Source organism: Amaranthus tricolor, chromosome 6 (assembly GCF_026212465.1).
Source record: "Amaranthus tricolor cultivar Red isolate AtriRed21 chromosome 6, ASM2621246v1, whole genome shotgun sequence".
Classification (NCBI taxonomy): Eukaryota; Viridiplantae; Streptophyta; class Magnoliopsida; order Caryophyllales; family Amaranthaceae; genus Amaranthus; species Amaranthus tricolor.
Genome location: NC_080052.1, coordinates 28,171,663 through 28,239,007, shown reverse-complemented (window position 1 = coordinate 28,239,007; position 67,345 = coordinate 28,171,663). Strand labels below are relative to the sequence as shown.

The 67,345-nt window shown below is 32.9% G+C and overlaps 9 protein-coding genes across 24 annotated transcripts; 7 read left to right on the top strand and 2 right to left on the bottom strand.

Moving 5' to 3' along the window:
- Window positions 1-8,923: 8,923 nt before the first annotated feature.
- LOC130815741 (uncharacterized) lies at window positions 8,924-14,955 on the top strand. Its single transcript, XM_057682224.1, has 6 exons — window positions 8,924-8,999; window positions 9,100-9,136; window positions 10,553-10,842; window positions 12,044-12,178; window positions 14,773-14,817; window positions 14,905-14,955. Exons 1-6 carry the CDS (start codon window positions 8,937-8,939, stop codon window positions 14,953-14,955), a joined length of 621 nt encoding a protein of 206 aa, XP_057538207.1. The 5' UTR covers window positions 8,924-8,936.
- A 459-nt stretch (window positions 14,956-15,414) lies between these two features.
- LOC130814465 (glycine-rich protein 5-like) lies at window positions 15,415-16,038 on the top strand. Its single transcript, XM_057680538.1, has one exon. The coding sequence runs from the start codon at window positions 15,467-15,469 to the stop codon at window positions 15,800-15,802; it is 336 nt and encodes a 111-aa protein (XP_057536521.1). The 5' UTR covers window positions 15,415-15,466; the 3' UTR covers window positions 15,803-16,038.
- A 7,592-nt stretch (window positions 16,039-23,630) lies between these two features.
- Window positions 23,631-26,511, top strand: LOC130815740 (glycine-rich cell wall structural protein 1-like). Its single transcript, XM_057682222.1, has 3 exons — window positions 23,631-25,332; window positions 25,928-25,979; window positions 26,121-26,511. The coding sequence occupies exons 1-3, from the start codon at window positions 23,631-23,633 to the stop codon at window positions 26,509-26,511; spliced, it is 2,145 nt and encodes a 714-aa protein (XP_057538205.1).
- A 96-nt stretch (window positions 26,512-26,607) lies between these two features.
- Window positions 26,608-27,559, top strand: LOC130815739 (LRR receptor kinase SERK2-like). Its single transcript, XM_057682221.1, has 3 exons — window positions 26,608-26,876; window positions 26,976-27,090; window positions 27,500-27,559. Exons 1-3 carry the CDS (start codon window positions 26,608-26,610, stop codon window positions 27,557-27,559), a joined length of 444 nt encoding a protein of 147 aa, XP_057538204.1.
- Window positions 27,557-32,775, bottom strand: LOC130814464 (uncharacterized). Of its 3 annotated transcripts, none has more exons than XM_057680535.1 (7): window positions 32,502-32,775; window positions 30,468-30,735; window positions 30,267-30,386; window positions 29,999-30,157; window positions 28,662-28,834; window positions 28,161-28,266; window positions 27,557-27,725 (listed from the first exon to the last, which is right to left on the bottom strand). In XM_057680535.1, the coding sequence occupies exons 2-7, from the start codon at window positions 30,711-30,713 to the stop codon at window positions 27,696-27,698; spliced, it is 834 nt and encodes a 277-aa protein (XP_057536518.1). In that variant the 5' UTR covers window positions 30,714-30,735; window positions 32,502-32,775; the 3' UTR covers window positions 27,557-27,695. The 3 variants fall into 3 exon arrangements, with proteins under 3 accessions (XP_057536518.1, XP_057536519.1, XP_057536520.1); XM_057680536.1 differs by having other exon boundaries at window positions 32,506-32,775; XM_057680537.1 differs by lacking the exon at window positions 32,502-32,775 and adding an exon at window positions 32,211-32,495.
- Window positions 32,776-39,891: 7,116 nt separating this feature from the next.
- LOC130814463 (aminomethyltransferase, mitochondrial-like) lies at window positions 39,892-43,935 on the top strand. Of its 4 annotated transcripts, none has more exons than XM_057680533.1 (4): window positions 39,892-39,961; window positions 41,487-42,065; window positions 42,597-42,715; window positions 43,206-43,935. In XM_057680533.1, exons 2-4 carry the CDS (start codon window positions 41,505-41,507, stop codon window positions 43,750-43,752), a joined length of 1,227 nt encoding a protein of 408 aa, XP_057536516.1. In that variant the 5' UTR covers window positions 39,892-39,961; window positions 41,487-41,504; the 3' UTR covers window positions 43,753-43,935. The 4 variants fall into 4 exon arrangements, with proteins under 4 accessions (XP_057536516.1, XP_057536514.1, XP_057536513.1 ...); XM_057680531.1 differs by having other exon boundaries at window positions 39,892-39,965; window positions 41,490-42,065; XM_057680530.1 differs by having other exon boundaries at window positions 39,892-39,965.
- Window positions 43,936-44,710: 775 nt separating this feature from the next.
- Window positions 44,711-50,648, top strand: LOC130815430 (putative pentatricopeptide repeat-containing protein At4g17915). Of its 11 annotated transcripts, none has more exons than XR_009042603.1 (7): window positions 44,711-44,957; window positions 45,200-45,314; window positions 45,974-46,209; window positions 46,508-47,671; window positions 47,764-47,841; window positions 49,521-49,886; window positions 50,050-50,648. XR_009042603.1 is itself a non-coding variant. In XM_057681902.1 (6 exons), exon 3 carries the CDS (start codon window positions 45,996-45,998, stop codon window positions 47,364-47,366), a length of 1,371 nt encoding a protein of 456 aa, XP_057537885.1. In that variant the 5' UTR covers window positions 44,726-44,957; window positions 45,200-45,314; window positions 45,974-45,995; the 3' UTR covers window positions 47,367-47,671; window positions 47,764-47,841; window positions 49,521-49,822; window positions 50,055-50,648. The 11 variants fall into 11 exon arrangements, 8 of the variants coding, with proteins under 8 accessions (XP_057537880.1, XP_057537885.1, XP_057537886.1 ...); XR_009042602.1 differs by having other exon boundaries at window positions 44,726-44,957; window positions 50,055-50,648; XM_057681902.1 differs by having other exon boundaries at window positions 44,726-44,957; window positions 45,974-47,671; window positions 49,521-49,822; window positions 50,055-50,648.
- A 455-nt stretch (window positions 50,649-51,103) lies between these two features.
- Window positions 51,104-58,285, bottom strand: LOC130815428 (dihydrolipoyllysine-residue succinyltransferase component of 2-oxoglutarate dehydrogenase complex 1, mitochondrial-like). Its single transcript, XM_057681895.1, has 15 exons — window positions 58,138-58,285; window positions 57,896-57,944; window positions 57,713-57,796; window positions 55,611-55,671; window positions 55,504-55,531; window positions 55,276-55,346; window positions 55,110-55,184; window positions 54,924-54,979; window positions 54,748-54,792; window positions 54,361-54,633; window positions 54,148-54,242; window positions 52,934-53,024; window positions 52,729-52,839; window positions 51,767-51,961; window positions 51,104-51,639 (listed from the first exon to the last, which is right to left on the bottom strand). The coding sequence occupies exons 2-15, from the start codon at window positions 57,938-57,940 to the stop codon at window positions 51,448-51,450; spliced, it is 1,422 nt and encodes a 473-aa protein (XP_057537878.1). The 5' UTR covers window positions 57,941-57,944; window positions 58,138-58,285; the 3' UTR covers window positions 51,104-51,447.
- A 1,841-nt stretch (window positions 58,286-60,126) lies between these two features.
- LOC130815431 (probable F-box protein At4g22030) lies at window positions 60,127-62,716 on the top strand. The gene has a single exon (XM_057681905.1). It carries the CDS (start codon window positions 60,992-60,994, stop codon window positions 62,216-62,218), a length of 1,227 nt encoding a protein of 408 aa, XP_057537888.1. The 5' UTR covers window positions 60,127-60,991; the 3' UTR covers window positions 62,219-62,716.
- The last annotated feature ends 4,629 nt before the right edge of the window (window positions 62,717-67,345 follow it).

Here is a 67,345-nt window from a genome sequence, read left to right as displayed (position 1 = left end):
TTTATCGAATACATTATTTTTTCAAAGCAACAATTAATTATGTTTTTTTTTATTATATCGAATACATTAATTTTTTTATTCAATTAAATGTATCAAATTCTAGATTATGTATATTTAATTGCCATAATAAATAATATAAATACTTTACTTAATTTAGCTCAAATTTTAAAATAAATCAAATTCTAAATTAGATAAATATTATTATATAATCAATTATTATCCACTAATATAATTTCATTTATCATGGCTCCTCTAAAAATGACATTTGTCATGACTTCTTTAAAAATAACATTTGTTATTTTCTAACATTTTATTCGGATGTATGATTATAATCGTTAACCAAACGGACCGTGAAAGTAATATAATGGACAAATTTTTATCTAACACGTGTCGAGTACGATTATATCGAGTCAATGTGTCTTCTTATGGTCAACGGGGTCCAATCAAAATAGGGTTTATTGAATAGTTAGCTAAGTTATGTCATGATTTAAGTTAGTTAAAGATCATGTTACGTATAATTGAATTTGGATGTTTTTTTGTCACATAAATTTGGGCTTGTGATGGACTTTGCGTTTAATACGTATTGACTATCGAACTAATTAAATTGCGTGTTTATTGAATTAATTGAAAATTTGTTGAATTAAAATTGAGTAATATTAGATTCATTGATCAAAATCAATTTAGGTAAATATTAAAATTTTAAATAAATTTCTTAGTGTTAATATTTATGCTTTAAAATTAATAATTTAATCTCCTTTTTACCTTTCAAGACAATCACCTTTTTATTAAGGTTTTTACATTCTCCTAATTTTTTGAAATCCCATATTTTATATTTCACATATAAAAACAAAAATTTTAGATATGAATTGATTTAATGAAATTATTTATAAATGTGATGACAATTTTAATCCAATTCAAAATTCTACATATGTAGAGGCCTTAAAAGCAGCCAAGGAAAATGGGAAGGACATGGATTTTATAGCTAAGCTGCCAGAGCTTTTGAATGCGTCAGCATCTCGCTCGGTTTCTCGCAGACAAACTCGACTCCAACGACTGAAGAGTTTACTCATCAAAAATGCTCTTGACAAGCATTTTTCTATTGATGAACCAACTCCGCCCGAACGTCCACCATCATTGCTCACAACAGGACAAAACCCGCATGGTTTCATAATATTCGATGATCTTGTTCAAACTTCTAGTTTCATCTCGAGCTCTTCCAAAATAAAGGTATATCCATTTTTTTTTTTTTTTGGTGTTACTGAAATTGTTGCATATAGACACATATCCCATGATCTTGTTCAAATATCTAGTTGCATCTATAGCTCTACGCCTCCTCCAAAATCAGTTATGTTCATCAGGATTGGTTCGTCTTGAATTGATTTATAAAATTTATATTTTATGTCTTACTGAACTTGTTACATTTAGACTCATGTTTGATGTTCTTGTTCGAATATCTAGTTGCATCTATAGCTCCTCCAAAATCAAGGCATATTCATTAGGGTTGGTTTGTCTTGGGTTACATAACAAGAATTGTATTCCTCAGGTCTATTGAAATTGTTGGATTTAGACTCATTTCAAAATTCTAATTGCATCTCTAGCTCCTCCAAATTAAAATCAAGGAATATTCATTAGTTTTGGTTCGTCTTGGATTGCATTTTGTAGATTCATATTCTTTTGTTTTACTGAAATTGTTACATATAAACTCATATCATTGATCTTGTTCAAACTCCTATAGTTGCATCTCGAGCTCTTCCAAAATAAAGGTACGTATGTTCATTAGTTTTGGTTTGTCTTAGATTGCAAGTTCGAATTCATTTTTTGTCTTACTGAAATTGTTACATTTAGACTCATATTCGATGATCTTGTTAATTCAAATATCTAGTTGCATCTATAGCTCCACCAAAATCAAGCTATATTCATTAGGGTTGATTAGTCTTGGATTATTGCATTTTTAGACTCATATTTTTTATCTTATTGAAGTTGTTACATTTAGACTCATATTGGATGAGCTTGTTCAAATATCTAGTTGCCCCTATGGTCTATGGATCCTAAAATCAAGGTTTCGTCTTGGGTTGCATTTTGCAAATCCTTTTTTTTTGTGTCTTATTGAAATTGTTATATTTACACTCATATTCGATGATCTTGTTTAAAGTTCTAGTTGCATCTGTAGCTCCTCAAAAATCAATTTATATTCATTAGTTTTGGTTCATCTTTGGTTACATTTTTAGAATCATATTCTTTAGTTCTATTGAAATTTTAGATTTAGACTCATATTCAATGATTTTGTTCAAAATTCTAGTTGCATCTCTAGGTACTCCAAAATCAAGGTATGTTCATTAGGACTCATTTATATTTTCTTTTGTCCTATGAAATTGTTACATTTAGATACACATTTGATACTCTTGTTCAAAGTCCTAGCTAGTTGCATTTTTAGCCCCGCAAAATTCGAGGTATTTTTAATCACAAATTTTTATGAGACGGTCTCATCGTGAGATTTGCCTCATATTTGGGTTAAATAACCTAATAGCAGAAACTTTTAGCTAATGGGCTTTTTATTTTGAGATCGTCTCACCGTGAGACAGTCTCATACAAGAAGGACCGATTTTTAATAGCTTTTGTTCGCTTGGATTTGCAATATATATTAGACTCATATTCCTCAGCCCTGCAGTTTTTTGCTACATTTTGACCTTAACTTTTTATATGGGCTTTTATTCCGGCCCGACCTGTTTGGTAATTTTGCTTGCCCCCGCCAAACCCTGCCTGTCAAGAACGAAATTGGCCCGATAATCCATTTACGTACACCTCTAATTAATATGTATTATGTAGCTAGCCATCTTTAAATAGAACAAATTAAATATGATTTAATCATCTTTATTTTATTTTAAACTATGGTTTAGGAAAAGGTTGCAGGCAAGGGAAAGGAGAAAATGAATTATGATGATCATCCTACTGATAAAAATAGAATGATATGCGAATCAACTGTGATTCTCAATCCAACAATGAAGGCGAGCACTAGTGGATCTTCTAGAAGTTCTGCTAATGAAGAAGTCTCATTAGAACTTTCCCTTTAATCACTTCTTTAATGAAGGATTGGATGATATTGACTCATTGTTATGCATGTTCAAGTCCAACATAAATTATATACATTTTATTCTCAAGAAACATTGGTAGAACTACAATTCAACATTGAATCAAAATCAACATTTTAAGTAAGACTATTTATAGAATTTAACTTTGGATCATAAACTCATAGTCAACCCTTGATGATCTCAATTATGTTCACGCAACAAGCTTCGATTAGATCTGACCCCAATTTGGTTGATCATAATCTGAAAATTTTGACCGGTAATCTGAATATACCCAATCGGAAATATTGGAAAAAACTAGCTACATTCAATCCGAACGTAACTCAAATATGACTATTTTGTCCTATTTTTTAATTTGTCAACCTTTTCGGTCCACATTAGAGGTGTTTAACGGGGTGGGTCGACCCAACAAATTAAGGGTTCAGTTAAATTTAATAGGTCATTAGCGGTTTTTTTTATAAGAATTGGTTGCAAAGACTAAAGGGTTGTGCCCGGCTGGGTCGAATAATTATAGAAATTGGTTGCAATAAAAATTTACCCTTTTTTTTATTTTTATAAATGTTATTATGTACATGGGTGGGTAGACCCAATGAGCTATGAAGTTGAATAAAAAAGTATATAAAAATTTTAAAAATGGATCAAAGTGGGTCGGATTTAAACGACTTTGACCCGTCCAGTCTGTTTAAATTGGACATGACTCGCCCCAACCTGGCCCAATTAAATTTTTGACCCGACCTAGCCCGTTGAACACCTCTAGTCCACATCATCATTTTTAATCGTTATTAACCATATTTCTAGTCATTTTTTATATTTTAATTCAAAATTTCTTTATTATAAAATTAAAATTAATATATTAGTTTATTTTTATACCATAGCGTAAACAATTTAAAAAGTGATCCATCAAGTCAGTTGTCTTTAGAATTTCTTGGTCATGTTTAAGATCACATTATATAATACTCCCTTCAATTTTAATTTTATACAATATTTATTGATGAATTATTTTAATCCTAAATATTTATAATTAAGTTTGATTAAAAATTATAGAAAATAATATCAATAAAATTTACATAGTTATCCAAATTTACCTATTTTTTAACTTATAAATTGAAAATAAAATAAAAAATAAAAATGATTATAAAAAATTAAATAGTAGAAGTACATTTAATTTGAATATGAGAAATTATGTTTTCAATAAAGAAAATAATAACAAAAACTTTTCAAAATTAAAACCGGCCTATATATTGTGGTGTTCCACTGCGATGATAGATAAAAGTTCATTGCACCATGGGCGTTTTAGGCCTAGTATCCAATCGCACAACCCTCTTAGAAAATAAGGATCTTATATAATAACAAATTTTTTATAATTTATCAATCAAGCATAGACTCTATAGTTCATATGGTGACGTGTCTTCTTATGATATTGTTTATTAGAGGTTTAAATCCACCAAAGTTAAATTTTTGCGAATATTTTAATCTCTATTTTACCGCTAGTAGTTGACGAAGGGCCTTAATTTTTTTTCTAAATTTCAAAAATTTTGATCCCCGTCAAAAAATTGTGGTTTAGATGGGGGTTAATAAAAAGAATTAATATATGTAGATACGAATCATTGTTAATATTATATGTAAAAGATAAATAGTTACAAAATAAAATAATTAATTTTTTATAACAAAATTATTAAAGCATATAAACTAAAAGATCTTAATAATTCACAAATTCTTGTATAAGACTGTCTCAGCGTGAAATATGTTTTATACTTGGATTAAATAGCCCAATAATGAAAACTTCTAGCTTATGAGCTTTTTTATTTTGAGACCGTCTCTCCGTAAGATGATCCCACACAAGACGGACTTGCAGAAAATTTTCCACGCTGCAAGAGAGAGTTAGATTCAATTAAGAGAAAGAAGAGTAGAACACAATACAAATTATTCTATTTTTGTTCTTTAATATCATAAACCTTCATTTCATAAATTGAATTCACTTTATGGTATGTTTTTTATTTGAGCCCAAATTTAATTTAGTTTTCAATATCGCTCTTATATAACCATGAACGGTAACACCATCAACTTTCTATTGTACTTGTAAATAATAATTCAACTTTTACTTTATCCGCAAAAAATAAATGTGCTTATTATTTATTTTTAAATAAATTCATCTAATAGGTATATTTGCAAAAAAATAAAGTAGCCTATTGTATATAACCATCTCTAAAGCTTCTTTGTAACTCAAGAATTTAAGAATAAACAATAATTGAGTTTATTTTCGTCAATTATACCAAATAAATGAATTTATTTAAAAATAAACAAGAATTAGATTTATTTTCAGCAACTTAATTTATTTTTACAATTTCCCTTTTATTTAATTCGAATATGTTAGTCCTGTTCAGACTTCAAACAACTCCGTTGTCAAAGCTTCCACTCCCACGAATATAATAACTTTTTTCAATAACTCTATCATTAATAAATACAGACGTTGAGGATGAAGATGAGAGAGAGGGAGAGGTAGGGTTTCAGAGTAAATAGGAGAATTATAAAAGGGAGGGAATGATTAAGATTATTGATGTTGAGTTATATTGTTAATTATTTTGGGTTAGTAGGGTTTACGGGGGTAAATTCATAATTACGTGCGTGAACTAAGGGTATTTAAGTAAAAAAAGATTGACAAAAATAGAAATGGGACAACTAAAAAGACTTTGCCAAATAAAGAAATGGAACTATTATAATGATTCGGAGGTAGTATTACAGAACTTACAGACTCCTTTTAAGTAGTGGGCCCTCCTTGCCTCGGGCCCTTGGCGGAGGAGACTGCAATCTATAGAAAAGATTAATTTTTTTTCGTGTATAGGTGAATCTCTAATATAAGGTACCTCAAAAAATAGAAAGAACCAAATCAATTTTATAAAATTCTCTGTGATATATTACTTCATGTACGTAAAATAAATTGTTGCTTTAGGAAATATGCCAATATGCATGGATAATGTGACGAATCAGTTGTCTTGATGCATAATAGCCTACACAAAAATTCAACTTTTACAGTCTATATTTATTATTATTACAACTAAACTTACCAGTTTTATTCCCTTTTTTTTCTCCGGGATCATGAAAGCAAAATTGAACTTTCACAATAAAAGTCTAGAATTTTGTGAAGAATATTTTGCATTTCAACAGATTCATTTCCAAAAAATAAAAAACTAATTAAAAGTAGCGTAATATTTTTCTCAGTGAAACCACTTTATAACAAAAAATTTATATATTACTTAATATCCATTAAAAAAAATACATAAAAACAATAAAAACTAAACTCCCACTTATACAAGAAGCAGTTATTTTTTTTAAATTTACCTTGACTCAATTAAAGTCGTCTCAAGGTAACACTGCCTAAATAAAAAATTAATGTAATTGATATTATTGAACTATATAACAATATATGAGCCAGTGAGGCTATCTCATACACAATTCGTGTTAAAAGTATTATATAACTTATCAGTTTGTGCGCAAGCCTTGGATATAGAGACAAACCCTAAAACAGCCTCACTTTCTTCTTATTTATTTCCCTTTTGTATCCTTCTATTTTCTTTTTATTTGTATAACAAAAAAAACAAATTAAGAAAATGAAAATGTAAGAAGTGAGAATAGAGTAATAAGAATGGAGATGATGAAAGAAAGATCAGGTATTAGGCCGTATGTAAGATCCAACTCGCCGCGGCTTCGTTGGACGGACGATCTTCATCGCTGCTTTGTTCGTGCTGTTGAGCGTCTTGGTGGTGAAGATAGTAAGTCCTTTTTAATTTTAATTATAATTAGGAGTGTAAAATATATATTAATTTATTTTCGTCCTCTTCAAATGTTACCATTAAATAACCAACTCAATTAAAAGTTTAAATTAATAGTTGAAAAAAATACATTGTATATGATTGAAACCTCATAATACATTATATATATATATATATATATAGTTACTAATAATAATTAATCAGACTAATGGTAGTATAAAAAGAAATCGTACTAGTAATAATTAATCAATAGGAGTATATTATAATTTGTTGTGTTGATCATGTTTGATGTTATTAATTCGTTATTCTTTTCACTAAAGAATAATTGATTTAAACAAGTATGTTATTAATTACTTCTTGGTTATACAATTTTGGTTTATCGTGTACAATATTTTATAATTAATAATCAAAATTGAGAAGTAATAGTTGATTAATAGAGGCCTTTAATTTCAACTATTTCTTTTCTTTTTCAATAACTATATTTCTAGCTAGGGTTGACTTGATAGGCATGTAAAATTTGACAAGTTTTACACTGAAATAGATTATATTCGTATGAATTTGGTGGTTAATGATTAAATATACTAGTTATGCATTATGATAATAAATAGTGGATAAAAAGTAAATATAGTTAATTATGAAAAGTCGATCTGAGTATGAAATTTTCACTGGTATAAGTAGTAAATAGATGATAGCTAATTAGCTACATATTAAGGGGGCGTTTGGTTCGCACAAAGGAATCGGAATGGAATGAGGAAAGGGAATGAAGGAGAAAGGAATGGATTCCCCTAATTTAGCCTTGTCGTTTGGTTGTGTTCAGGAAACAAAATGAACTGCTCATTGATTCCCTTTGTAAATGTTTGGTTCAAGTTAAGGAATCAAATTATGAGTTTTTCATGTAGCAAATCTTTAATCATTAAGAACAACTTGATAAAAATAATCAAACAGAAATTACTTCAGATTGATAAAAACAATCAAGCAAATCCAATTACACCCATTAAAATACAATCAAGCTTGATAAAAACAATCAAGCAAATCCAATTACACCCATCAAAATACAATCAAGCTTGATAAAAACAACTTCAGATTGAACCCAGAAAGCCAATTAATCACAGAAATTCAGAGATTAGGAACAGAAATTATGAACAGAAATCTTCGATGCAAGAACAATAGCGGTAGAACAAGAACGCAGTAGAACACGAACAGAGATTCATCAATGGCGGTAGAACAAAGATTCTTCAAGAACACGAATATGAATTTCAATCCATCAAAAAAGCCGCAGAAATTAGGAAAAAGAGTGAAGAGAAAAGACGCAGCAAAAGAGTGAAGAGATTCATCAAGAACACGAACCGTCACATTTGACAATGGCGGCCGCGAAATCGAGATTGAGAAGAAGAATGCTACGAACAATGGCGGCCGGCCGTCGTGAGGAAGAGAGGAAAACTTGAGGGAGGAGGCGGACGGCTGTGTGTAGGGTTTGAGAGGAGAGGGTAATGCAGGGGGAATGGAATGGAAAAGGTACCGGGGGGTTGGGGAATGAGAAAGCCCTAATTATGGGTAATCCCAAAACTAAAAATGGGGAAAGGGTATGATAGTGAGTGGCAAACAAACAACAACAAAGGAAATTGGGTCTACTCATTCCCTTTCCCTTTGTTTATTAACCCCAACCAAACGCCCCCTAAAATTTTATATGGGTGTAGGTATAGTTATTGGAGAGAGAATCATACATATTTTAAAGATTTTATATAAATAAACTTTTGTTCTCAACTTTGACTTTGTTTAATATTTTTGTCTTTCAGTATTTACTTGAAATTCGAACATTGCGATACCCATAGGCAAAATGTAGTGTTAGGTTTAGGATAGTTTCATTTTTGCGGGGTGTATCTTTTACAGATTTTACGTTCATTCTTTTACAGATTGTAAGGTAGGGCGGAGTGGGCACCGTCACTGAATTTTTTGGACAATAAAAATATATATATAAAATGACATATATATATAGTTCTTTTATATTTTTTTTAGTATTTGTTATATATTTAACAGTTTTGTGTTTTAAACAATAATATTATTAGGGGCTACACCAAAGATGATTCTGCAAATAATGGGGGTGAACGGCATAACTTTATCTCATGTAAAGAGTCATCTTCAGGTACTCTTCTTAATTATTATTTTCCTTTCTCCAAATTTATGGATGCTTATTCTTTAAACCTGGCTCACATTAATTTTCACATTCAACTTTCCAAATACAGATGTTTAGAAGCATGAAACAAGAGCAAATGATCAGAGGTAATTTCTAATTATATAATGGTTTTCAATTTCCTATCATCTAGGTTTTACATAGCACTAGTCCTACTAATTGGGTTCATCAAAACAAAAAAAAATCTAATTTCAATCTGACTTTAAAATAAGTGTTAAGAGTATCATAAGGCCTCAACCATTAGTTTAAGCTTTTGGTCGAGACGGTTTTTTTACGTGGTATCAGACCAACGTGACCAGATGTTACAGGTTCTAATCTCAACCACCCCTCATTTAAAGTGAAATCAACGCTTGTATGCATCCACACTTCTAACTCAATGGGCTCTCATGTGAGGGGGTGTGTTAAAGTATATAACATATCATGGGCCTCAACCATTAGCTTAAGCTTTTGGTTGAATTTGTTCCTTGACAATAGGTTTAAAATTATGTAAAAATCAATATGAATACAAGACTTGATTTCAAACTAATCCGAAACATGTTACTTGAAATCGATTCGATAATTCGAATGAATTCCTTTTGTCCCTCCTATCTATCCTTTTTTTTTGTCCCATTTGAGACTTTACGTTTTCTAATATACTAATTCAATCTTTAAAATATTTAATTTTACATGATTAAAACTTACAACAAGTCGATATTAATAAAATTTACATCAAAACGAATAAAATAAGACTACATTTGACTAGTGTCATACAAGATTTGCAGATTTCAAATAGTTTACCACATTACTAAATTAAATGCCTTAATTAAAATTTTGAAGATGAAGCAATAGCTTACGTAATGGTCATAACTCATACATAGGACAAACCATCTTACACGAGAGGAATGTTCGTTGTTCAAACATTGCTTGTAAATGTAATCAAAGAAACTAGCCTCCGATTTTTCTGGCTTGGAATTTTGTCGAAATTCTGGAGCCACCATGTTTACAAATTTTGTTTTTCTAATTTGCACAAAAATAGATGCTTGAATTCAGACAAATTTGTGTGACTTTCGTAACTATTTCACGTGTGTTGAATCACTTCACTAATTTATTTTCATTTTATTTTTTATTTAGTAATAAATAATATGATAAGTTAGTTTATCAAATAACAATACTAAAATCTTAAGTTAATGGTTAAACGCGTAAAGTACGTTTTATACTTTATCACACCCTTCATACAAGAACCTTTTGGCAAGAAATCACGAAGACAAATGGAGGTCAGTAGGCTCTGACCCTGCAGCCTAATTTTACAAATCATTCTAACAATCTATCTTGTTAATTCGTTCCCTACAAAAATTTCAATAATAAATTGATGGTATTATTTCATATTTTCTCGGCCTAGTTAATTTTTTTTATTTCATCCATGTTAGATCGCACATTTGTTTGAACAATCAATATAGACAAAACAGAAATCGATATCGGTCTATAAAATAAATTTGAATATTGAAATGAAATTAATTGTTGGACAGATATGATGCAAGATTCGAATAGAAGCACAAGCATGATGCAGGGAAACGTTGATTTGACTCCTTCACGCCCATCTTACCGAAGACAATCAAAGATACATAAGCTTAAAGCCTTGTTTGATCAAAATCATGATAATTTATCATCCCCAAATAATAAGGGTCCATTTTCTTGTACTTCCATGGGAGCATCTCCTCAAGATTATATAGCTACCACTTACAATCAAGGTGACATGTTACAACGTTCGCATGCCTATATTGTCTTCCATGATCTCCATAAAAGTTGCACTAAACTTGTAAGTTATATAATTACTCCCTCCATTTCATCAGCATAAGGTTTTCTTTACTTTTACGTAAAATTATTCAAAATTAAATTGGTCCAAAAAAAAATAAAATTTGAAAATTTTGGAAAACTCAAATTAATATAAACCACAAATAAATATATAAGTATAAAAGTAAATATATATAGATGATGACCTAATAAGAAAATGATACGTTTATACTCAAATGGAAAGATTTTTTTTTTTCATAAAACTATAATAGTTCATTTAGTTGATAAAGTTATAAAAAATGTTGGCAACTGTTATATTAAATTGTCAATTCACAAAATGTGAGTAATACTTTTATCCTCGTAAATTTGCAACACAAGAAAACGGCACAAGTATTAAAGAAAAGATTTGGACATTTAAATTTTGTTAATGATAATTAAAAGAGGTAGGAAATATGTAGATGAGATATGAAGAAAATAGTGGAGACATGTTGTAAAAGAAAATATGACACAGTTAAAAGAACAAATGTAATAAAAAGTTGATATTATGAGGCTTTATTTTTTGACTATCAACTTAAATTTTTTTGTGAGTTAGTTTTTTGACATTATATCAGAGTTAACGTGACGAAAATTAATTAATTTGAATCTTATCCATCCTTAAATTCAAGTAAAATATTAAACGTCATGTATAAGAATAAGACGAGTCTATATTGCATGATTACATCCATACTTCTAACCCTTAAGGGCATATAATACGAGGATATGATGTTTGGGCTTAAAAAGCCAAAATACATCATCAATTGCCCAAGTAATTATTGGATATAAATTAGATAAGTAGATAGCCCATATTGTTTGGGCTTAAGAAACCAATTTGCTGGACTTTTACGTAAGCCCCAAAAAAATTTTACTCTAACCTGATCAATATTTTGTATGAAATCGTATTATGGTCGGACAATCTCACCGTAGCAAAATTTTATATAAAAGTTATAAAAGCAGGAGCAATAATATTTTTGGGGTGATTTTTTAATTAAGCTTAAACTTGTAAATTTAAAATCGCTCTTTTGAAAAGATAAAGTGAGCATATTAATATCTTGTAGATGTTTTTTAATTTATGTAGTTGGTTATTTAGCACAATTTAGAATTATTACACGTTGAGACCGCCTTAAATGAGAATTTATGTTATTTTTTTAATTATTTTGTGCTTTTCGGATGTTTTTACATTCTAGCAGGAGGACAAGGAGAATGATGAAGTGATCTCTAGATGTACATCACGATCATTATCATCAGAAGATCAGAACATGAAAGCACCACTCAACTTACAGTGGAAATCAACATATAGGATTTTGGAAGCTGGTGTTCAACAAGTATCCGTAGAGCTTAGTCTTTCTAATTAGCTACGTACAAGTATTAGTTAATATTAATGTTTCCCTAGGAAAGTAATAAAACAGTGATTATTGTCTTAAAACTAATATAATCAAGACACCGATGATAATCACTTTTAGTTATGTTGAACAAATTGTAGCTTAGGTTCACTATATTTCTAGCTAGAACAACGATAACAATATATCAGAGATAACATGTTTTTTGTGTGATATATTTAGTGATATTTAAATTAAATGTCGCTACTTTAAATTTTCAATGTTATATATAGTGGATTTAGTGACATTTAGTCGACTCGTTAATAGCATAATAAAAAATCATACTAAAGTTTTTCGCGACATAAAACCTAGTGACATTTCTCATAAATGTCACTACAGACTATAGTAACAACTACATGTCATTAAAGGCTAAATAAAATGTCACCAAATCACTTTATGGTGAAATCCAAAATTTTTTTATATTTTAAGATAGAAGATTATGTTTAATCTTTATTATTGATTTATTGTGTCATGTAAATAATTAATCTCAGAGGGTTGTCAAATGATATTTCATCTCTTTTTGTTATTTTGAATTAGAATACACTATTTTCTTTTAATTTCATTTATGCATTTTAATTTTATTTTATATTATTTACACGATTTAATATATGGCTTTGATTAATATCTAATTCCCACGGTTCTCTTCAAAAAGTCTTATTTGCATAATGATGCAATTCATGACCATGACAGAGAAATAAATATATTGCGGAATTATTAAAGTTAAACATTGTAAATTGAGAAATATAGCAAATTGATAAGACTGAGATAATAATTACTGGTTTACTTTATTTTTTTTTTTTCCTATTTTTCGAAAATCTTAATGCAACACAATCACACTGGTTCATTTCTTCTACAAATTTTTTACCTTGATGATGTGGCATAACTTCAATGGCAAAATAAAAGATGGAGTTAGGTATTCTTCAATATATTGTACTTTGATGGTCCTAATATTGAAACAAGAATCAAGTGAATCACATCAATATCTAACCATTTATTATGTCATATACACTTTCTTTGTTGGGATTACTTTTTATTTTAGTTTATCCAATCAATTTTTTATCATTTTCTTTGTTGTAATTAGAGGTGTGTATTCGCTTGTGGGTCAATTTCGGGTCAAGTGTTTAGGGTCGGTTCAAAATCAAATCTTGTGTTCATATTGATTTTTATATAATTTTAAACCCATTTTGAAGTCGAGTCAAGTCAGGTTTAGTTACAAGGTGGGGAGATATCGAGTCGTCAGGTCTATTTTGAACCCCTCTAGTTGCAATGGTTTTATTTATTTTTTGAATTCATTCACGATCTTATTCTTTCTCCCCATTTAATTAACCAATCATTTCTATCATCCACTTGTTATTTGTCTGATTCTACAATAAAATGTTTTTCGCTATAACTATCACCCAATAATAATACTATATGGTGCTAATTGAAAAGGAGTAAGGGAGTATTTGATTCCTTTATTATAGGTTTATACCATATTAATATGAATCATTGTTGCACTCACGATATTTCTGTTGGGCTTACATAATTCATTTCTACCAGCCTGCTAGTGTACTTTCACAACAAAATTTCTGACGGTACAGCATAACAAGACATAGTGATTAAGGAAACATGACATAAAAAGGCACAAGTCACAACATTGGTTAAACGTAGTTTTCAAGGAATATTTATGATGTAAGAAATTTTTAAATTTGACGTGAATCAATATAATTTAGCCACTACAAAAAACTATTGAATTAGCGACACATATTTTCGTCGCTATTTTATAGCTAAATGGTCAAAAAGTTGCCTTGGCGACGGGCGGGCGACGGGCTTCGTGGTGGTTGCCTTTTCGTTCGTCGCTAACACCAAAATGGACGTCATATCCTCGCCATTTTTAAGGAAAAGTTGGCGACCACGGGGCGACGAGATGGCCATCGCCAAAAACGTGTTTGACATGGCGACAAGAATCTCCTCGCCATCGTTCTCGCCAGAGCCAACGACCAAATAGCGACCACAGACTCGTCGCCAACTTGGCGACCAACATCTGATAGCCTTTTCGTCGCCTGCTACTAGCGACCACATTTTTAAGCTTTTTGGTCGCCGTGTATATATATATATATATATATATATATATATATATATATATATATATGTATATATATGTATATATATGTATATATATGTATATATATATATGTATATATATATATATATATATGTATATATATATATATATGTATATATATATATATATATGTATATATATATATATATATATATATATATATGTGTATATATATATATATATATATATATATATATATATATATATATATATAAAAATTATATTTATATATATTTTGTATTAGTTATAATATTAAGATAAAAATCTATACACATAAAACAAATAAATAAAAATAAAAGAGCTGGAAATATTATATATAAAACTAAAGTTTATTTACAAAGTCACAAAAATTACATATATTTAATCATTCATTTGGAGGAGGTGGAGAAGGGGGTGAATTTCAAAAAGAGTTCTCGTTTTCTTGTTATTTGTTCAGTCAGCCTTTGATGAGTCTCATAGGCAGTCTGAGCATTTCCTCTTCGTATCGCTTCCCATAATTGATTATTGAACTCCATTTGCCGGGCTTCTAAATCTGCAAACCTTTGTTGTATAATGGCATCATAATCAGGTTGTGCAGGTTGAGAAGACAGAATATCCGTTGGCTCAGGAGGATAAATAATTTGAGAGGCGGACCCAATCTCAAATACCTCTTTGCTTTTTTTGTTTTTTTTGTTTGAACCGCTTTCTACGTTTTTTATAGCATCCAACCAAATTTGACTTGGGTCGCGAGTTGGATGCTCCTCCATCAAAGAACGATATTCATCCTTCAATAAAACAAAGAAATCAATTACCAATAAACAAAGTATTAATTGATACTAAAAATAAGATTATCAAAATATTTAATTGTATACAAGTTACAACAATTGAAATTTGACGAAACCTGATCGAACGTCCGAGTGTCTAAATTTAATATTCTAGAGGTAACAAAGTTATTCCAAGAATTGCCTTCTTTCTCAAATATAGCACGGACATGAGGTGATCTAGGATATGTTAGGTTTAACTTGTTAACTGTCCTTGTGTAGTTGTACAATTTTAATGCATTGATGTCTATATAAGTCCCTTCACTTAGGGCTACATTTTCATCAACTTAGGCTAAAAAAAATATTAGTAGTATTAATCAAAGGGGAAATATGGGTTGCAAGTTTATTGTTTTTGTGCTCATGGGTGCCCTAGTGTGCACCACAATTGATGCTAGGAAACTCACTAGCGGAATTGATGATAAGAAAACCTTACTCCCTAGTGGACCTCTCTTGCCTAGCACGCCACTCCTCTCCGGTGGGAATCTCCTACCTGGTGTTGGGATTGGAGGTGGAGCAGGGCTCGGTTTAGGGTTAGGTTTAGGTACCGGTTTTGGAGGTGGAGGTGGTGCTGGTGGTGGAGCCGGAGGAGGATTTGGGGGAGGAGGTGCCGGAGGTGGTTTTGGCGGTGGTGCTGGTGGCGGGCTTGGAAGTGGAATCATCCCCTAAGATAACTATATGCTAAAAGGCTAGCTAATTGAAAACTAAGATATAAGCAACTTTTAATTTATGTACTATTGGGTGCATTAAGCCTAATATGTACTCTAATTGTTTAACCTTTATGTATGTTTTCTATGTTATAGAGCCAACCCATTAAGCTATACATTTGGGTCAACTTTTATGTTCAAACTTCATTGTTGGTTGTGCCCATTAGGGCTTGTTAAATACTGATTATTGTTGTGTGGTTACTCTTTCATTGTTTCTTATCATTAACTTAATTATATGTTTTGCAATTTACATATACTTCAGTGAGCGCTAAGTTGTATTTACATTGTTTACATTATTTTCATCAACTTTCTAGTATGAAATCAAGGCTCTATAATTATATTATTTACATTAATGGTACTCAAGAAAGGTAAGGTGTCTCACCCCAAAATTCTAAGAGACTTCAAATATCAGTTTATGTGCTTCCTAAGAATGACATTAAAGAAACAAAAAATTAATTATTATTCAGGATCTTCAGTGTCATTTGTAACTAAGAAGGTCTTATTAAGACTTTTATAATTTGTTTTTATCTATATTTCTTTATCTTATTCACACATTTTTTCTTTTTCTTAAAATCATTCACATAATTTAATTTTAAATCTTATTACCCCAATTATCCAAATAAAAATCAAATAGTAGGCTATAAGCACTGAAGTATAGCAAATTTATAAAAAAGAATAAGTAATAATTAAATAGTCAGGAGTAGATCAAACCATTTAATATGCAAATCTTAGCTTCACACCTTATAATTAATTATCTCCAATAATTTTGCTTAACATAATAAAATTGATATATATATATATATATATATATATATATATATATATATATATATATATATATATATATATATATATATATATATATATATATATATATATATATATATATATATATATATATATATATATATATATATATATATATATATATATATATATATATATATATATATGTGTGTGTGTATATAAAACTTTCGGTTCAAATAATTTTTTATTATAGGTTAGGCTAATGGAAGAGGGGGTCAGGTGAGAACTAAACTCAATCAATTTCTTTTTAAAAAATTGGTACTTGCTCTCTAATTGAGACGAGATAATGAATTTCTTATTTTAATATTAATTAATGATTGATAATAGACAATTAGCGGTGATTTGTTGTTAGCTATGAGATCAATATTTTCTTGATTTGTTAGCATTAAATAATTGGACAATCGACATATTTAGGTGGGAAATCTACAAATTTTGAGATTAATGCAGAACATAATCATGATTTTATGATCATTTTATTCCCAAAGCTGATATTATCGTGCTACATAATTATAATTATATGTATTAATCATTAGACAAAATTTAACATGTTAGCATTAAAAAAGCTTTTTGGTCGGTTGAATTGCAAAATATTATTTCCCATGTCTCATTCTGATCTATTTTGATATTATTTTGCTGTTTGCATGCATTGATCATTTCTGGGTGGATATATTATTGCATTGCCCATTCTTACACAAATGTTGCAAACATATAGTATCTAATATGTTCTTTTAAATTTGCTACATTACATTCAAAATGTTTAAATTTAATTTAAATTTGCTACAATTAGAATGCACGTCAATGACTTTATAATGACATTTATTTTTTTACCATTAGCTAAATCTGTCAAACACTAATCAAAACATTCACATGTGTATTTGACTTATTGGTAGAACTTAATTTATGATACATGCATAATATATAATCTTTAGGAATTACTAACTTTACTAAAAATTTAAATTAATGATTATAATGTTAAATTTTATTAATCAATGTTACTAATAATCATATAATCATGATTATTAAATATATAATTAACAATAATTATGCCAGATTAATTAATTATCATCACTAATGGGAACTAATACAAGATCACTTATATTACATAAATTGTACTACTAATAAATAGCTTAAACGAGGTCAGGTCTAATTGTTCATGTGAATTTGACGATATAACATATAAGGTGACGACTGCTAAATGTTAATTGCGGAACTTTGGAGCATAGGGAGGCTACAAGACCTTATAATATTGCCATTAATTTGTATATTACCTCCTATTTAGCCAATAGTCCCCCATTTAACTGGACATATTTGTCAATGCACTAAATCTATATTAATAAATAGCAATGAATATTTTTTTCATTGAACTCATCAACAATATTTGAATAACAACGTACGAAAATGATGTCGTTATACCTTCGTTTCCACCGATGTGAAAAAAGTTGTCATTAGCAGTGGCGAACCCAAATTGTTGTCAACTCATGGCTATATAATTTTAGTGATGAATTAAGGTCGTTGATAAATAAATTAAATTATTTAAATTAGAGGTCTCTTAACCTTGAAGTTTTCTACTCCGGAAACACTTAATATTATATTAGCTTATAAAAGGGGTGTAAATTTAGATCGTGAAATTTTCAATTTAAAATTGAATCGAAAATTAGTAGGTCATTATCCGCAATGTTTGTTCAGGGACACAAAAACTACCAAAAAAATGGCTCGCCCTAATCATAATAACCCAAATTAGATTGATTTACCCCATTTTCTTAATGTTGTCAATTTTTTCACTTTTACAATATCATTTTTAGTCAGGACTCAATATAATTTTTGTTAATTTTTCTATGTTGAGCCGCTAAACTCGTAGATTATCAGCGACTAATTGCGCTTCTTACTATAGTACCATCCTAAAACACATTGGTAATGGATATAGTAGTCAATTATATTATAATAGTTTATTAAGAATATAATTATTTTACATAAACTGCTTACTATACTAATTTTTAACAACAAATTATAATTTTGGTTCATGTTAAGAGTATGATATATTTAGAGCATTTGAATTGTCCCATTGAAAAATAAAGAGGCATTTTATCATGAATAAAAGCAAATGATCTTAATGATATGTGATATACACCCATGAAAGTTAATTAAGCTTCTTTTCTAGGTACTTGCACAAAATCTTGGATATACCTATCTAGAACCTACCAAAAATTGAGTTGAAGATAGATTTACTCCCCCTTTTTGAATTTTGACAATCTCTTTTAGCTCAAAAGGCTTCAAAGTCAATAGACATTAGTTGGAGAAATTTGGATGTTATTATGCAAAGGTGGTGGTGGACCTCTAAAAGCATGTGTGGAAGCATCTAAGAGACTAGCTTATTGGGTTGTCTTTGCATTGGCTTAGCTTGGTCAATAACCTAAAATGTCATATTGATAATCACATGACTATAAAGTGTCTTATTTAGACTTACAATGTGGATTGATGCCTAAAAGGTGACATATGGGGCTTGCTTTTGTTCAACTTCTTCTAAAGTTTTTACCAAATCCCACCAGGCCAATTGCCCACACAAATTATTGGGAAAACTAATTTAAGTGAGGGAGAAGTTAGTGTTTTTATTCTAAAATAATAATTGAGCTCATTAGCAAGGGCAAAGCGGACTACCGCTCAGGGTCTTGAATTTTTTAAGGCCCAAAAAACTTATTTTATGTATATAAGTGATATTTTTGACAGAGTAAGTGATATTAATTTGAATTAAATTTAGATATAACTTACATTTTTTGCTTAGTAATATGAGTTCTTAGTGCCTCTTTTATAAAGTGGTTTAAGTATCAACAATAAAAAAAATATATTATATTATTCGTTACGCCTTAAGTTTTTAGGTGCCTTTTTTTATCTTTTGTTCTGGGGCTCAAAAATAAAGAGGGGCCTGAGTGAGCTACATTATATGTTTTGACAAAATTTCTAATTATTACTTGTTATAATGTGTACTTCATCTATCCAAAATGTTGTGTTATGTTGTCCAAAATATTATGGAAAAATTGAATAAATTGGAATTTTTTTAAAAAATATTCTCAAATTAATAAGTTTCGGAAAATTTTAATTTCCAAAATAAATGTTTTTGTGTCCGAGCAAGGTAAAGACTTATTAATTTGTTGTTATTAACAACGAACAAAAGACTACGACTTTGTTCATTGTTACTAATAGCAAAGAAAAGGAGAAAATGCCATAGTTTTTATTATGTCAAAAAACAACTAATAATGTTGATTATTGTTATGAACAACGAACCAACATCGATATAAGTCTTTCTTTTATTTATTGTTAGTAATAACGAACAAAAAGTTCTGATTTTTTACCAGCTTGTTTGTTCGTTGTTAGTAATAGCGAACAAATACCGTACCTCACCTTTTACATGGAGACGCTTATTTTCAAAATTAAAATTTTTCGAACCTTATTTTGAAAATTTATTTTGAAAATGAGCTTTTTTCAAAAAAAAAATTCAGATATCGTGAGTATATTATTTTGTTTCTCTATAAACATAGATTTTAAATTGTAATAGTATTATCGATTACTATTTTGATAGAATCAAATTTCATTCGATTTTTTGAGCTTCATCTAAAGTTTTCAATCAAAAAAGTAACATATATGTTATAATGCTTAAAAAAAAATACAATTAGAGACTAGAGAGAATATATAATGGTACATTATTGATAGCGATGGCATCAATTGCATTAACATTTATCACAACACATAATCATGTGAGTTTAGAGCGTCGTCGAGTTAGCGTTAGTCCCATTCTTTAGCCGTATTTTCCTTTATGAGTATGAGTTGTCGTCTTTCTTTCCTTTTCAGCTGCTCATAGTTTTCTATAGGCGAGATACACTGAATATATAATGATGATCACAGCACATAAAACACAAGTATTACAAAGTATGGTTAGACAAATCCAAGAAGATCAAACGTTCCGATATTTTGTAAAATTTAAGGATGAACTAAATTAAAGTACTTCATATAAAACATGGTGAAGAAAAATATTGTTGTAAAAGACTTTGTAACGTGATTTTTGTTCATAGTTTGTAGATAAAGAAAGTTTTTACACGTTATAAACCTCTATATAAACTTTTATGTAAATTTTTCTTCACGTTTTATGTATATTTAAGTTTATAGCGATGTAATTTATTCTTTTATTTTCATTTAAAAATACTTGTAAAATGCTCCAATTTATAATAATTAGTATTTTCTATTTCAAATTGACTTATTTTAGAGTGACTAATTGGTGAATAAAATTCTAAAAAAGAACGGGAAGTAAATAATAGGTGTTTTTGGTAGAGAATTGACATGTGTGCATACTGATGTGACTGGAACTAGAATTGTCGAATCAAAATTATGCTTCGAAGGAATTTCTTGAAGATATGGTCACCCACTCCACCATCTTTTTTTTTTTTTTTTTTTTTCAAATATAATTGTGCTTAACCTATTAATCATGATTATGCTACGCTAGTTTTTTCTTTTTTTGTATTTTTAGTGCCATTCATTAAAATATATAAGTATATGGTAAGCATATATATTATTTAGAATATAAAAAGTGTTAATTAAATTATAATAACTTCCTCAATGATAAAAAAAAAAGTTAATTTATAATACTCTCTCCTATTCTTTCTAATAGTCCTATTAAATTTTTGGTTACTATTCACTTATCACTCTGAACATGTATTTTATTTTTGATCTATAAGTTAAAATAAACATAGTCAAGTGAAATCTTGTTTGATTCGTCAATGCAAAGATTATTAATATTAAAATTTTCTTAATTTTTAAATAAGCTTAATTAAAGATATTAAAGGTTAAAATGTTAACTCAAAAAATACAAAAAAAGTAAATGAGACTAATAGATTGAATAGGATGGACTAAGAGATACCGCGCCGTACAAGTTTAATTTGTGAGAAAATAATGTTGGTGTTATAGTGAGAAAAAAACAAAATGAACGTTGACTAAAGTGAGTAGAAACAAATATAGAGGCATTGCATTGCATTAAGAATGTTTTTGATTTAGACCAAGTACTATGCACATCATGTGCTGCACAAACCAAGCGTTAACTGCACCATTGACAGACATTAATTAAGTATATACTATCTATTATTATATAACTGATTATAATCTAATCTGTAGTTTAGTATGTGTACTTAGCAAATTAATGAGACTCAGCTTATTGTGTCTTTGACCTGAAAAACGAGTACACATAGTTATTTTTTAGGGTGTTTTTAAAATAGTCTCTTTGTTATTTAACTTAACACTCCAAAAGTGATGAAATTAGAAGTAGAAAGTATGATACTATGATTGATGTGATCTCAAAAAAACTTATCTCGAAATGGTGTAAATAGGATATTTATATTGTCCAAAAGTAATATAATTCAATGATTTCAGCATCTGAATGGTGGGTATTTTTCCCTTAAAATGAATCTTATTAGATTAATTATTCTCCATTATATTATTCCAGACCTTAATCGGCTTGATTAATGATTTTAAGGGTCAACTAACCCCAAAACAAACTTTTTTTTGTCTTGGATTCACCTAGTGAAATCCTATATGTAAGTGACAAAGGAATTAATTATTTATACGTTACAAATAAGAAAACGAACATCCTCAAATCACTTGATTAACTTATAACTCTTAATTATTAAACTCTATTAAATATTCTTTTATAAGATTTAGTAGTAAGAAAGTGAGAAAGAAAACATTAAATTTTAACAATGCTTTTTTAATTTAGTTTTTTTTTAAATATCTGGTGTTTGTTTATTAAGACCTTTTTGTTTTTAGTTATAAGGTTTTGTTTTCTATAGAGATGAAAGATATTGTAAATGAACTATTAATATTCTATTCTAGAATAATTATATTCTCCATAGAATATACAGAAAAGTATTAGAAATGAAATTGAGATTTATATTAATAATTGGAATTTATAGAAATACTCCATTTATTTCTTTTTATACTTGTAAATTTGACTTTTACTAATCCCCAAAAATCATTTTAACCCTCTATTTAGTTATATGATAATATAAATTAATATTTTATATATATAAGCATTTACAAATTAATCACATTGGTCAATTATAAAATTATATAGCCCTTAATTCAGGTAATATATGATTAACATTATATTCCACTAAAAAAAACTTTAATGATAAGGTTTATTTATGAAATACACTTATAAAAAACTCAAGATGAATATTTTAAGAGAAAAGCAATAATAATGCACAACTACTCTCTTCAAGTTCATTTTGTCCAAAGCATCCTATGCACACTATTCTTATGTCCGAGTGTGCTTCTAATCCCAAAAAAAGGGAGTGAAAAAAAAATCAGGTTAAAGTTACTAAAATAAATAAAAGAGAAAACTTAAAAAGAGAACTATAATTAACAAATGGAATAACAATATTTAATTTTATACTTCATCTTATTGTCATTATTGTCATTAAGTGACTTCTATTTAGATAGGTTTTGATGGGTCGGATGTACGTAACTTTACTCTTGTTAATGATAATAAAGATATTGTTTCTGATTAACGCTCGGTATTACACATAATTTAATAAGTGGTGATTTTAATAGAATTTATTTATTATAATTCAAAATCCCAAAATATAGAAATCTTTGTCCCATCCAAATAAGTTTAAAACTCCAGCAAAGGGGAGAAGATTTAACGCCTTATAATTGAATAATAATATATACAGTAACCCATTATTTTATAGTCCTAGTATCTATAGTCTGCAGATTAGGCAACTCATAGAATTGACCATTGTTGTAAAAGGAATGTCTTACATCAATGATTGAATTAATCTTAGTTTTTAATTAGGACTTTGGGGACTTGCCATGTGTATATAAAGTACACAAGATTGAGGCAAAAAAGCATATCTTTCAAAGTAGTGGGATAGATACTTAAAATAGTATACACTCACAAAAACATATCCTACTAATAGAACACACCTTATACAGTAAGGGCCATGGCTTTGTCTTCTGCCAAAGCTCTGTATTCGACTACTCTCATTCTTATTATAGCATTTGCCTCTTTAAGTAAGACGATTCGGGGTGAGGAAGAGGAAGGTGATGGTGGTGGCTACTTTGGTCGTTGTGCGTATCAATGGAGGGGTTGTGGAAGCTTCTTGGGTAAGAGTTTTGGTGGTGGGGGTGTTGGATATGGAGCTGGAGTTGGAGGAGGTTTTGGCAATAGTGTTGCGGGTGGTGGTGGTGGTGGAAGAAGAGGTGGTGATTCAGTGGAAGGTTTAGGCCATGGAGAAGGGCATGGGGAAGGTGCCGGAGTTGGAGTCACGAATGGTGGTACTGTTGGTGGAAGTGGTGGGGGTGGTGGTGGTGGTACGGCAGAAGGATTAAATGGTCATGCTGAAGGGCATGGACAAGGTGTTGGTGGTGGTCTGGGAACCACAAGCGAGATTGATGCAGGAGGAAGTGGAGGAGGTGGAGGTGGAGGTGGAGGTGGAGGAGTAGGGGGTTCGACAGAAGCCTTAGGAGGTCATGCTGAAGGACATGGACAAGGTGTTGGTGGCGGTATGGGAATCACAAGCGGCAGTGCTGTAGGGGGAGGTGGTGGAGGTGGAGGTGGGGGTTCAACGGAAAGTTCAGATGGTCACGCTGAAGGACATGGACAAGGTATTGGTGGCGGTATTGGAGTCACTAGTGGTGCTAGTGTTGGTGGAGGAGGAGGTGGAGGAGGAGGCAGCTCTATGGAAGGTGTGGGCAGACATGTTCAAGGACATGGACAAGGAGTTGGTGGTGGTATTGGAGTCACAACTAGTGGTTCTGCTGGAGGGGGAGGTGGGGGAGAAGGAGGTGGTTCAACGGAAGGGTTAGGGGGACATAGTGAAGGGCATGGACAAGGTTTTGGTGCAGGTGTTGGAGTCAACAGCGATGGTGTTGTAGGTGGAGGTGGTGGAGGAAGAGGAGGAGGTTCAACAGAAAGGTCAAGCGCATCTGTTGAAGGACATGGAGAAGGGTTTGGTGCTGGTGTTGGACTTTCAGGTCATGATGCTACCGGTGGAGGTGGCGGTGGAGGTGGTGGAGGAGGAGGTTCAACGCATGGTATAGATGGTTATTCTGAAGGGCATGGAGAAGGTATTGGCGCCGGTTTTGGAGTTGGAGGTTTTGGTGTAGGAGGAGGAGGAGGAGGTGGTGGTGGTGGTGGTGCTTCTGCACAAGGTTTAGATTATGGACATGGTGAAGGTGCTGGTGGTGGAGTTGGTATTTCAAGTGGAGGAGGTGGAGGTGGAGGTGGAGGTGGAGAAGGAGGAAGTGGAGGCTATGGTGGGGGTTATGGTTATGGAAGTGGGTATGGGGGAGGCAATAGCGTAAAAAGTTTTGGTGGTGATGGAGGTGGAGGTGGTGGCGGTGGCGGCGGTGGAGGTGGTAGTGGTGGTGGTTACGGTACAAGAGGGTTTGGTCAAGGTTTTGGTTTCGGTGCAGGCTTTGGAATAAGTGGTGGTAGTACGGGTGGAGGAGGAGGAGGAGGAGGAGGAGGAGGTAGTGGTAGTGGTAGTGGTGGTGGTAGTGAAGGATATGGTCAAGGACAAGGCAGCGGTTTCGGAACAAGTGGAGTAGGTAGTGGTTACACCGGAAAAAATGATAAAAGTGGAAGTGGTACTAATTTGGGGTACAGCGGCAACCAAGGAATGGGCATGGGATTTGGCATGGGTATGGGTTTTGGATTTGGAATTGGTGTAGGAGCTAATCAGAACCAAGTTACCAACAATAATGTTAGAGATCTCAAGCCTTAAGTACGTGAAAGATTAAAATATTATAACATTAATTTTTATTTTTTCCACTTTATATCTTATGGCATTATTATTTCTTGAATTCAATTTAGCAAAGAAATTTAGTTGAAAAATAAAAATTTTCATGCGTACTCTAATTCTTGCTGTATTCACCAAAGAAAAAAAAACATTTTTGATATCTAATATATAAGGTATTCCTCAATATATGATTTATGTTTCCAAAGTTACTTTAAATCATCGGATATTTCATGATATACCACTGAGTTTCTTCGAAATTCACCATATACCACACGAAATGTTTTAATTCACCATATACCATTGAGTTTATGTCCGTTAGTACAGAATACCATTAATGACAACTGCCGTCAGTGTGCCGTTTGTGGTAAATTACCAGAATGCCCTTACGCATTCAACTGGCGCCATTGTTAGGCCTGACTTCCCCAAACAAAGCGTATTTCTTCAAAAAATAATTTTCCCTTGTCTTTTTGTTGATGCTAATGCTTTCACTCTTACAGCCTTAATATTCCCTCCAATGCTTCAAATGCAAAGCACTAAGCACTCATTCCAGTAATAACATCTACTAAACCCCATTTTTTGTCTCTCTCAATTATCAGTCTCTATTATTTTCTTCTCATTCCTTGTTCATTTTCTTGGTTTTTCAACAATATCGGTTGATGTTTACTCTGAAAACTTTGTGGGTATGATTAGTCCCAGACTCTCATTTTCTCGAGATCTGGAAGAAAACGAAACAAGTACTAATCTAATCCACGAATTTTCTTGCAAATTGGATCATTCACCCGCTTATTCCGCCTTCGATTTCGATTTCGATTTCAATGTAGATTCCAATGTTGTTTCCCATTCATCAGTAGATGAACTTTTTTCTAATGGTAAGATCTTACCTAGTAGTGTAAAGAAAGAAGAAATCAAAACCTGTGAAATTCTACAACAAAAAACGGTAACCCTAACATCCTTTTTGGATCTTCCACCTACCTCAGAGACGAAGAAAAAGAGTTTGAGAGAGTTTTTAGAAGATAGTATAGATGAAGAAGAACCAAAAAAGCTAAATCGTTTTGGAAATTTGGAAGAAGTAATAGTCTGAATTGTGATCGAAATCAATGAAAAGGATTCATTGGATCTTGGAAAATTTATTCTATAAGTGGATCAACAGGAAAATTTTTAGAAAAAATTCTGGAAAATGAAGAAGAAAAACCCAGAAATTCATATTCAAAAAATTTCTGAAAATTCAGCAACAAAACAGTTTAAATTCCGAGAAAATTACTGGTATTATTGGATCATCAAAGATCTTGAGAAGAAGCCATTCAACAAGCGATCATTATTTGACGATAATCACTTGAAAAGAGACATTCTGAAAAGCATTGGCAAATTGAACTCTCTTCACAATCTTGATTTATCGGCTAACAATTTGTCAGGTGAAATTCCCATATCAATTGGGGATTGTAGCAGGTTATTTAGCATGAATTTGAATCACAATGGCTTATCAGGAAACATACTAGAAGAACTTAGCAACTTTATTGAAATTTAAGTCTTGTTGAATTTGAGCAGCAACAACATTTCTAGTCCAATCCCACAAGATCTTGTCAAACTGATAAACTTGGAAACCCTCAATCTTTCACATAACCATCTCTCGGGGAAGGTCCCATCGTCATTCTCAAATATGGTATTTGACGCAAATAAAAAAGTAAATGGTATATGGTGAATTATTAATTTACCACAAACGGCACACTGACGGCAGTTGTCATTAATGGTATTCTGTGCTAACGGACGTAAACTCAATGGTATATGGTGAATTAGAACATTTTGTGTGGTATACGGTGAATTTCGAAGAAACTCAGTGGTATATCATGAAATATCCGTTAAATCATATATATAAAGTACATAGGGTTTATTCAACATAGATTATTTTCTGTCAACTCAATGCAACTCGTTTACATATAATTTTATCTAATTTTACACATTGCTTTTACTTTCACATTTCACTATTCCATTCAATTCAATCTTAACTAATACAAGAATATAAACCATAAACGAAAATTCAAATGACACTCATTAAATATCAATATTCATAGCATCTTTTCTTCTTGTTTAAAGCATCACTCCAAAAAATTGAAAGTAAAAAGGCAAAGTGAGCAGTTCCAAGTTCCATTCATATAATATGAACAATCTGAAACAAGTACAGTAGTTTTTGTGTACATATAACTCACAGCTACATGTTTTGCCATTCAACAATTAAGTAACCAAAATATAGGCAACTCAGTCGTCAAACTACTCCCGCGGCCATTGTGGACTAACCACCTGCACCAACCAAACCCTGATGAGCTTGCGCTTTTTTTATTCCTCACCCCATTATGCACACAGATGATGACAACAAAATTTAGTGATATAGTTATTGTTGACAGTATGTTGCAAAGACCGGCTCATTTAAACCCCATATTATGTTTAAAGGGCCCTTATCCAACCCGGCCCATATTTGTTTAAGGATCAACGAACACTCCTAGTTGCAATTAAGGATCAACGAAAAGAGTCACTAGAGATGAAGGGCTCGGTAGATATATGTTTAAACTATTTAGTTTCTAATTCAGCTAGCAGGTCGGGGTAGCAGCTTTCAGGACAATGTGGGAAATTCATTTTTCAGCGCGATAAAGTCTTCTAGGATCTATGTATATGGAATAATTTCAAATTGAAGAAGGCAAAAACATAGGAAAGGAAGACGGGTACAGGAAGACTCACCTCAAGGGTACTGAATATTAAACTCATTCTACTCGCGACAACAGAAGGTTCTTCTGCATGACCCGCCACAGCCATCTGCTCTAATTGAAGAATCTTCACAGGTAGCCTTCAGCCATGAAAAAAAAGCCTCAATAACACTAACAACATTCCATAACCCGATGTCATTATGACCAAAAAGAAAGCCGGCAAGGGTATCGCCAGCAACCCAAATATATTTCAGACAAAAATCAATGAATATTGACAACAGAGGAAAAAAAGGAATCAAATTTAATGGTTTTCAATTAAATACATGCAGCTGCTCAGCATTATTACTTACTATGGTACAGTGTCACATGATTCGCTAATCAACTCGTGAATCGTGAATCGAAAAAGGTGAATTATGATTGGTTTTAGGCTATTTTTAAACCATTTTTAACGAATCGCGAATTCAAAAGGCGAATTAATTAACGAATTATGTTTCACTGCTACGGTACAAAACTGATTATAAAATAGATCACTTACCACGCCATTCCTTTTAGAAAGTACGCATTCGCAATAATTCCACAAAAGCCTTTCCATTGGTGTAAAACATCTTCAGAAACAGGAGGTGACGCGGACCATCTAACTATTGTTGGTTGTGGTGTACACAAGATGGTGATGAATATAATACTCAGCCATAGAATGCACTCATCAACCTGCATATGACACGGAGCAACAAACATAAGATAACATCGTACTTTTGGGGAGAGAGGGCTAACTCGGGGGGAGGGGGTGATTTCAAGTTATGCTTTGTTCAAGAGAAAATGCAGGAACTGAAAATTGATCTCAAAGATTTAAAAGACAGTCCAAGCCATTGTATCGATGGTTATATTAGAAGGGTGTAGTACTCTGGTATTACTTGTGACACCTTATGGTGGTTTCGGTGAATAAAGTACTTCCAATTGATCAACTAGAGCTGCAATGCAGATCATAGCCTGAAACTAAGCTTACATATGCACAAAAGAAAGTATAAATCAGCAAGCATCAGCTCAAATATGGTCAACTGAATGAAAATAACAAATTCTTATACGTCAATCTTATTCTCTTAATCAAACACCCCATAAAAGATAAGAAAGAGAGAAAAATAAAAGTCCTCAAGGAAAACTAGGCAAAGCTCGGCAAAAACCCATCCGAATCAAGACACAACTAGATAACTATGCAAATAAAACAGTATTCAAGGATGATATAAGTGCCAACAATCTGAAAATTACCAAATCATATTTAACAAAACAACTCAGACCCGTTGTTTTGTTTAATATAGGACCATTCGTCCAAGCTTCTTCGATCATTTTTAAAACACTAAACATCAGTAAGGCAAATAGAGCAATTTGGATAGACCAACAATGTAGATAAAAAGAATCGAAATAGGAACAAATACTATGTTCAAATCATTTTAACTCTAAAATAAAAATTCTACTTTAGGTTCAAGCAGAGAAAGGTTAGAATCATAGTCACTTGTAGTAGGAGTAAAGCTGGGTTTTTTCTCTTCGGTTGACCAGAAGGTGACCCCAAATCAACAATTTGCGGTCATGACATGACCGAGCACGGAGCATATTCCAGCGGGAAACAAATAGTCAAACCTACAAGTGATCTAAACCCTAAGCAACGCAAGCAAAACCAACCTCACCAATCAGGACGTATAGCTGCCTAAGTTTAGCACACATAAATAATAAAAAAGATTGGAAAATGATTATAAAAAAATAGTAAAGCTCATCTAGTACAAGCTATACACTAGTGTCACTAGTATACATCAATCATTAATGTTTAGAAATAGAAATGACTAGTTCAAGGCGATAAGGTACGCAGTACGCACAACTCACTTCCTTAGATAATATTTTGGACTTTAGGCTGGTGCTTCCCCCATAGTCTTTCATTGCTTCTATTTTGATTCCAGTTTCCATCATACAGATTAGCTCTTTCCTCAAACTTTCATCAGTGCAACCTAATGCATATGCATTTACTCCAGCTTTAATAAACTCCTATACCATCAATGCACACATTGAAATTTAATGGGAACGCCATCCCCTCATAAAAATTAAGAGTGAATAGTGAAAAGCAATGAATAGAAAAGAAAAAAATACGTGTAACCTTCAGATTATCAGTCCCACCACGATCAACCGCATTTCGGTATCGTTTAAATAAGCTGACAGCAATTTTTGTTGATGAATTATATTCATCATCTGAGGATACTGGATCTAGAGACTGGCACTGCAAGTGCGCAGATGAATAATGGTCAGCCATTAAAACCAGACATGCAGGAAATTTCTTGAACAGATGAACTATGCATACCAGCCACCTCTTAGTGACAGTGTCCAGGGGGAAAGAAGCACTTTTGGATCGCCCATTGACTTGCTTGGAACGAAAGCATTTTCGCAGGCCTTCAATACCGGAAATGCTTTGTTGACTAGAAAAACTTAGAGGGCTGAGTAATGGTGTGACATTTGTAGTCGTTGCAAGATTATAATCATGAAATGCTTGGTTTGCCAAGTAATTTAAGCATGGGCCAATAGCTCTCCCAACATGCACTTTTAGCATGGTTGAACCATGATATATGAGCCTTCAGGTCGCAAATTTGCAGTCCCAAGATAAAAATGAATGTTAGAAATCATAAACTTAAATACATAACCTATTCCAAACTTGCACACAAATACTGAATGCAAAGTTTGTTTATACGGTGAACAATTTAATGACACACGTGACACGACATAATTTCTAGATTAAGCTATAGGTTACAATCTCTCAATATATCACAAGATCCAATATTTCTCCAGTTGTCAACTGCTATACAGGTTTGAGATCTAAAGCCATCTAAGATTTAGAAATTAGCTTAGAGCAATGCTAAATCGGTCATATGAGCAATCAAGATTTTACGTGGTGGACATGCCACATTGAGGCAAGATTTTCAATTCATCGGCACTTGAAAAATCTAGGCATCATCCAACTCACTCCATGGAATGGCATCATCTAGAATGCTGACTTTCATATAGAAAAGTCCTTATTAATAAAATGCTCTTGAGACTAGCTGACCCCACTAAAAAAGTACTCTCACATAGAAGTGCTCTAACTCCAAATTAGTGTAGGTTACAAGTGTAAGGAAATGCTTATAATATCTTACAATAGCAATCTCCAGTTTCAAACATCACAAGACTATTATTGGAACTCTCATAAATACATGTCATGAGACTGAACTGCTTAAACCTACATAGACAACATTTATATTACTCGAACTCTGCATTGCATCTCAGTTTTCGAGTATCTTAGATCCTCAACAATCTAAAATGGGTATGCACACTTAAACACTTCTTTCTAGAAAGTGGTAGGTATGAAACTTGGCTATTTTATTCAACATCTATGACCGTGATGCGGAGCCTTAATACACGCTGACTCACTGCTCCTATTACAGCCAGACCACCTAGAGCCTCCCCCCCTCTCAAAAACCAGAAAAAGCAATGCCACCAATGGAATGCTTTTGATGTTCATGAGATTCAATGAGCCCTCTTTAAGTAGCCCAAAACATGACACAGATATCATTATCCAAAGGTCAGATGTTCACCAATCACTAAAAACCATTTACGACCCGTTTTGGTTAATGATACTTAATGTTGGTAATTGAAATGATTTATAGCATCAAAAAGTTTCATGTCACCATGATAATGATGAAACTTTGATCACAAACAAAATTTTTTGTTTACAAATTTCCATTACCACCTAATATCATCTCTCTTAGTAGTAATGCACCGGAATAAAATTTATGATGAAATGAGATGATTGAAGTTGGATAAGCATGACCATCAAGATAGCAAGAGATTTTTCAATCAAAATTACACTAATTTTCATTCTCATTACCACCATTTAATACCACCTACCAAATAGGCAATCGGTAGTTTTAGAAAGGAATGAAGTTCAAATCACAATTTATTTCTATTGATGCTTAACCTAACTAACCCAACAAAATACTTCAGAATGATAAGGAAAGCAGAACACAGAAGCAAAAATAATTGCTACATAACGTTCATATTAAAGTTCAATTACAATGTTTCTCTAAATTACACATAGCCTTGTTCCAAGAGCAAAATCATTGCTTTCACCACCACTCCAAAAAGGCATCCATGAGACCTCTTCCACCCCATTTGATGTATATCTCACAATATAAACATCATCAAACAAAAATTCAGTTCACCCAAAAACAAACTGTGAATTGTGAAAAAGACAACTTTCTACAAGAGGTGCAAAAAAGCTAATTGATGAACTTAAGCAAAGAAAGCATTCAAATTTCAAATAAAGAAATGGATAAGATAATGGGAGAATATTCAGAAGAATCACCTACACAAAGGATGATATAATTGCCAAAGCAGACAAAGGAAACCCTCTGAAAGATTAACAGAGGAAGCCCATAAATCCCTGCACAACAAACAAAGAAGAAGAATCCAGAAATTAATCAGATAGGTTTACACAAACCACCAAATTATTGTATGGTTCAAAAAGATTGAAGTGGATTGCGAATTGAGCAGAGAATGAAAGGAGAGATCTCTTTCGACATTTTCTGGTGTTAGAGTGTGTCCGAGAGTCATTGCTTGTATGAGTTGTATATGCCGCTCATCACTACATTCGTCATTACTAATATGAGGTACTCTAATTTTTAGTACCGTTCGGTTAGAGCAAATACGTCTTTTCTCGTAAAGTTTTGAGTTTAATTTTCATTAAATTTTTTTATTTCCTCAAACTAATTTGTAATCTAAATAAAGGGGTATTTAGTAAGAGAGATTATAAAAACTAAAAAGTGGTGGTATCATATTCAAAAAAGAACATTAAGCAAATTTATTAAGACAGATTAAAATCGAAAATGAAGTAGATTGAATGAGACAGAGAGAAGTGCGTCTTTTAGTTTATTTTAGACAAAATTGTGTATTTTATTATCCTGTCTTTATGATTGATACGAAAAGAGGTGTCTAATTCGATGTTGGAGTTGAGTAATTTTTGGTTCTTGAACATATGTAAATAGTTCGACAATTTAATTTTATAGGGTTATTTTGGGTTGGGTCAGATTAGATTAACTCATACTTGATTTCAGTTAATCAGGTCAATTTTTGAACAAACTTTCATAAAGACATTTAAATGTGTCAATTTTCATTTTTCAATGTTATTTTCGCGTTTATATTGGGGTAGTTATAGGTTAAATCATTGAATACTTTTTACTAAGACTTTAATACCGTGCAACTTTAATATGCCTATTTAAAAGACAATATTGTTGTGAATTTGGCAAATTGTAGGTTATTCAAGTTATTTAGTTGGGGTATATCGAACTATATTTCTTTGTTAAGTAGAATTGGTCGAATATATCGTAGTATATTTGAAAGACATTGATATTATGATTTTTCTTATTATTAAATCAATTTTATCCTCAAAAAATATGAAATATATCATAATCTGACTTTGACATAAGTTTGAAAGTCTCGGTTGAATTAAAGTCAGAGTGTGTAGCCCCACTCAATGCGAACCCTATACAAAGGGTTTTATGGTACCTTTTTTATTGAAATTTGAGAATGATTAAAAACACTTAGAAATAAATCGTTTAAAAGTGTTTAATTAGGATCTGACAAATGCATTAAAATAGGACTGGATGGAGGTAATTGGATTAGGTTGTAAGGTTTAATAGGTAAAAAATAACTATAAAGAAAAATGCTACAACTATTTAAAACGACTCAAAAAAAACACTTATCAACTACTTTAAAAAGAAAGAATGTAGCACATTGACCTTAATCCTACTCTGAAAAATAGCAAAACCGACCTAAATGCAATCCGAGCACATTAGACTTATTTGAAGTCGAGTTAAATGGTATGTTGTTGAAGATTGCAATGTAACCAATATCCGATATGATAAAATAATAAAGGATGAATGAAAGAACAATTATTATTGAGATCAAAGATCAAAGATTACAAAGAGAAAATAATATTCATACATAGGAAAGACTAAGTAAAGGAAATTACATCATTTTTACTAATTACAAGGCTAAGAGCATGTATTTATAGTATTGGTGTGGAGTCTAGGATGGGTATTTCTGATAATGTTAACACCCCCCCCTCAAACTAGGGATGGATGACATACCTAGTTTGCTCAACAATTGATTATGCTGATGAGAAGGTAAGATTTTAGTTAGAACATCAGCTAATTGATTCTGAGTTGGAAGATAAGTAAGCTGGAGAAGACCTTCTAAAACCTTGTCTCTTGTGAAGTGACAATCTATGTCGATGTGTTTAGTTCGTTCATGGAACACTGGATTCTTGGCTATATGTATGGCGCTGATGTTGTCACAGTGTAGAAGAACAGGCTTCAAGGAATGTAATTGAAGTTCTTCCAATAGCCTGACCAACCAAGTAACTTCACTAGATGACCTTGACACTGTGCTTTGCTTCTTGGATTTCCAACTGATTGGTGAAGAGCCTAATAATAGTATGTATCCTGTGATGGACCTTCTACTATTTGGACATGAAGCCCAGTCTGAGTCAGAATAGGCTTGAAGTTTCAATTGAGTAGAACCTTTGATGATGATGCCTTGGTTTGCTGTAGAATGAACATAATTCAATGTGTGTTGTAAAGCAGAGGCATGAGGAAGACGAGGATTCTGCATGAACTGACTTAGATATTGAACTGCAAAGGCTAGATCAGGTCTGGTGTTGGTTAAAAAATTTAATTTACCAACCATTGTCCTGTAGTAACTGGGATCTTCATATACTTGTCCCTGATCAATAGCTAGATGCAGATTTTGTGGTAGAGGAGTAACAACATGTTTGAATGTTTGTTGTTTTGATGCTTTAAGTAGATCTTTGGTGAACTTTGTTTGGGAAAGAAAAATGCCTGCATCAATGTAAGTAGCTTCCAATCCCAAAAAATAGTGTAAAATGCCCAAGTCTTTAATGCTAAATTTATCATGAAGGTAGTTCTTGATTTGGGAAATGCAGTTAACATCATTCCCAGTTAAAACAATATCATCCACATAGACAGCAACTATGGTAATGTGATTGCCATCCTTCTTTATGAAGAGGCTATAATCATTCTTAGATTGAACAAATTTTTGAGTTTGTAAAGAAATTTGTAATTTATGAAACCATTGTCTTGATGATTGCTTGAGACCATATATAGACTTTTTAAGTAAACATACCTTATTTTGTGGATTTGGGAAGCCATCTGGAACTTTCATGTATATTTCCTCATGTAGATCACCATGAAGAAAAGCATTATTTACATCAAGTTGAAAAACGTGCCATTTATGGTGAACAGCAATAGTTAGAATGCTTCTAATTGTAGCCATTTTAATGACAGGAGAGAAGGTTTCATTATAATCAATACCATACTTTTGATTGTAACCTTTGGCTACTAACCTGGCTTTATATCTTTCAATAGAGCCATCAGCATGGAGCTTGATTTTGTATACCCATTTATTCCCAATAGGTTTCTTATTTGGTGGAAGGTCAACTAATATCCAGGTATTATTTGCAGATAAGGCCTGTAATTCTTGTTGCATAGCATGAACCCATTTGGGGTCTTGAGATGCTATCTTGTATGTATTAGGCTCAGTAACAAGAGGAAGGTGAGCCATAAGGCATTGGTGAGAGGTGGTGAAAACATTACATGACATTATAGAACACCAATTGTTAGCAGTGCAAGAAACATTATTACATATGTAATCTGAAAGATAAGTGGGTGGTTTAGTTTGTCTGTTAGAATGTCTTATAGGAACAGGAGGTGTGCTGTCATCATGTTTAATAATACTAGTAGAAATATCAGTAATACTGGAAGGTGATATATCAGAATTTACATGTGAAATATTGTTATCAGTAGAAGAGTTTTGGTCTGAAAATATAGGAGTTTCAAAAATATCATCCACTGTAAGATCAGTAGGTGTAGATATTGGTAGGAAAAAGGGGTAATATGGGTTGGTATGTGTTTTAACAGAGTGTTGGTGATAAGGGTAATGTTTCTCATAGAAATATACATCCCTTGATTTGATAATTGTGTGTGTAGTGAGGTCATATAATTTGTAGGCCTTTTGATTGTTAGGATAACCAAGAAATATACAAGGATTTGCTCTTGTTTCAAATTTTGTTTTGTGAGGAGAAGTGTTGGAAGCATAGCAGAGACAACCAAAGCATTTTAAGTGATCTAAGTTAGGAGGAATGCCAAACAATTTTTGATAAGGAGAAAGGTTATTTAAACTTTGAAGAGGCATTCTGTTTATAAGGTATGCAGCTGTTAAAACACATTCTCCCCAAAATTGAATGGGAATATTGGATTGAAAGTATAGGGCCCTAGCAGTTTCTAATAGATGTTTGTGTTTTCTTTCCACAACACCATTTTGTTGAGGAGTATTAGGACAGGATTTGTAGTTAGTGATGCCTTTATTGTGATAAAAAACTTTGATTTTGCCTTCACAGAGTTCAGGAGCATTGTCAGTTCTAACACTTTGTATGGTGCTTTGAAATTGATTAACAACATAAGAATAAAAATATTCAAAAATGATAGAAACTTGAGACCTGGTTTTCAATAGGAAAATCCAAGTAGTCCTGGTAAAATCATCAACAATAGTAAGGAAAGAAGTACATTTATTGTATGTGGGGTGCTTATAAGGTCCCCAAACATCCATGTGAAGTAAATGAAATGCCTTATTAGTTTTAATTGAACTATTAGGGAAAGGGAATCTATTTTGTCTTGCTGAAGGACAAATTTTACATAGGCAATTATTGGTGCAATTAGAAACATTTAATGAAGGAAAAATATGTTTGATAACAGGAAAAGGAGCATGACCAAGTTTGAGATGCTATAGCTTGGTTTGTTCAATGTCTGAAGCAGCACAACATATAGTAGTAGAGGAGGCTGTGGAAGATTGTTGAGGTGATTCAGGAAAGTTGTCAACAAGATGATAAAGACCTTGAACAAGTTTACCAAGCAAGATTGGCCTGCTCAGAGAAGGGCCCTGAACAGAACAACAATTTTTGAAAAACGTAAGGGAGTAAGGTATATCATTACAAAGCTTGGTGACTGAAATTAAATTGAAATGAAAGGTGGGAACATGAAGAACATTATAAAGAATGAGATTAGGACTTAAAACAATAGTGCCTTTGTGTGCAATTTTAACAAGATTTCCATTTGGGATTGTGATGTTATTGTTGGTGCTGGGAAGAACAGTAGTATAAGATTTAAACAAGGAAAGATCACAACACATGTGGTTCGTAGCACCACTATCAATTATCCAAGTAGATTTAGACATAGAAAAGAAACATGATTTACCAGCTAAAAGGCAGTTGTTGTCTTCATTGGTTGCTTCAATTGTAGAAATATTGCGAGTGTCATGTTGATCAAGAAGAGAAAGGAGTTGATTATATTGGTCAACTGTAAAATTTGGAGAGGAAATGCTACTGGGGTTAGAATTGGTATTTTGGACCGTTGCAGCAATCTTCTTTTGATTCCAATTGTCTCTTGTAGAAGTATTTGGAAAGCCATGCAATTTGTAACAAGTTTCTTTTGTATGGCCTTGTTTCTTACAGTAATTGCAGAAGAGATTTGATTTTCTGGTATTGATGTTTGGATTTCCATGAATAGGAGGTTTAGGAAAAGGATGATGAGATGGCGATGCATTTTGGTTATGATTATGATAAAACTTTTGTTTATGAACAGCAGCAAGACCAATATCTTCATCAATGGTCGGATTTTTGTTGGAGGCTAAATCAGAATGTTTCTCTTCTTGCATGATTAAACGATATGCATAAGAAATACTGGGTAGAGGTTGTTGCATGAGTATACTTCCTCGAATGGTTTTATATGCAGGGTTAAGCTTCATTAGAAACAAGATTAATCGTTGTTCTTCTCTCATTTGTATGAGTTTACTGTTGATTCCACAAGTACAATTGGTACAAGAACAGATAGGTAGAGGATATGAAGCATCAAATTCATCCCATAACATCTTAATTTTGGTGAAATAGGTAGAAATACAATCGGAACCTTGGTCAATAGCAAAAATTTGTTGAGTGAGAGAATAGATCTGGGTTCCAGAAGTAATTCCAAATCGTTCTTCAAGATTTTGCCAAATAGCTTGTGCAGTGGGAAAATACAAAACGCTTCTAGCAATCTGAGGATCAAGAACTTTCATAAACCAAGAAATTATTGTACTATTAATTCTTTCCCAGGATTTGAAATTGGGGTCAGTAGGATTAGGTTGTGGGATCTGGCCATTGATGAATGCGAGTTTGTTCTTGGAAGAAAGGGTAATAGTTACAGATCGTTTCCAATCATTGAATCCAGTACCATTGAAGGAAATGGGAACCAATAAAAGCTGAGAATCACTCGGATGAAGGTAATATGGTGAAACAGGGTCTTGAATAGGGTCAAGGGTTTTGTTAATAGGAAGATTTGGAGTAGCAGACATGATGAAGAAAGAAGAGAAAAAGAAAATCGCAAAGAAGAATCAAGAAGAAGACAGAGAAAGCAGAAAGAAAAGGGGAATTCAAAAATTGAAACAGAAAGAGAATAATAAAATAAATCAGATAAAAAAAAATCAGTAAAAGAAATTGTTTACCAACGAGACGGAATATAATGTCGAGGCGTCTGATACCATGTTGAAGATTGCAATGTAACCAATATCCGATATGATAAAATAATAAAGGATGAATGAAAGAACAATTATTATTGAGATCAAAGATCAAAGATTACAAAGAGAAAATAATATTCATACATAGGAAAGACTAAGTAAAGGAAATTACATCATTTTTACTAATTACAAGGCTAAGAGCATGTATTTATAGTATTGGTGTGGAGTCTAGGATGGGTATTTCTGATAATGTCAACATATGTGGTTGGAAGAGTTTATAGAAGCACAAGATAGAATCATAAAATTCTCAAATAATGATCAAAAGCTTGATGAAAAACCCAAACAATGATACAAATACAAAGATACAATGGTTCACCGTTTCACAGTCTCAACCCACAGCACATAGAGAGCAAGATAAAGACTAAAGAGTAGCCTATAACTCACTGAAGATTGGGCATTTCTGCCTTGATTTGCCCCCAAGGAACCCTCCTCCACCCACTACATATCACCACCAAACCCATCATTTTCCTTTGCTAATTTTTCTATTTGCCATTTTTAAAATTATACTCTCTTTAATTTATTTTACTTGTCCTTACTTTTTTACACTTATTGAGGTAATATTTTGACTCTATCTCTAATTATACTTAATTAAAAATTTTGAAAAGTTGATATTAATAATTCTTATATTGACACAAATAAAAGAAGATTCTACTTGATTATATGTTAACCTATAAATTAAAAATAAAATACAAATGAAAAAAGATTTATAAATAGTAATAAAAAGTAAATGAGATAAGTAAAATAAATATGAGGGAGTATTTTATCAATTCTCTCTTCGATTCACATTAATTGTCATATTTAGTTTTGACACACTGTCTAATGCACTAATTCAATCTCAAAAAGAGTATTATTAATTGTGCATAATTTAAAATTATACAAATTTTATATTATTAAAATTTATATTGAAACGAATTAAACAAGATCTTACTTAACTATATTAAAAATAAAATTCAAATTAAGAATGATAATAAATAGTTTTTAAAAAATAAATGGGACAATTAATGTTAATTGGCGGGAGTATTGGCTTTATCTTTACACTGTTAAATGATAATAACTTTTTTCTTGTCTAGATTAATTGGGTAATACCCACTTCATTTTTCGGATTTTCCCAGTACCCATCAACCAAGAAGCCTTCTTTCTGTAGGTAAACTTCTCTTTTGGGCATTTTATCAAACATTTAATGATCGTATATTCTTATTTTTATATTCTCCATTGTTGGCTTGTTGCTGAAAGTGAGATCTGGATTGTTTTTTTTGCCTCATTTGTCTTGGTTTGGTTCTTTTTTTTTTTTTTTTTTTTTTTTTTTTTTTTTTTTTTTCATTTAAATGCCTTTCCTTGTGTTTGATAGACCCTATTATTACAATTTTCTGTGTGTAAAGTATGCAATAAGTTTAATCTATTAAGTCGGATTTTAGGCTTGAGTCTATCTATTAAGTCGGATTTTAGGCTTGAGTCTATCTATTATAATATATTTGATTTAAAATATTGAATTATGTATAACACAGAAGAATAACGGTTGATTCCGGAGTGTTTGGCTCGCCCAATATCCTAGATTCGCTAGTACATTGATGATCTGAGAATAGTGCGGCCCGTTTGGTTAGTGATAATGGTGGTAATGAGAATGATTTAATGCATAAAATTACATATTCTATGTCATTCCGGTGATGACATGTTGTTGGGATGAGTTATCCCACATCGATAAATTGAAAATGGTGTGCACGCTTTATAAGCTATTAGAGACCTTCTTCCCATTGCCATATGGTTTTGGGATGGTGTATACTCCTTGGCTTATGAAGTGTGCGCACTTGTGTTCCCCCGTTAATATGCTGGCATTCACAATAAGTCCAGGCTAATTTAACATGGTATCAGAGCCGATGGTTCGATCAACAATTTAAAAATGGTAGGTTCGAAAAGAATGGCGTTCCTACCCTAATTGATTACTCCCACATGCGAACTTGACGGGGGTTCGCATGTGGGGGGTGTTGGGATGAGTTATCCCACATCGATAAATTGAAAATGGTGTGCACGCTTTATAAGCTATTAGAGACCTTCTTCCCATTGCCATATGGTTTTGGGATGGTGTATATCTCCTTGGCTTATGAAGTGTGCGCACTTGTGTTCCCCCGTTAATATGCTGGCATTCACAATAAGTCCAGGCTAATTTAACACATGTAACTTTGATCACAAAAAGTATTTTTCTTTTTACAAATTTCTATTACCACCAAATTGGTAATGCATTTGAATGGATTTTATGAAGAAAATGAGATGATTGAAGTTAGACAAGCATGGCCATCAAGGTAGCCAATGATTTTTCAACTAAAATTACACTAGTTTTCATTCCCATTTTCATTCCCATTACCACCGTATACTATCATCTACCAAAGGGGCCGTTGATACTTCTCCTCATTCAGTCATTCTTATGTGTATATGCCTCTTTCTTGATAAAAATGTTGCTTATTAATACATATATACTTTAGTCTTATATATATGGTTAGGTTTGAATTTTACAGCAGTTTTAAGTGTTGGTGAAAAAATGCCACACTGGTCTAATTATCTCATTAAAAGTGCCATCATTTCGAATGATTATGTATTTGTTTGTATCTTGTATTGTTTGGAGTAATTTTGTAGACACATAGAACAATCACACTGTTTCTATTGTGTTCAGAAGATTTGATACAAAGAGATGAGAGGAGGAAGCCTATGGCAGCTTGGGCAATCAATCACTAGGCGCCTCGCTCAATCTGAGAAGAAAGCTGTTACTCGTCGGTTTTTTGCCAGTGAGGGAGACCTCAAGAAGACTGCCCTTTATGACTTCCATGTTGCAAATGGTGGGAAAATGGTGCCTTTTGCTGGTTGGAGCATGCCAATTCAGTACAAGGACTCAATTATGGATTCTACTGTGAACTGTAGAGAGAATGGTAGTCTTTTTGATGTTGCTCATATGTGTGGACTGAGCCTTAAGGGAAAGGATTGCATCTCTTTCCTCGAAAAACTTGTTGTTGGTGATATTGCCGGGCTCGCCCCTGGCACTGGAACTTTATCGGTGTTTACTAATGAGAAGGGTGGTTCAATTGATGACACTGTAATCACCAAAGTGAAGGATGATCACATATATCTGGTCGTTAATGCGGGTTGCAGAGATAAGGATTTGGCTCATATCGAGGAGCATATGAAAGTATTTAAATCAAAAGGAGGTGATGTGTCATGGCACATTCATGATGAAAGATCTCTTCTTGCTCTGCAGGTTGATTTCTTAATCTGCTTCTACAATTGATTTTGACATAATTTTATGCTCTAAATTCTATTTGCTTACATTCTCCAATATTGTAATGCAGCCAAGTCTTTGATTTTAGATTATAATGAACTACAGTAAATAGTAAAATGGTTCATTAAGTCATGTGTGTTTTTTATTTATATGAAATTGCGATGGTGTTTGCCAGCAACGGTTAATCATAAACAACTGCTTTGTTATTACAAGGGTAAGGAAGGGAGGGGAGATTGATGTGTTTTTCTTCCAAAATTTTCCAATGTTGGAAAATTTGTTTTGCTTAAATTGTGAAGTTTTTCCTTTCAATTCCCTACCCTCCCTTACCCTATCGATATCCAAATGAGGAAATGCAATCCGTTCATTGCCCCCCATTTCCTCCTATCCAAACATAGTGTTAATGTTCAAATCACTGTTCCACTTATTTTGCTTTATTCGTATGGAATATGGATCATTAATTTATGCCTTCCTCTACAGCCAATAATAAACTTTTTTGATGCATTTTATCAGGGTCCTCTTGCTGCCCCTGTTCTTCAGCATTTGACCAAGGATGATCTAAGCAAGTTTTACTTTGGAGGGTTCCGTATGCTGGATATCAGCGGATTCCCCTGCTATCTCACTAGGACGGGGTAAACTCTACAGCCCCTCACTTCCAGGCAAAAAACAAGCATTACATTCCTTCCATTTAATGCACAACAATGTTTTTCATGCGGTTTATGAACTTAGCCGATAATGTCTTCCACACATCCGTGTCCTTTAAACTTGGGTAGTTTTTTCAGACACAAGATGTGCCCAATTTTCGAACTTAGCAAATTGATGTACTTCACGTTTTTGGTCTAAAATACGTTGAATTCCATATTCATGTCAGAGTATTGTAGATCTAACATGAATACCTAAGGTGATATGAAGAGTCTGAGCATATAGTTACGTTTTTGTTAAGTTACCTTGATCATTTTGTGTCTTGCTCCTCTTGGAAGCCTGTGCCATTTTGGATAATCGTGTTCCACCCTTGATGCGTTATGGTTAAATTTCTTTAATTGTTTACGTCAAAGAAGCATCATATTTGATTTGATTTCCTCGAATATCTGTTGATTAGTAAATCTTGTATCAAATATTCAGATATACCGGTGAAGATGGTTTTGAAATATCAGTTCCTGATGAGTATGCCGTGGACCTTACAAAGCAAATCTTGGAGAAATCCGAAGGCAAGGTAAGACTCACTGGGCTGGGTGCTCGAGACAGTCTAAGGCTTGAGTCTGGGTTGTGTTTGTATGGCAATGATCTTGAACAGCATATCACGCCGATTGAGGCAGGACTAACATGGGCTGTCGGAAAGAGGAGAAGAGCAGAAGGTGGTTTCCTTGGCGCAGAAGTGATACTCAAACAAATTGTCGATGGCCCTCCAAAAAGGCGTGTAGGGGTTATCTCTTCCGGGCCACCTGCTAGAAGTCACAGTGAAATTCAGAATGAAAAAGGCGATAACATTGGCGAAATCACAAGTGGGGGATTTAGCCCTTGCCTTAAGAAGAACATAGCTATGGGTTATGTGAAGTCCGGGAACCACAAGGCAGGCACGAAAGTTAACATTCTAGTACGAGGAAAGTCTTATGAAGGAGTGGTTACCAAAATGCCATTTGTTCCTACAAAATACTACAAGCCATCATAAATCGATATCTGTTTGACTAGTTCTTATGTCTGTTCCGATCTTTTTACTTGTATAACCGAACTTGGTCCTTCCAACTTTACTTCGTGAAGTTAGCGAGATTGTATAATTTGTTTCCCTGCTACATTTTTAGTCGATCTGAAATAATGAAAATGCATATGGTGATTCTTCATCTTCTAGTGAGGAGATGTTGTGGCTAAATAATGATAACGTATAACCTGATGTTATCTCGATCAGATTGCCATATTTGCATCTCTTATGTGAGCTTTTTGTAGCAAATATAGTAAATGAAATGAGATGGAGGGAGTTTGTTTTACAAGTTTTCTGCGTTGGTTGTTAGTGTCGCCTTGTCGATGTCCGATTGTGAATGGTGAGAAGTGACTGCCCTTTCCTTTCCCTACTTCGTGTGAAGCATTGATAACTAAGATCATATGACCATTGACCAAAAACACCATGAATAGCCATTGTAACTTATGCGCCTTTATTTTGTTGTATGCCTATGATCTTGATGCATCTAATAGAAAAGGCTTTTGCGTAAGTTCTATAATGGTTGTCATTTAAAGTAAATAATGAGTTGTTACTACTAATAAAAATAATTAGTTTATTAGTTTTATAAAAAATAATAGTTTCTACGACATAGTAGTTATTGATATGACAGCGAATTTTAAACCCAACCTGAAATCTAAATTTGTTTTATTATAATGTTGAAAATTGATGAATAGTCTGATTAGATTAGATTTGAATTTTGGCTTACGATTAAGGTCTACAAACCGCAACTTTCTTCTTTCCTTTTATAAGGGTATTATATGTTCTCTTTCAAACTTTTTCAAGCCCTAATTGTAATTTTCAAAACCCGATCATAACTTTTAATGACGAGATGTATTGGATATGACAAATTGACGATATTGACTTGAGCTCTTGCTTAGGTTATTTAGGTAACTCCTGCTTGTTAGGCTTTGGTAGTGTTATACACTTATACTTGTAGACTTGTAGTTCACTTGATACTCCCGATAGTGTGTTTAGACTTCACAGTTTAGACGCACTCAATTAACAAACCCTGTTCAAAGCCCTTTCAACCATATTTATTAATCATATCCAGCCGGCAGCCGGGAACCGGCCCCACACTCCCACAGACGCCATCACTGCAGCCGGAAGACTCCACCGGCCCATCACAGTTCAGTGCAGCCTTCTCTTCCCAGGACCCAGTCGTGAGTCGCCCCAGCCTCCCACCATTTCTCATTCATTTTTCCTTTTCTTTCTTTGATTCTTTCTCTAAAAGTTTGAATTTCAATTGTTTATTTAATATAGATTTTTCTTTTTTGTTAATGTTAATTGTTAAACATTGTTTCTTGACTTTGTTCATTCATGAATCATGATTCATTTTAGGGTTAATCAATTTACGGTTTTTGGTTTAATTGGTGTTAAATTTCTAAATTTGGGTTTGATATAGGGCTATAAATATGCAAAATAGAATGAGATAATCAATGAAATTCCGCGATTTCGTCTCTATCTCAACAAAGCTTCCATGGGAATGAACAATGTGGTTTGAGTTCAAGCTAGCTTGAGTATGTTATTTTTCTCTAGATCTATTTTTTGTGTTTAATTCTTCTCCTTTTAAATTGTAATTTTGTTCTTCGAAATTTATTATGAAAATCTGATATGTTACAAAGTCGTAAATATAATGAAATATCCGTGTGCTGCAATTTTGTTTCTATTTTGAGTAAATTCTTATGATTGATTAGCATTTTTGTTTAATTTTAATGTAAGAATTTTCTTTTAGAGGAGAGGAGTTTAGAGGCTCTAATTGTGAATCAGGGAATGGAGATGGCTTTGATGAACTTATAACTGGCAGTCGAATAGGATGACATAAAAACTTTAGAAAAGGTTTAAAATTTTCAGATATACTAATAGTTGTTAGATGGTAACGAAAAATTTACTTGGGAACGGAATACACAAAGATTATCTATACTCAAATATAGAGTTAAAATAATTGATAGGCCAAATAGACAGACACTATTATTACAGATTTTTTAGGGAAGTGACCAACCTTCGCCCACTAATAGCTCCACTAGTGGGATTGAAATTAGTAATATATCTTAGTTCATTCTTACAATTTGGCAAGCAGTTTATGGTTTCTGGTTGAATTTTGAAGGTTGGATGTATGTGTTCATTGTAATTGAATCCTTGGTGGATTTGTGAGACCTGAATTCCTGAAATTTTGCAGGTTCGTTCCATCTACTTGGAGCATGTCTTGCAGGTTGTCCACTAGACTGTTGAATATATGCATATCTACTTTATGTAAATTAAAAAAACTGGACAAAGCAGAAGCAGTTATAATTGATGGTATACGGTTAGGGGTTCTCCCGGATGTTGTGACTTATAATGCCCTTGTTGATGCTTATTGCCGGTTCGTAGGCATTGATGTAGCTTATGCTGTCGTTCGTAGAATGCAAGTTGCAGGTATTAAGCCTAATATAGTGACTTTTAATTCATTGTTAGCCGGTGCCAGCAGGCAATGCCAACTGTCACTATCCCTTGATATATTTGATGAAATGCTGAATTCGGGTATTTCACCAGATGTATGGAGTTATAATACATTAATGCATTGCTTTTTTAGATTTGGAAAACCAGATGAAGCGTATAGGGTTTTCCGTGATATTATTCTTAATAATCTCTGTCCCGATAGAACTAGTTTCAACACATTACTTAATGGCCTATGTAAGACTGGGTATTCTGATAATGCCCTAATGTTGTATAGGAACCTGAAGCGTCATGGCTGGGAATTTGATTTGATAACATATAATATACTTATTAATGGGCTATGCAAAGCGAGTAGGTTGAAGGAAGCTAGGTGGGTTCTGAAAGAGCTTGGTGATACAGGTTACAAACCCAATGCTATCACTTACACTACAGTAATGAAATGTTGTTTTAGGTGTAGAAAATTTGATGAAGGCTTAGAGGTTTTCTACGAGATGAAGAGCAAAGGTTATACATTTGATGCCTTTGCATATTGCACAGTTGCAGGGGCTCTTGCTAAGAGAGGAAGGCTTAAAGAGGCAAATGTTTGTATGGAAGCTATTTCAAAAAGTGGAGTTGCACTTGACATTGTGTCTTATAATACTTTAATGTATATTTGCTGTAAAGAGGGGAAGTTTGAGGCTATATATGAATTGCTGCATAAGATTGAGAAAGAAGGTTTAGAATGTGACATCTATACTCATACCATTTTGATAGATGGGCTTTGTAAGGCAGGGAATATTGAGGGGGCTAAGAAACATTTACAATTAATGTGTTCAATAGGCTTTCATACAAATATGGTGGCTTTCAATAGCTTGCTTGATGCAATGTACAAATCTGGCCATGGGAAACATGCGATGGAACTTTTTAAGTTAATGAAGATGAAGGATGAATTTACTTACTCCTCCATGGTGCACAATCTTTGTAGAGAAAGAAAGTTCTGGAGTGCATCCAGACTCTTGTTATCTTGTCTAAAGAATGGAATGAACATATTAAAATCTGCTGAGCGAGCAGTTATTAGAGGCATTCGTGATTCAGGATTCAGGAAAGTTGCAAGGAAACTCCATTCAAAGATTAGAATGAAAAAATTTCTGCATTAGAATTGTCCAGTATCTTTTGGCAGTCTGTGGCTTCTTTATTTGCTGAGTCATCAACCTATTTGACTGTAAGATTAAAATACGAGAGAATATTATTTGACTTTGGGATATCAAAGAGAATCCTATTTGACTTTGAGATGTCAATACTGGAGAATCCTTTTGGGTAAGGCATATCATTACTAGTTTCTTTTGGAGAACAAGACTTCTGCTGAAGGTGATTGCTAGTGCTGCCTGTGGCATACTTAGGAATGAATTTCAGTGTTTCAGGCAAATCAACAGCAATGCATATTTTTTTACACTTAGCTGAAGTATGATTCTATACCCATATGTTTTTTTTTTCAGTATTGAATTTTGCTAGGGAAGTCATTAAGTTCCTGACTGAAGTGCTTTTGTGAGGCAGCGTTGAACAGTGTCCAAACACTTTTTTGGAAGTTTAAAAGCTAAATACGTGGATGTCGTGGTGATGGTTCAGACGCAGGTAAGATTGATAACCTCTGGAACCATTGCATTATGTGTTTAATGGATTAGGGCTATCTGTTGCTAGCTCTAGCTCAGAGGGTTTAGAATTTACCTCTCCACTTCTCTTATAAAAGTTGAAAGTGGTATTCGATTTTCAGTTTTTGTGAAAAAATTATGCTTATAAGAGATTCAGTCTTGCAACTATGTTGATGCTTTGTTATTCAGTTTGATTGTTGTATTCTAGATTTCTGTCTGGTTCTGTCATTTGAGTTTTAGTTCTCATTCAAAACTAATTTGGTTAGACAAGTAAAGTCGCACAGATGAAGCATTTGGAACTTGTAACTATCTCAAGATTAACCATTAAAACAGCGTCATTTTAAGAAATTGGTTCGCTGAATTGAATTATGTGTGAGATTTTCGGAGATAGAGAACTACTAACGTCTTAATAACAGAAGAGCAAAAATAGGCTTAATTGGGTTGTGTTTAGAGTGGGTAATTTTATCACTAAGCATGCTATACTGCATCCACTTTGTGTAAGATTTTGATATAATTTGTTTTAAATATCATCTGCCTCAAATCAGATTCTATTTTCATGTAAAGGAATACAAGTCACTAATGGGCTCTAATTTGAGGCATCCAAGTTACTAATCACCATTTAGTTTTTAAGGACTAAAAAGAGTTCTAACCTTTTTCTTCTGAAACATCTTCTATTTAAAAGGGTTTTAAGTCTTACAGAAATATCATTGATAAGGGAATCTTTATTGGAAGTATCACTTGAAATGATTCTATACCGAGTTTCGGCCAGTTCGAAAGATATCTCTTAGTCTCTGTCGATATTTGCCTATTTGGTGGGTAAGACGACCGCATCCTCCCCGTTAACACATGATCATGACCGTTACCGCAAGCGCGGCCAAAATACATTTTTGCACTACAAAACTCTCCAGACCATCCTTCTCCTCCACTCTTATTGTCAAGTTTAGTAAACACTCTAGATTAGGCTGCAGTATGTTTAGGAAGGCAATTCTGCAAATTTATTGTCAATGTCTGTTTGTAAGGAAGTTTCTATGTGTCGCTGTTTTTCTTTTGAGTTTGTGGTGTTTTTATTGGTGATATACACGTGTAGTTCGTTTTTAGCATTCTTTTCCCTCTAATGACATGCATAAAGTCAATCTGAAAGGGATATTTCTTGGGTGGCTCGGTTGGCATAGCCAAAGAGACAAGAACTACAAATTTCTCCCGTTCGCAGTTAAAATGTGGTTTCTGGCATATGTTGTTCCTGTTTTTGCTATAATATTAACAATCATAGTGATTTTGCAAGATTGGTTTGAATTTATAAGTTGACATTTTCAATCTGTCATCGTAAGTGTTCTAAACTATTGCATTTTGTTGTGCTTAATGCAATCTCAATTACTACTCTTTTACTTAATTATTTAAATTTTTTTCCAGCATGATAGGTATAATATCTCAAATATATTAATTGAAAGTTGGATTTGTCATGTCGAGCTGATTAATGTCTGAATATTCATCTACAAAACTTGGGTTTTCTAATTCAAGCAGTCATCCATCTAGGATATGCTGTTGTTTAGTACTAATACTTTACATTTATGATATGTTTTGTGGAAATTTTTTGGGGTGTAAAGTTTGAACATCTTTTGTGTGGCATGTTTTGATTGTTAAATCAATCCTGGTTGTTTGCAGTTTTTCTCTTCATATTTCATCCTTTGCAAAAAGAAATTTCACGTCAATATAGTGTACATTGGGCTTGTTGATTCTGAGAAGTCGACTATTACTGGTCACATAATCTAGCAAGTGTCTAATTGTGAATTCTGTAGAAAGCGGCAGACATGAGCAAGAGGGCAGTCCTGGATGTCTGGGTGCTAAACAAGGTCAAGGCTGGGTGTGACTGGTTACCAATGATTACCTTGCGCAAGTTTGAATGAACAACTCATACTATCATTGGTTCCCTTGGACCCCGTCATGTTACAAAGAATATATTACTGGTACTTTCAATTGTCAATTCTGTTGTGAACTTGTGATATTGGCTCCTTCATTGGAGATTTTGAGGTTGGTATCAAGGTCCAACGATTGTTGTAGCTTTGAACATGCCCTTATTGCTTTTACCATTAGTGTCAAATAAATGATTTGCTGCTTTAGATTTCATCATGTGATAAATTGAATTTCTTCTAAATTGGAATATTTAAATTTCCAAACTCTGCATTTTTCCTAGAAAAGCCTGACTGCATTACACCAAAGTACCCGAAAGCCAGGCACAATGAAATCGTCTTGATCGAGATGGTGTTCTCAGATAAGGAGCGAACAAGCCAACATTCTGGAGGAATGGAGCAATTGGCTTCGTGAAGATGGTTCCAACCAAGTTTATTGCCTTGGAGACTCTGAGTATTCATTTTCTTGAGGAGCATAAGGCTGTCTACAACTGTTAGTGTTACCAGAATTTAGGAAAGAAGATCCAACTGTTACTGAGGTTATTAAGGTCCCCAGAAAAATAGGTCTGCATATCTGTGGAAACAGATGAGCATTGCTGTTCGGAGTGTCGTAGACCTTTATCAAATAAAAGTTGCTTTGTGTTTTGTTTTGGACATGTGCTCTCTTTGTCACAAACTCTCGTGGTGTAATCGGGTGCTGGATTGTTCGGTGGCATATTTTGATCTGCACTGCTCCGTCATCTTGTGTCATTATTGTAAAATTATGATGTCATTTCTCTCAATAGTACCTTAGATGTAACTTGTAAGAAGTTACTTTTACAATTGTTGTTAAGTGTATCTCGTGAGCAAGTATTTTATCTTTGATAATCACTGTTTGATTGTATTGGTAACTCCAGATCCTATTCTTTTGATTGACGTTTAATTCTGAGAACTATTTTTTAAATTAATTGTTAGTTTGAAGTACCAAAGTATGAGAATTGATTTTCTTTATACGCTTAAATACAACGAAAATTTACCCATACGATAAATTTACCTATTCAGTTTAGCTTTATAGAATACTCTCCTAATTGTTTTAATCACCGATGCAATGTTTATAATTTAGGTTGGAAAAAATTAATAAGATTGCAACTAGTTACTATTTATCAAAGAATGTTATTTACATTTTGTTTATAAAGTATAAGAAAAAAAAATAGTTGAATAAAATCTTGTTTAATTAGTTTAGATGCATATATTGTCATATCATAGTATCAAATTTTTAGCTGCAGCATTTTCAGAAAAAACACAAGATCACAAAATTATCAAGGCTCCTATTTTTTTAATATTAGACTCACATTTGTATTATAAATTAAAATTGAAATATTTAGTGTTAGGCATACTACATAGTGCATACGTACCTGCAGAATATTTTTCTTTAAACAAAATTGTACAGAAATCTGAAACCCTATAGTGTTCACTTGAATTAGCTCTCCTTGCATTTCAAGGATATATTATCATAAGGGTATACAAAACTTGAAATATAGAACAGTTTTGAAGAGCCCAATCAACCCATATTTACTCAAAATCACCACTCACAAATTGAGGCAGGGTGGAATTTACCCCCAAAGGCCCAAAATAAGTGATGACTAAACAATGTAATTTATTTTTACTATTGATGGTGAAAACGAAATCATACTGTTTGCATCTTATATGTCAAGAAGCAACCTCCTGGGATCTTCAACCACATCCTTGATGCGGCGTAAAAAGAGGACTGCCTCTCTTCCATCAATCAGCCTATGATCATATGTCAGAGCAACATTCATCATCGGTCGTGAAACTATCTGACCACCAACCACCATCGGCCGGTTAACAATGGAGTGCATACCCAATATTGCAGACTGCCACGTCGAGTAGAGAAATGTAGACCAACAACAAAACAAAAATAAATAAATGTGTAAGATTTGGGCATTATACTCATAATGTGAAGGATTCGAAATAGTAAGTGAAATCTGAAAATATGCTTACCTGTGGAGGGTTTATGATAGGAGTACTTAAAAGGCTTCCATAAACACCACCGTTCGATATTGTGAATGACCCTCCAGCCATCTCATCAATAGATATTGTTCCATCACTTGCCTTCTTGGCAAGAGTGTTGATCCCTTTTTCTATCTCAGCGAAGTTCAATTTATCCGCATCTCGTATAACTGGAACCACGAGACCCTAGAAGCAACGAAACCAATATCATAATGCAAGTTAGATAGCATCAAAGATCGAGTCCGAGAAATTATAGATCGGTATCAGGTGCAACGGCAGTGACCATTAGTAGACACCACATTTAACTAATGAAATGGCACCATCATTCCATAATCCATACAGACAATTATAGATTTATAGGCCATCAAGCTTTACTTGAATTTAGCGCTTGGCAAGCGGTGGTAGTAAGGGAGTGAACTGTAAATAAGTACATATGCAAAAATGTCATACCAGTTGATTGCCGACAATGTCTGAAATTCAAGGACGTTCCAGAATATTGGTCTCACTTTCTCAACATAATTTACTTTTGGGAGGAACTACACATTTTGTTTCATTCAACTACAGAAAGAAGTTACCATACTGAACTATATTTATCAGTTTTTTTCTTCGTAAATTCACAAATTATGTAATAGTTGGTGTTGTAGACCACAAAACTATGTCATTATATGCTATTACTCTTATTCAAACAAGTTTCAAGTATTCCTCTTCTCTATAATTTGATCTTAATAAAAACACTGGGAAACCAAGCTGATCCCTTCTTCAGATTAAAGTAGCAATCATAGTAAATGACAAAAGGCCACCAAGCAAAGCTTATCAAATCAAACTCACATAAAATGCGCAAATAAGAAAGAAAGAAAAACGACATTATACTTGAAAATAATTGTGGAAAATAAGATGGCATCTCATTGGATTCCTAAATGTAAAAAGCTAGACAAAATGGATCAAATGCAAACCTTAGGAGTTCCTACAGCAATACTGATATCAATGTACTCTCGGTATATGATGTCATCACCATCAATGACGGCATTGACAATAGGTTGACTCTGAAGTGCACTCACAGCTGCCTAAAATTATTGCAAAGAAATCAACATTAGCGATTCTAATCAATCATACATGTTGAACTGCCTATTTAAAAGACCAAAACAAAAAGTAATTCACCTTTACAAATCCTGACATGAATCCCAACTTCACTCCATGCTTTTCAGTAAAAGCATCTTTATAATCAGAGCGCAGCTTCATCAAGTTTGTCCTGATACATAATGTTGTCCACATTAGGCAATTCCATATAAGATGACAGTTATTCCCATACACTCAATCTCAAACTTCGAATCCCCACCCCCCAAAATGTGGTGAAACTTCTACAATGTAAACTTCAAAACATGATTTGAAAATGCAGTGGAATTGAGTAAAAACAAGATGTTTGTTGGTGAAGTGGTATCATTAGTTAAAAAAGTAACATCCCCTTGTTTCTCTATTGAGGTTTAATCTTAGAAAGGAAGCATCAGACAAGGAAAGAGAAGGGATAAAGACAAGAAGCATTGAAAAGAGAGTGTACGAAAGAAACACTTTATTATAGGAGAAATAAAGTGAATGTTTAAACATCATTTGGAAATGAACTAGAATGGAAAGCATAAATATCTTCCAGGACAGAGGGAGTATCACAGAAAGCACATGCTTTGCCAAATAGCTGCAATTGAAGTTAACAAGGAACTTTTCAAGTAAATAAACATTGGACATAGTATGTTTAAAAGCCTCTAATACGTCAAGAATACACCATAATACCAACAGTAGCCACAGGTCTAGAACACTGAAATCTCTATCACAGGGAGTTAATCATATGAGTAATCAATGGAATTTTCCTAAAAGGGTAGTCACTTTGCTTTTAATTTTTAATTGTCATGTGTTTAATACTTCAATCATGTTACAAAAACAGCATTTAAAAAACAAGAAGTCAAACTATGTCTATCGAACAAAAATAAAAATAGATTTGTGTTATACTTATACCATATACTAATATCAGTTAAGCACGCCAGAAATGCAACAAATATGCCAATCCTTCAACCCCCCAAAATAGGGAGTACACCAGAAAAACCCACTAAAATTAGCACTAGATGAAAGTAGATCGCGATGTTAGACCTATGCCAAAAAAATTTGAATTTTACTACTATTTATTTCTACATCTTCTTTGGGGGAACTATTAAAGGACTAAGCTCATCATATAGCATTTAACAGTAAACCTTTAATGTTATTTTCAGATAAAGAAAAATTCATGGTCAAATCTAGAAAATTTAACCACCGAAATCAAATTTGGACCAAACTAGTATATCTTGTGTATGATTGTCTAGACTAAATCAGAAAATATTAGAACTTACATATCAACTTCATTGAAAGTAGTCAACAAGGCAAAGGTGTTCTGAGAGTCTTTTAAACGTGTTGCAACTCGCTTTCTCAGTCTTGTCATAGGAACCTACAAGTTATGATGAGTTCATAAAAGTCCTTAAAAACTACTAGCAAGTGGCAACAATGAGGTATTTACAATTACAAGAAACCCTTAAAAAGATTTCGGAAGAAATAATTTAGCTTACCCTTCTCTCTCTTTCCTTGGGAGGAAGTTGAGGTTCAGAGGGAGAGGGTTTCGTGGATGGCGGAGGATGAACTTTTGGCTTCTCCTTGAGAGCAGAGTCTTCTAACTTAGGCTTCTCTCCAGCAGGAGCTTTAGCTTTTTCCTTCACTTCATCTGTCGTTTCCTTCTTGCCTGTTGGTGGCTCTGATGGCGCTACATGTGCATGATCAGAAGACTTTAATATGATTGCAATCTTATGGCCAGGCTCAACGGTATCACCTACTTTGGCAACAAGCTAAATCCATATGAAAGCCACATTAATCAATATGTGTGTAACATTCACAAATATGCCAAAATATTCCTAATAGCCGAGATAAATAGAAAATCTGATTGCAAAAAAATCACTAACCTGATGAACAATTCCAGTTTCAGGGCTAGCAACATCAATAGTGACCTGATAGAAAAAAATTCTCAAACCCTTTAATACTTAATAAATCAGCGAAAAACAAAAAAAAAAAAAAAAAAAAAAAAAAAAAAAAAAAAAAAAACAGAGAGAACATAGAAATTGTACTTCAGAAAAGGCACCTTATCTGTTTCAATCTGAGCAATTGGCTCATCAGCTACTACATGGTCCCCAGGATCTGCCCAGTAAATGTAAATCAATTGCATAAGATAAAATAATAATGATATGGACAGAAATCTAATCCTCCTCAATAGATGGCAGGAACTATCGCCAAAGGCAATAGAAAATCCTAACCAAGAAATACACACGCTTTAAAAATGTAGCCAGAGTGCCATCGGTTACTGACTCTCCCATGTAAGGCACAACTGCTTCCACAACATCACCTGCATTGCAAGCATGAAACTAGATAGTATCATACTCTTTAACATTAAACACAGAGAACATCACCTCAGTCAATCTAAAAGGGCATCATACCACTGTCTGATGAGTAGGATCTATTCCATGTTTGCATAGAAGGATCTGTATGTAAACATGATCCAGCTCGCCTGAGCATCCACACATGAACGAACAATAAAAAATAAGTCTATATTAAGATGTGATGGCTTGAATGAGCCCAGCACCGGTTCTCACATATGTAAGTAATTAATTTTTTAAAGTTTATAGAAATAGGTAAAGGCATACAAGGCAAAGGTATCAACAAACCTTAGTGAGCTTAAATTAGTGGCACAACCTGCAATAGAAAGCATGACTAAACTCAGAATATATATCATAATAATTATTAATTTGCATGTATGGACAAAGAGACATACCCAAATTCTCAGGCAAACTAATAATCCTCACAAGCTTTGATCCTCGTCTGAGAAGCAAAGTCTACATAGTAAAATGCACATTTTAAAGATAAAAAAAAAAAATCACTCTAAAGTCTAAAACAATCATCAACAAACCAATCAGTTGCACATATCAGTGATTTCCAGGCATACATTAGCCACAGTAAAAGATATCTGACTTGCAAAAAGATTGATGTAAAAATATGTGCCGTCTGGAGTCATGCTATTGCATACTGCACTAAAATAGACATCGATAAAAGCATCTCGTATCGCATAGCAAAAGAGCAGTTCGATAAAAATACAACGACCCCTTGATATCCGTTGAACAATTCCTTTGATTCTGGAGTCAACTATCTTTGATCTCTTCATCTTGAACAAGAATGTTTTTATTGTTTATACTTTATACTTGACACACTTCACCTTACTAAACTCTTTTCTGATCACTTGTCTCATTTTTGCCATTCACAGAGAATTTTCTCCTCTTTTATAAATTCCAGCTTGCTGTATACCTATTTTATCTTTGCCAAATCTACCATTGGTTTGTATAAATTTTGCTTCCGTGTATCTTGCAATCACTCCTACATTTTACTAAAGTCATATAACATTACTTCATTGACTATATTTATGCGGCAGGACCTACATAGAGGTAAAGGAGTTCAGAGGTAAAAGTAGTCCAAGCAAAGCAAAAGGAATCTTGAGAAGATTAATTGCATCATGTTATGGTGTTATTTATTGTTATTTAAGTTGGACAAATTTGTTATTGTCAACATTTCTGTTTTATGCAAGCTTCCATTATAGTTTATATACAGTAAAGGGGGAAAAATACCATCCTGAAAATTACTCTTCAGCGAATTACAGTTTTGAGAGATTTGAAATTTTCAAAATACTCTAGATGAGTACTTTGCTCGTCATATCATATTCAAATAAACATTCCTTTTACTCATCTAGCATTCCATGTTACTATTCCTATTTACATATCAATATCGAGAGATAAGGGGAAAGAATACCATCATGAAACAATACTCTTCGGTGTATTACACTTTTAAGAGCATTGAAAATGCTCAGAATACTCTAGATGAGGACTTTGCTCATCATATTCAAAACAATCTTTCCCTTTAATCATCTATTATTCCATTTTACACTTCATATTTACATGACGATATCACAGTTACCTTGTTATTTTACTTTCTGGTACAGATTCCAATATAGCCTATTTATTTCGTTCCCAACAAACCCAGACCATCACTGCTTACAACTACAGCACCAAGAAGTGACCCAACAGCATTACAAGTTTACAACTTCCTCATCCCACCATCATCCATCCATCTTCCATACCATCTTTACTTCTCTTAAAATTTTTTAAATTGTGTAATTGTAGTTAGAAGTTAGAACCTATTTGCTCATTTGACACCACATTTTGGAGATGTGGCGCGCCATTTTTGAGTGGCGTCCTAGCATACTTAACACAACAGTCTAGAGATGTGGCACACCATGTTTGGGTGGCATCCTAGCATACATAATGTTACACTCTGGTGGAAGGTATACTTGGGCAACATTGCTAAACTGCATAGAAACCACCCTTGAATACTTACCTTAACACCCACGACAGAGAAGCGAAGTGGAGCACATCCCTTAGTAAGTAAATAATTACACCTCACGTATGAGAATAGAAGTGGAGCAGACTGCACATCACTGAGTACGGAAACTAATGCAATACAACCAGAAATAGCAAGCAGCAAACAAGATCAGAACTCAACATGATACGCAGGACAAGAAAATTCATGCACCCAAGAATCAAGAAGGCATCAATGATCAAACTGCTACACTTCATAGTTCTAGTAAGAAAATAAGCCAGAAAATATTTATCAGTTAAATAAAACAGTAATGGAGGCAAGCCATAAAATAAATTAAACAAGTAAAGACCATCAAATTATAATCATCACACAAATTATAAATACACAGAATCATACTCAAAATTCAAGATATGCAATTTCCAGCAAAGTTTCTTAACTTGATACATGCAGCACAAAAAGTACACATAATCCTCACTGTGTACAACTTACTACTACTAGTTACAAAATTACCTCTTTTGCATGTGCAGCATAACCATGAGATCCAAAAGGAGAAGCAGTTAATGCAGAATTCCTCTGAAAATGGCGCCCTATACCCTGAAAATACAAAGCAACAAAAACCGCAATTCATGAATCTCAAAATCAAATTCCAAATACCAAAATGCAATCAATAGAAACAAATTCAAGAAAAATTACCGCGAAACTACCACGAACAACTTTTTTCCGCGCAATCCCTAACATATTACTGTAACAAAAAAAATTAACCCTAATTTTATTCAATTATCTTCTTATATATCAAGATTCAGCAATCGGAATACAAAACTATCGTAGAACGAAAAATAATCAAAAGTTACGAAAGTGTATATAGCGAAGAACAGATCAAGAGCTAATAAAGACGGAAGCCATAGATTTAGGAAGACTTGAGAGAAAGAAAATACCTGGGTTGTCTGAAACTCAAAAATCAGGAATAAAGTGGCGACTTGGAGAGAAGGAAGACGATGCGTGGAAATGTATTATTGCAATTTGCAAGCTAATTTCCATCTTTATTCAATATGGTCAAATTATTACTCTTTTGTTGATTGGTTTAATAAGGAAAAATTATTTAGAGAAATTTCAATCAAAATTTTGAAAAATTCACGTGTTAATTTTTAAGTTTAACAAATTGTTTTATCGTGATCCTTTTGCACATAAAATAGCAAACGTTAACTTTGAAGCTTAAAGGTTATTGTACAGCTATTTATGTGACTTATCATTTTAAATTTCACAGTTTCAATCTCTTCTCCAAAACATAAATCCTAACTCTATTATTTTTCATTGAGATTATATTTTCTCCATATTCAAATATGATTTAAAATGGTAATTTGGATGAAAGATGGTAGAATTAGAGTTTATGTTTTGAAGGAAAATGTTGAAACTGTTAAAATTTGAAATGGTGAGTCGCATAAATAGACGTATACACCACTGCCCGTCCCCAAACCCTGGCTACTGCGAGTGTGCAATCCCTTCCCCCTACCCGACGACGATGAGTCTCCTACCCCTCTTCCTTTAGGTTCTGATCATCTTGCAAGATACCACTATATCGAAACCATAAATCCCAAAAATCTTCCCAAAACCACCACCTTCACAGCTAACATCACCCTCTTCCCCTCCCCATTCGGCCACCCTCGCGACCACCACCACCCACAAACCCTTTACCCTAAAGCTACGTACCCTACCACATTCAAGAGCCGACACTAATACACTATCCTCTGCCTTTCGCCCGATGACCACCACTGAAACCTCATATTCTAGTTAAATCGAGGTTTATGATGGCCTGAAAAGTCGAGTACAAAAATGGATATGTAGTTGACTTGTCGCAGGAGATGCGGGGTGGAGGGTTGTAGGCTTGTAGCTCAAAGAGTTGGGAGAGCTGTCATTGTCGTAGGAGCATAGGGTTGGGGTGGGGTGGGTGGTCAAAAGGGGGGATGTGGTTGTTAAAGGAGAGGTGTAGTTGGCGGTTGTTGGGTCTGGACTGTGGAGGGGAGGGAGGAGTCTTTTTTAAAAAAAGTTTTTAACATTTATATTAATTTATCTTTATTTTGTTATTTTTAAGAAATATTTCAATATTTTATTGAGGTAAAATAACCTCGTTTTTACTCGCTCTTCTTCTCTCATTTTAGGCCTTCCAAGTACCAACTTTAAGGCTTTCTCTTTGCATATGAGATAGATAGCCTGCACACACATTACTATTCACAAAATTATCACTCAACGATTTCATACATGATAATAGTACATATTTATTATTTAACATGAAAGTCGCATTTTTTATGCCCTTGAATAATGTATAGTTCTTGGTCAGCCAAAATAAAGTATTACTATATGGAGTATTAAACTGATAATTTTAGAGCATTATAAGGCTAAAGTCCCATAGAAAGGCCCTACAAATGAGAAATGTAACCAAAATAGATTGTGAAATGAGATTTGTTCTTATTAGATAATTCTTCTCATTATAATATACTTCATTCTGAGCTGTTCATTTGAGTCATTAAATTGATTTTAGGTTAGGTGTTTCGGGTCGATTTGAAATCGTAATTTAAGCCCATATAGTTTTTTTAAAATAATTGCAAATTATTTTTTTAAGTAAGATAAAATCGAATTCAAATACAAAGTTGGGTATTAATTTTGAGTTCTCGAATCTGTTTTGAACACCTTAATTCTCTTTTACACAATATAATTTAAAAAACTATGACAATTTTAAATTATATGGTGTAAACTCAAAATACAAGAGAATGATGCATAGTGTTGGTACAAAATTGTACTTGTACGTGTTGTTAAAGCTGCTAATAGGTTTTAGCCTTGATCATGACATCATCATTTACGTAAAAACATGTGAATTCAAGAGTACCAAAATTTTCATACGTTGCAAATTTAGAGCTTTTTTTTCCCTGTTCATATGAGGTGGGTTGTAACATGCAGCTTAATTAGTGCTTTTATTGTAAAAAGAAATAAAGTGTATTTAACATGCGTCTAACCGACTTCTCTCATAAGACTGAAAATTGATGAGTTCATGATTCTAATAACAAGTTAATGTGTTTTGAAGGTGGATAATTCAAATATTTTATATTAATTTTAATTATAAGTGAGCAATATATTGGTACTACTAGTATTAAATGTGATAGTCTAATTTAATAGATGAAAAGAGATTTTATAAATAAATAAGGATAATCTTATTTAAAATGTATAATAATTATTACGGTTGAATATGAGTACATTCCCTCTGTCCTGAATAATTTGCATTAAAGAGAAAATTATTATTTTTTAAGAAAAAGGTGGATAATGGTAATAAATGAAGAGAGAAAATGAATTATCTGGATGAAATTGAAAGAGAGTTAAAATGTATAGATGAGATTAAAAAGAAGTGGTGGACCATAGTCTAAAAATAAAAATGATGCAAATTAAGAGAGACGGATAAAAATGGAAAATGCCGCAAATTAAATGGGAGGGAGAGAGTATATAACTAAAATTATAAAATATGATAAAAAAAAATTAATTTTAAATAACAAATGAGAATATCAAAAAATACAATAAGAAAGAGAGGGTTATAAGATATTAGAGACCAAGTCAAAAACCCTAAATCTATATTCTTAATTCTATACATACAAGAAGTCAACATTTTCAAAGTTGACCAAGTTGTTAGTACTACATTTGTTGATTAGATTACACTATATATAACGACGCCAACAACCTTATTTTCAACACCAACAAACACATCCATTACTCGCAAACATTCAAAAATCCAAAAGAATTTCTAACATGATTTCTTTACAAACATCATTTTCTACATATTTTCAACCTTCTCCGAACAAATTTCGGGTCATTATTGGTGCTTCGAAATACCTCAAAACCCCTAGAATTATAGTCCCGAAATTCCCAAACCATATTGAAAAACAACTTATTGAGTTAAATAAGCTTAGTTATAATAATCTCCCATTAAATCACGAAACATTACCAACTACTAAAGATATTGTAACTATAAAACTATATGCAATCCTAGAAGCTGTAAGTGATAGAATAGAAATGCACCAAAATATCGGTGAACAACGAGATAATTGGAATTCTTTGTTGTTGAACTCGGTTAACATGATCACTCTAACCGCAGCCACCATGGCTGGTTTAGCTGATGTTAGTGGATCCCACGCGGTAGAACTGAAGGTGTCCTCAACCTTACTGTTTCTTGCGGGAACAGGGATTATTACGATAATGAATAAGATTCAACCTTCTCAGCTCGCGGAAGAGCAGAGGACCGCAGTCAGACTGTTCAAGAAGCTTCGAACTAAGATTCAAACAGCTCTCGCTATTAGAAAACCGTTACAGAAAGACATAGATGATGCAATGGAAAAAGTTTTAGCATTGGATAGAGCGTATCCATTGCCTCTTTTAGGTGCCATGATCGAGAAGTTTCCAGAAGGTTTAGAGCCTGCGAAATGGTGGCCGTCACATTTAACAAGTGAGGAATGTAAGGGAGGTTTGATGGGTAGTGGGAAAAATGGGTGGAGTAAAGAGTTGCAAGATGATATTAGGGAGATTGTAAGGGTAATAAAGAGTAAAGATGTTGAAGATTATGTTAGATTAGGGAACATGGCATTGAAGCTTAACAAAATGTTGGGTGTTACAGGGCCTATTCTGACAGGAATAGCAGCTGTTGGGGCTGCTTTTGTGGGCCATGGTGGGCCATGGGCTGGGATTGTGGCGGCCGCGGCTGGGTCCATGGCTGTTGTGGTGAATACTATAGAGCATGGTGGGCAAATAGGAATGGTGTTTGAGATGTATAGGAATTGTGCTGGGTTTTTTAGGATGTTAGAAGAGAATGCTGAGCGTACCTTAGAAGAGGAAGAATTAGAGAAGAGAGAAAATGGTGAGGTATTTGAGATGAAAATGGGTTTGAATTTGGGAAGAAGTTTGATTGAACTTAGGGAATTGGCTGATAAATCAAGGAGAAATGGAGGGTCTGTTGATGAGTTTGCAAGCAAGCTGTATTAATTAACTTTTGATGATTAGAGTATTAGTTATTGTTAATTGTAATTAGGATTTAGGAATTATTTCATTCTTGTAATTAGTTTTTATTGTAAGGACATTTGTAAATAAATGACATTAGATGTATAGCAGTATGCCAATATAAATTATTCAAATACTTTATAAATTAATTCCTTAATTATTTTGGGTTATAGAATCACTACAAAAACAAGTACAAATATAAATTATTCAAACCATTAGCTTAAAGTTTTTAGTTAAGTTAACGTGACATAAAGGTCATAGATTCGAATCTCATCACCTCTCATATCAAGTGGAATCTTTAGCATTGTATATAAAGAGAGCCTATGGCACATTCGCTACTCTACCTCAAAGTGTTCTCATGTACGAAGGTGAGATAGGAGAGTGACTCAATAAGAAGGGTATTCAAATGAAATGGATAAGAGACATTCTACACCATTGGTTTGAATGAGAAAAAAATCTATGGACACAATCGAGTCAAAAACACTAAATTGTAAAAGTCACTATCTTACACAAAAAAAGATACTATATCATTAATTTGTAGAATGTTATTAATTTATAACATAATATTCTTTATTGTTTATTCAGTGACTAACAAAAAATCGTTCTTGTCCTTCTCATTTAAAAATTCTTCTTATTTAATCCTCCCCCTCTCTCTCTCTCTCTATATATATATATATATATATATATATATATATATATATATATATATATTCTAGAATTTGAACTATCAATTTAAGCTTTATTATTTTATATCAAATGTTTAGGAGTGAACTAAGGCACTCTAACGGAAGCCAACTTTTGTTTTCACAATTAATAAGTATAAGCAAAGGTAGTATTGAAGACTAATAGGATTAGTTTTGTCTATTATTTTATCATTATCAGTAGTTGGTAGAAGATTGTAGCGGAGGCATCGGTGGCGGAAGATTATTAAATGGAAACCCCGACTTCGAATTCACATTTGGGCCAACATTCTCGGTGCCGTAATCCATTAGTGAGACCTCCTCGGCAACTAGTTTTCTACTTTTCGACGTTTCCTACAAGGCAACATATAAGATTATGTGAATCATGGGTTAACCTCTCAGTCGAAAGTTTTCCATTAAACTCTTGTTATAAGAGATTCGATTTTCACCAATTTGACCAACTTTTCATATAATTTCATACAATTATGGAGTATTTACATATGTTTTACCACAATGATTTTTGCTATACTTTATGATGTAGAGGTATGGTCTATATGCATGATATCTCATGGTGTCTCATGTATGTAATTATGCTCTCCTTGTGTTTTCGTAGTCTCATTTCGCGCAAGCTTGCTTTGGGGATAGGGGTGTCGATGAGTCAAAGTGGCTTGCAGACCATTTGTTTGATCTCGACTAGATCAAAGCTCGGCCAATGTTTGGCTTAAGTGGACTATCGAGTTGAGTATGGGATCGGCTTATAATTTTTAATGAGCCAAGCAATGCTTGCATAGGCTTGACTTTTAGCTCCTTAAATTATGTTCAAGAATAGACTCAATAAGTTTTGGCTCCTTAGATAATGTTCACAAATAGGTTCGATAAATAGGCTCGATTGTATATACTAAATCTTTTACAAATATTATTAATCATTTAGTACTAGTATAATATTCTATGATAAATTTTCTAAGTGAAATTTTCTTGATTATTTTTGACAATAGCTATTTAAAATATTTAAATCAATAATTCGAGACTCGGGTCGACCCTACAGTATACTCTCTCTAAAGATTAGAATTTAAACCAAAGATAGAATACAAACTCCTAGCATGTATGCATATATCTAATATGCTTCTTCGACGATAAAACTAAATGAAAACTTACTTGAATCATTGGAGGACATGCATCATCTGTATCGACAAGAAACTTTTTGCCATAACCTTCATAAGTACATGCAAAACATGAAACAAATAGAATAGTAAGGATTTACAAAATCAAAATCGACGGAATTTGCACAATAATTAGAGCATTCATGAATGAGTACCTGCAGTAGAAAAGAGAACTAGAAGTGTCGAAACGAGAACAAATGCTACAAACTGAGAGTAACCCATTACTTCTTTCTCTGTATTCTGAAATGGGTTCTCCTCAGATTGCTGACCTCTGTCAAGCTTGGGATTATATATATGTATATTATTATATGGCTACAAGTACAATTCTTTACTTTTCTGGGAAAGCTCCAAGTTTCAGATCCAATGCACAACTCTTTAATCTTTATTGGGAGCCACAAATAATGAATCTAAGAGTATACTATATATGAAATCCGCGACCTCATGTTCTTTTGTGCTCGTCCCTAGGAGATCACCGGCCTATATATCATTTTAGGCAATCTCTTACAGATTCTTCTATCCACCTTTTGCAAATATACAATTTCAGGTCGGAAAAAATTAGACAGGTTTTAATTTCGACTTACAGGTTTTAATTTCAGGTTTTAATTCGGAGTCCATGGAAGCACTGAGATATAATTGCATAATCGCGGAAACAAGAGCATAAGAATGCAAATTTCCTTGCAAACTTACAAGGAAACCCATCAACATTACCACCCTATATCACAATTTAGCAAACTGGTTGTACATGATAGATGAGTCATCAACTCGGGTGATCTTAGGCAGAGAATCCTAGTATGCACAATCTTAAATTTTGTAAAAATTCTCACAATTTCTATTGTTCAATCAATGATGATAGCTTTCATGTATTGATGCAAAAGTCACTAAGATTTAACATAACACCATCCTGAGAAGCAAATAAGCATTACAAGATGGTACATGCAGCTTCACAATGTATATTTTCAGTCGACAACTGCAATTTGACGTCAAATTTAATATTCAGTCCGATTGACCATTGGTAGAAAAATCATTAGCAAATTCACATCCATATCATTTAATGAGTTATTTTACTATAACCCACTATAACACGAAACCAAATCATTATAAATTTTTGAATCCATCGAGTGTAGACAATATAAACACAATTTAAGAGATAGGTGCTGATTGCTTTCAAACACAGATACCCACAAGAAATTTAAGTATTATCCAATATGAAGTTATTTGATACACTTAAGTAGCAGAAAACAATATAACATTGTTTGAGTTTTATCGGATGACTGCTAGAAAAGTAAGTCAGACTACTTAGTTCCACTCGAAATCCGGTGTTCACGTTTAAACACAAAAGTCAGACTAGAAGAGAGGTCACCATTCCACATATGTCTTAGGAAAACGGCTATGTAAAAATCAGAATCATACTGCAATCATTCAAGTACAATGCTCTCTTAAGGAAACTACATCAGTACACATCAACCATATTTGGATTTTCCTCTTCATTCATTTTAGATAATTGGCATTCAGATAATAGAATGTCATTATACTCATTTCAAAAAAATGGGGATTTCTTATTTCTATATATCTTCTTAGTCATTGTCTTCGGATTCCTCTTCCTTTTGAAACTTAACAAGCAACTATGAAAGAAGTGTCCAAATGGGCCAAGATAAGCAAATCACAAAAGCAGCATAGCTCCATAAGTAAAATATATCAGAACACTACATCTATAATACGCTAGTTATCTCAGTCTAATCTAAAACAACAATGTTAAAGCCTTAATCCCAAAAGATTAGTGTCGGCTAGTCTAAGAAGCTCCTAGATTATAGGTTGATTCCATGGAGCTAAAGATTTATTGTTCTTTGATTTCTGATTATAAGATTATAATAGGTTATAGTAAAATAGTTAATTTTGTATTTATGTGAAGTTGTACATGTTATCATTAACAAGTGTAAGATTACGTAAATCTAATCCCAAACCCGTCCTAGGTGGGAAACACTGAATGTCATTGGAATAATGGAATATTGTTGTGTTGTTGTGATGTCCAAGCAACCATTAGAAAGCTATGAGCTTGAATATCCTTTATTTTAATCAAAGTCAACAAGGAATTCAAACAAACCCAAATGGGATTAGGCAATATAAGAGTAAACTTTAGTCCTTCATTATCTTAAATCCATAATTACAATTGACTTCTAATTTTCATCAATAAACAACTCAATATCTAATCACATCAATAAAGATTGAATTAGACTGCAGTTTTGAACTAAAGCACAACATAACACAACTTTCAAACAAATAGAATTATATTGGTGAACATTCATCATCAACTACGTCACTAACAAAACTAAAAAGGAATCATAAAGTCAAATATTGATAAATCAAATTGGACAATGTGGAATTGATTCAGCAGTTAAAAAAAACAAAATTTTTTATTTTGAATAGAAAAACCCCATAAAGAATTGAATAAGATTAGTCAAAACCAGTACTAATTGTACATTAAAAAAGAACCGAAATTATACCATTTTAAGCAAAATACGGCGGATTTGAAGCTTTTCGATACCAGAAAGTTTTTGGAAAGTTAAGTCGCTGTTTGCAGACAAAATCCCAGCTTTATTAACCTGAAATTACTGCAATTAAAACATAATAAAGCAACAAAATTAGTGAGAGAAAACAAAAAAATGAAAAAAAGAATAAAAATTAAGCAGATAAAATTGAAAGCCCTGTAAGTTTGGTGGAATATTAAGAAAGAAGAAATCTTAGTTCTAAAGGGATGGCGTTGAAGGTGGGATTAGATACCTTTGAAAACCGATGTTTTCTGTCAAGTTTTTGGTTTACACTGCAAATTGGAAAGAAATTACTAAGAATGATGATGAATGGAATTTAGCAGTCACTTTGGTTTGCCTCTAGTTTTTGTTATATTGACAACACGAATTAGATTTAGACCGTATCACTATTAGACATCGACTTATGGGTTAAATAGTTCGATAATAAAAATTTTTAACTTACAGGCTTATTGTTTAAAGGTCATTTTATCGTGAGATGGTCTCATATAAATGGATTTTATTGACAAACATTGCTACCTTTCTGGTCAATACTCAATTCATAACGATGATCCACAAATTCTTGTATGAGAAGGTCTTAGCATGATATGTGTCTCATATTTGGATTAAATAGTCTAATTAATAGAAATTTTTAGCTTATGGGGTTCTTGTTCTGAGATCGTCTCTCCGTGAGACAATCTCATATAAAACAGGACATGATCCAATTCTCTAATTATATTCGAGTCTATA

Coding starts and splice junctions, on each gene's coding strand:
- LOC130815428 (XM_057681895.1), bottom strand. CDS start 57,940: ATGTTAGGGATTGCGCGGAAAAAAGTTGTTCGTGGTAGTTTCGCG. Junction 54,793..54,923: donor CTCAGATTGAAACAGATAAG/GTGCCTTTTCTG, acceptor TTTTTCTATCAG/GTCACTATTGATGTTGCTAG. Junction 53,025..54,147: donor ACTTTCAATGAAGTTGATAT/GTAAGTTCTAAT, acceptor ATTATGTATCAG/GACAAACTTGATGAAGCTGC.
- LOC130815741 (XM_057682224.1), top strand. CDS start 8,937: ATGATTCTGCAAATAATGGGGGTGAACGGCATAACTTTATCTCATGTA. Junction 9,137..10,552: donor ACAAGAGCAAATGATCAGAG/GTAATTTCTAAT, acceptor ATTGTTGGACAG/ATATGATGCAAGATTCGAAT. Junction 10,843..12,043: donor ATAAAAGTTGCACTAAACTT/GTAAGTTATATA, acceptor ACATTCTAGCAG/GAGGACAAGGAGAATGATGA.
- LOC130814463 (XM_057680533.1), top strand. CDS start 41,505: ATGAGAGGAGGAAGCCTATGGCAGCTTGGGCAATCAATCACTAGGCGC. Junction 42,066..42,596: donor GATCTCTTCTTGCTCTGCAG/GTTGATTTCTTA, acceptor GCATTTTATCAG/GGTCCTCTTGCTGCCCCTGT. Junction 42,716..43,205: donor TGCTATCTCACTAGGACGGG/GTAAACTCTACA, acceptor TCAAATATTCAG/ATATACCGGTGAAGATGGTT.
- LOC130814464 (XM_057680535.1), bottom strand. CDS start 30,713: ATGCTAAAAGTGCATGTTGGGAGAGCTATTGGCCCATGCTTAAATTAC. Junction 28,267..28,661: donor TTTCTAAAAGGAATGGCGTG/GTAAGTGATCTA, acceptor TCATGGCTGAAG/GCTACCTGTGAAGATTCTTC. Junction 27,726..28,160: donor TAATATTCAGTACCCTTGAG/GTGAGTCTTCCT, acceptor TGGTTGGTGCAG/GTGGTTAGTCCACAATGGCC.
- LOC130815739 (XM_057682221.1), top strand. CDS start 26,608: ATGAAGAAGAAAAACCCAGAAATTCATATTCAAAAAATTTCTGAAAAT. Junction 26,877..26,975: donor TCAATTGGGGATTGTAGCAG/GTTATTTAGCAT, acceptor GAATTTGAGCAG/CAACAACATTTCTAGTCCAA. Junction 27,091..27,499: donor CATCGTCATTCTCAAATATG/GTATTTGACGCA, acceptor CAATATTCATAG/CATCTTTTCTTCTTGTTTAA.
- LOC130815740 (XM_057682222.1), top strand. CDS start 23,631: ATGGCTTTGTCTTCTGCCAAAGCTCTGTATTCGACTACTCTCATTCTT. Junction 25,333..25,927: donor GGGCATGGGATTTGGCATGG/GTATGGGTTTTG, acceptor TCACTCTTACAG/CCTTAATATTCCCTCCAATG. Junction 25,980..26,120: donor AGCACTAAGCACTCATTCCA/GTAATAACATCT, acceptor GGGTATGATTAG/TCCCAGACTCTCATTTTCTC.
- LOC130814465 (XM_057680538.1), top strand. CDS start 15,467: ATGGGTTGCAAGTTTATTGTTTTTGTGCTCATGGGTGCCCTAGTGTGC.
- LOC130815430 (XM_057681897.1), top strand. CDS start 45,996: ATGTCTTGCAGGTTGTCCACTAGACTGTTGAATATATGCATATCTACT.
- LOC130815431 (XM_057681905.1), top strand. CDS start 60,992: ATGATTTCTTTACAAACATCATTTTCTACATATTTTCAACCTTCTCCG.